Source organism: Dromiciops gliroides, chromosome 2 (assembly GCF_019393635.1).
Source record: "Dromiciops gliroides isolate mDroGli1 chromosome 2, mDroGli1.pri, whole genome shotgun sequence".
In the NCBI taxonomy this organism is placed as follows: Eukaryota; Metazoa; Chordata; class Mammalia; order Microbiotheria; family Microbiotheriidae; genus Dromiciops; species Dromiciops gliroides.
The window spans coordinates 535,405,960-535,459,344 of NC_057862.1; the positions used below are offsets into that span (position 1 = coordinate 535,405,960).

General features: G+C 36.9%; 2 protein-coding genes across 4 annotated transcripts; one reads left to right on the forward strand and one right to left on the reverse strand.

Moving 5' to 3' along the window:
- Nucleotides 1-407: 407 nt before the first annotated feature.
- Nucleotides 408-34,663, forward strand: POLB (DNA polymerase beta). Of its 3 annotated transcripts, XR_006354897.1 has the most exons (15): nucleotides 408-653; nucleotides 1,675-1,732; nucleotides 6,146-6,212; nucleotides 9,006-9,080; nucleotides 9,650-9,708; nucleotides 11,560-11,609; nucleotides 16,074-16,125; nucleotides 19,913-19,967; nucleotides 20,073-20,145; nucleotides 21,586-21,656; nucleotides 22,767-22,853; nucleotides 30,605-30,669; nucleotides 31,514-31,653; nucleotides 33,458-33,611; nucleotides 34,527-34,663. XR_006354897.1 is itself a non-coding variant. In XM_043986152.1 (14 exons), exons 1-14 carry the CDS (start codon nucleotides 593-595, stop codon nucleotides 33,550-33,552), a joined length of 1,008 nt encoding a protein of 335 aa, XP_043842087.1. In that variant the 5' UTR covers nucleotides 408-592; the 3' UTR covers nucleotides 33,553-34,231. The 3 variants fall into 3 exon arrangements, 2 of the variants coding, with proteins under 2 accessions (XP_043842087.1, XP_043842088.1); XM_043986152.1 differs by lacking the exon at nucleotides 34,527-34,663 and having other exon boundaries at nucleotides 33,458-34,231; XM_043986153.1 differs by lacking the exons at nucleotides 22,767-22,853; nucleotides 34,527-34,663 and having other exon boundaries at nucleotides 33,458-34,251.
- Nucleotides 34,664-34,736: 73 nt separating this feature from the next.
- DKK4 (dickkopf WNT signaling pathway inhibitor 4) lies at nucleotides 34,737-38,275 on the reverse strand. Its single transcript, XM_043986155.1, has 4 exons — nucleotides 38,132-38,275; nucleotides 37,199-37,352; nucleotides 36,234-36,383; nucleotides 34,737-34,987 (listed from the first exon to the last, which is right to left on the reverse strand). The coding sequence occupies exons 1-4, from the start codon at nucleotides 38,240-38,242 to the stop codon at nucleotides 34,737-34,739; spliced, it is 666 nt and encodes a 221-aa protein (XP_043842090.1). The 5' UTR covers nucleotides 38,243-38,275.
- Between the last annotated feature and the right edge of the window lie 15,110 nt (nucleotides 38,276-53,385).

Genomic DNA, 53,385 nt, shown 5'->3' on the forward strand with positions numbered 1-53,385 from the left:
ATCCACTGCGCCACCTAGCTGCCCCTCTAATGATTTTTAATTTTTAATCCAAGACTAAGGTTCCAAGGAACAACAGTGGAGGGAATTTATATGAATTGTGCGAAAAGGTGAAGGAGCCTGTGGGGTGGGACCTATTTTCGCCCCGCCCCCTTCCTCCGGGAAGGAATTCCAAGTCACCGAGAGCCCTCTCCTGGCTTCTCTCCGCTATTTTTTCTCCTCCTCCCATTCTAACCTCCTTAAACCTCCCCACACACAGGATCGCCTTAAGGACACTCACTGCGCAGGTGCAAACATCTCACGTTCCTCTCCCTCTTTAAAAAAAAAATATGGGTAGGGAGGAATGGCGACTCCTCCTGCAAAGAGGTTCACGTCTACGTGCTGACGTAGCTCCGGCGCAGGCGCTTTCTCCTCAGTCTGTCAGAGCGTCGGGTCGCCATTGTTACCGCTTCTGACTTGGGTACTTGGAGCTGATGCCCGGCTCCTTGCCCGGGGACAGCCCTACCTCACCCTTAGCGAGGTCTCCGCCACCCCTCCCGGCGTCCGTACACAGAAGTGGCGGAGGCCCCGAGCTCCGATTCCAGCCCGTTCCGCTATGAGCAAAAGGAAGGCGCCGCAGGAGACCCTCAACGCGGGGATCACCGACTTCCTGACGGGTCAGAGGACGCGGCGAGCGGTCCTGCCCCCCTTCCCCTCCCCAGGCACAACCTGCTCCCTCCTACCCGGAGAGGGGCCCTTGCAAGGGCCAAGCAGACCCTGATGGGCTTTCCCGAAAAGCGAATTGTTTTGTTATCGCCATTAACTTAATGATGTTAATTAATCTCGTTACGTTTGGGAGGAAGCTGGGCATCGAGGGAGGGGGCAGTGACCGAGAGCACTGGCGTGGGAGGAGGGGGTCACTCACGAGGAGGACTGAGCAAGGTGCTGGGCAGCCTGCCCCTACCTGAGCCCCGGTTTCCTCGTCTGTCAAACAGGAAGGATGATCCTGGAGCTGCTGACCTCAGCAGGGTTGCTGTGAAGAAAGTGCCTTGTTGACTTATAAAGTGTTATTAGAAACTCAGAAGACCTGAGTTCAAGCCCTCCTATGTGACCCATGGACGGGTCGTTTGAAGAACAGCAATAATAATAGTTAGCAATTATATGGCTCTTTAAGATTCGCAAAGTGCATTACAAATATCTAATTTTATCCTCGCAGCAACCTTGGGAAGTAGGAGCTCTTTATTATCCCTATTTTAAAGATTGGGAAACCAAAGTAGAGGTTTAGTGACCTAACTAGATCAGAGGTTGGAATTGAACTCAAATAATCCTGACTCCAGGTCTAGCACTCTTACTCGCTGTATTATATAGCTGCTTACCTTACTAAGCCTCAACCTCCTTCACATGTATAATATGGGATGATACTTGTTTACCTCGATGTGGTGTGATAAATGCTTTGCAAATATAAAAGCACTATAGAAATGTTATTATTATTTGCTGTTCAAAGGTGACTTGACTGATGCCCTCCTACCCAGGCCATCTGCTTGGCCTGGTTCTGTCCTGCCACAAAAAGCTTTGGATATGAGTCCATAGGTACAGTACAGGTATTTTTGCTCAATCTCAATGCAGGAAGCCCAGTTGCCGAAAGAGATGCCTATTAGGCATTCTATTTCACCATACACTTCTTTGTTGCTTTTCCAGAACTTGCAAACTACGAGAAGAATGTGAACCGAGCAATCCACAAGTACAATGCTTACAGGTAGGATGGCACTGTGGTTTCTGGTCACACATGGTCTCACAAAATGCACAGAAACAATTTTGTCATGTAAATTAGTATCAATTTAAGTGAGCCAAGTTGAATATTATTGGATTGTCTTCAAGGAAGCTGAGTCTGTTGTGGTCAGATTATTCCTGGTCGACTGTTCCTGAATAAAACTTGGCCAGAGCCTTTTAGGATTAGCTATCAGTGCGTTTTTTAGTCCATAATTCAATGTAGGAAATGTGATATTGGGTAGGAAAGATGCATGTAGAGATGAAGACAAGATCAAAAGCTCCTAGTTCTAAAATTCTTTTATTCCACTTCTTTGAGTCTTTGTAATTTTCACTGACTTGTCCAGAGATATAGCAGCTGAGAGAAACTCACTTTTATGCGAATATGACTAATCATGTCAGAGATGATGGCACTCTGTCAGACTCATTCCCCATTACTAATGGAGTATTTTACAAGTGCTTACTAAGTTGAATGCCTGTGTGCCCAACACAGTTGTAGTCAGCCAGTTCTAACATGATATAATGATACTAAAGGATACAACAAAGGGCCTAGAAGCTGACATAAGACTGTTTTCAGATAATGTGGGAAATTCAGAACTATGTAAGAATCACTTAAACTTTTCAAGAATTACTCCTAGAGCTTCCTGTTATTCAGTTGTTTCGTTTCTGTGCTACAATTTGTGACCCCATTTGGGATTTTCTTGGCAAAGATACTAGAGTGGTTTGCTACTTCTTTCTCCAGCTCATTTTATAGGTGAGGAAACTGAGGGAGACAGGATTAAGTGACTTGTCCAGGGTCACACAGCTAGTGTCAGGAAGATGAGTCTTCTGACTCTGTGGGCCCAGCATTCTCCACTGCACCACCCAGCTGCCTGGCTTATTTATGTCTTAATTATACATCTAAGGACTTGATTGGGTTTTTTGTTCCTTCATTCTCAAAGAGGACCACGACATAGGGGTAATGTCATGACTTGTAGTGAATTGGATTTAAGTGAGGGAGTGCTGTGCAAGGTCACCAACCTTACTCTGTCCTTCAGAGCCATCTGAGTCCATTGGCAAGTTATGTATACCAAGAGGACTGGAGATGACCCCAGATGTTTACAGCAATTGGGTTAAGTGACTTGCCCAGGGTTACACAGCTAGTAAGTGTCTGAGGTGAGATTTGAACTCAGGTCCTCCCAACTTCAGGGCCAGTGCTCTATCCTCTGCACCATCCAGCTGCCCAACATCTAAGGGCAGTGTTGATATACTACAGCCTCTGCCGCTAAAATCACGTATGCAGCCAAAACTTTTCATTAGCAATACAGAATGAAAAAATATCACTGAATTTTCACACATAGCAGAACATTATCAGTGATGTCCTGTTAGAGAAATTAAAGTACAATCAAGAAGTCTAAGGGGGTTTTGTATGGCAGAATAACAGTAAGGCTCTGTTAAAAGCACTGAGTCTTACGGTTGACAGTGCATATAGTTTTTGAGCAATTTTGTCATCACTTAAAATTCAGAGTTACTACTATTAAATGACAAGATTACATTACCAGCAGTGAAATTTTAGAGTGTGTCTAGTCTGCTACCCAATGTGTTCACTGAACTGGATGAGTATAGAATAGTTCTCAAATTTTGGAGTATAAGGACCCCTTTTTCTTGTCAAATTCAGAGGACTCTCTTCATGGTAGTAGTTGTACTACTGGTATATCCATGGATCGAGAAAATACAAAATGACAAAATGCTGCTATAAATTCAGTAATACTTTAAAATGATTTTGCATTTTATTAGTCACAATAATGTCTAAATATATTTGAAAATTTGAAATCTCTACTTTTAAGACTTATTAATTATTCAGTCTGCAGAAGATATATTTGCTTATTTATGGTGTCTTGAACTCCTTGCAAAAATTCCAAAACCCTCCAGTGTCCATGACCTATACATATTAGGAACCACAACTATATGGCTGAAATTGTCTGACCAGCTAGCTGAGAATGGTTTTTACATTTTAAAATACAATAAAACTTTATTTTAAAATGTAAAAACCATTCTTAGCTTGGGCCCCCATAGTTTGCTGACCCAAGTACATAATGTGGGGGGCAGCAAAGAACCACAAGCGACTACTTTGAGATGAACTAAAATGAGGCAAATAAGTAAGCCGAAGTGAAGAAATAGTATAAAAGTATTTTGAAGTGTAAGTTCAAAATAAATGGTAAATAGTTGTTAAACTATTGAGGAAGCCATAGTTGATAGATTATCTTGTAATGGAGTAGTCAAAATGTGGGAGAGAAATTTCATTTGAAAAGATAGACCTGTAAATAAAGTCCTATAGATTGGCTATTTCACAAACAATTTGTTAAATATACATTAAGTATTTATAATATGCATTGTACCATGCTAAGACTTAGGAGAGAGAAAAAAGATATATGTGGTCTTTTTCCTGGCCCTTGAGAGCTTAGCGTTTAGTTAGGATAGGAATTCATGTACAATGATAAATATAAAATGATCTTGATATAGTGGATCTTCGATCTCATTGATGTATAGATACTTCCATAAGCAGTGCAGATCGCAATATTTATGCAGATTGAAAGTATCTTGTGCATGTTCTGCAAATCTTCCACAGAGGGATCACCTAATGTGCTTTCTTTAGATCCCTTGACATTGTGTAGGTTCCATTGGAGACCATAGATATTTTACACCTACCTCCAACATGGACCTCCCTTATAGACTATGGGAAGTTAAAATATTGTAAGAGTACATGAGAAACTACTTTCATCTTAGGAGGTTAGGGAATTAGGGAAGGCTTCTTGAAGCAGGTAACATTTCATCTGGTTCTAGAAAGATGAGTAGGTTATCACCAAAAGGGAGTGGCCAGGGGTAGTGAACAATGCATACAAAGACTCCAGGGTAGGAAAACCTGGGTGTTTTGGTTTTGGAGGGTTTTTTAGATGATAGTGAATTTGGCTGGAATATTCCATCTGTAATGAGGAAGGGTGTGAGGTAAGGCTGAAATAGTAGGTTGGTGCCGGATAGTTGAGGGCTTGGAATACTAGGCTAAGTATTTAATATGAATAGGACCATTGATTTAATACTGAGAGGCATCATAGAGCAAATCTCATAAAACCCAACAGTGGAAAGTCATTCAAAGGTTTTGAGCAGTGACGTAATATGATCTGATCTGTGCATTAGGAAGATTACAGCTGTATATAGGATTGGAAGGGGGAAGAGAGACTAGTGGGGTAACCAAGTGTTGCATTAGCCTAGACAAAAATATGGTAAGGACCTGAACAAAGTTGGTGGCTATAAGAATGAGAAAGATGGAAAAGACATCATGTGAAGTTCATACCTTCCTCAGCCTGAGGAAAAGAAACTGCTGCTGAAAAAACCACTTGAAAGAATCCACGTGCCCCAAAGGTGAGGAATGGTTAAACAAATTTGGGTCTGTGAATGTAATAGGATATTATTGTACTATAAGAAATGACAAGGAATTAATGGATAGAGAGCTGGTCTTAGAGGTAAGAGAACCTGGGGTCAGAAGTACTGCCTCTGGCATATACTCTGCGACCATGCAAGTCATTTAACCTCCCAATGAGCAGACAGTTCACTAAGCTAGTTTCCAAACAGGTGCTGAGATGGAGGGAGTTTCCTTATAGGAGTTCCCTATACCAATGAAATTATAGGTCCAGACCAAAAAACAAAAATGGAAATGACAAATATAAAGAAATAAAGGGACAACTTATTTGAAGTAATATAAAATGGAAAAAATTAAATCAGAGTAATATCTAGATTGTCTACAATTAGGTTAAAAAAAGAGAAAATAAAACTATACATAGAGTTTAAAAGTCAATAGAAAATAGACCACACTTTTTGGTACTCTTTAAAATTAATATGTAGTTTTTAAAAATTGTAAATGGTGTTTTTATTTTTTGGTGAATGTTTTCATTAATGGTAACTAAACTTAGAATACATTTTTAAAAAACACTGCTTGTGTTATGTTAATCTTTTTTTTTTTTAAGTGAGGCAATTGGGGTTAAGTGACTTGCCCAGGGTCACACAGCTAGTAAGTGTTAAGTGTCTGAGGCCAGATTTGAACTCAGGTACTCCTGACTCCAGGGCCGGTGCTCTATCCACTGCGCCACCTAGCTGCCCCTATGTTAATCTTTATAACCAAATTCATAGAGTAAGGCTTATAGCAGTGTCATCTCCAAATATGAAGGTGCACATGGTACTTACACAGATAGACATAGCAGTGGAGGTTCAGTAAATGGGTTGGTGCATTACATCTGAGAGTCGTAAAAGTTCAAGAAAGAAATGATGTTATTTGGGTAGAAATTGGGGTGTGGATGTTATCTTAGGTCCCTAATAGAAAATCTTGAAATTTGACTTTGTGTTTGTGTTTTTTGTTTTTTTTTTAAAGAAAAGCAGCCTCTGTGATAGCCAAGTACCCAAGCAAAATAAAGAGTGGAGCAGAAGCAAAGAAACTGGTAAGACTTATAACCAATTAAAATAAAGAAGCATCCTGATTCACATCATATCCAGGTCTTAAAGATTAATTTTAAAAGTCTTTTTCTTTTTAAACTAAAAATGCTAAAATGCTTTCCAAAAATCTCCTATGGAATAGATAAGTAGTATAGTACAGGGGTCAGCAACCCAGCAGGCACCTGTTTTTGTATGGCCAAAGAGTTAAGAATGGTTTTAACATTTTTTAAAACAGTAATTTTTTTTTTATTGTAAAAAACATTCTTAGCTCCCGGATCATATAAATAGTGGCCCTCTAGCATAGTGCATAGAATACTGGGCATCAAGTAAAAAAGACTGTTTCAAATCCTACTTCTGACATTTACCAGCTATGCCACCATGAGAAAAGGAACTTAAGTTCCTGAGTCTTTGTTCATGTTACTAAAATGAAAATAATAATACTTGTAGTGCCTATGATACATAGTTGTTGTGAGGCTCAAAGGAGATAATTTAATGTAAAGCATTTTGCAAACCTTAAAGTGCTATGTAAATGTCAGCTAAACTTATCACTACTGTTTGCACTACCTTCACATACCTGTTGATCCACAGTTTAAACATCCAATCTCAACTACAAACCAGTTTCCCTTTCGTTATTGTTTTGAGAGTCTGTGAGCAGTTTACTGTTATATAAGTGTATTGAGAGCACTCACATGTTTAGAAAACTTTATATTTTTTTTAAAGCATGACTGATTTTCATTCATAGCTCCTAATGTTAGAATGGAAAACATTTTGCCTTTGAACATTGCTCTATTTATTTAATTGATGTTTTATTCATGCTTCTTTTATATCATTCACTTCCCAGTGACCCCCTCCCAGCATAGGATACTTCATCCTCACAAAGTAGAATTAAGCAAAGCAAATCACTTTATTCTCTCCTTAGTGAAGATTTTAAACTTCTAAGTATAAAAATGGGTTGTCCCCAATATCCTTTTCCCTAGTCAGAATAAGCAGCATGGCACAGTAGGAAGGGTTACAGATTTTGGTGTCAGAAGACCTCAGAAACCTGGCTCTTACACTTATTACCTTGAACAAGTCACTTAACCACTGGAGGTCTCAGTTTCTTCATCAGTAATGAGGGTTTTCAACTAGGTAGCCTCTGAGGTCCTTTCCAGCTCTAATTCAATAATCATTTTAGTACATTGGCATGCCTAACAAAGTATGCCTCATTTTACACATGTAGTCCATCATTGTCAAGAAGAGGGAAGTATGTTTTACCATCTAATCCTCTGATGTCAAAGAATTCTGATGGCCTTCAATGTATTATTTCACTCTATATCAGTTTATACAAATCTTCCTAGTTCCTCTGAATTCCTCACATCATTTTGCAAAACACACTGTTATTACATTTAATTTTTATAACACTTTTGTTTCTAGTAATTTGATACTCCATCAATACTGTGTTCATGGAACTTTTCTCTGTCTTTGACCTCCTTGTGGTTTAATTCCCATAGTGGTTTCACTGGGTCAGAGGAGTATATATGGTTTAGTTCTGTTAAGGGCTAAAATTCTAGCTAAACTGTCTGAAATATCTAATGAGTGGTCGCCAATAAATTATAAGCTTTAGCAAGAGTTAGATTTTTAAGCATTTATTAAGGAGAATAAGAATTTGGTAAAGAGAGAGAAAGGCCTACATTCATCTATCTATTAAAGGGAGAGTGCATTTCTAGCTCCCTTCTCTACCAGCATCCCCAGGAAAGAGAGTGAGAGTGAGCGCCAGTCTCTTCCTTCCTCCTCCCATAGCCCGTGTCACTTCCTGACGCCAAAGAAAAGACTCCTGGTCTTGCCCTCAAAGACCTTCGCTTCATAGGCGGAACTCTTCTACAGTAAGTCTCCAGCAGGTGGCGTCATTCCAATCGTTACAGTTCCAAATTGTTTTCCATAATGGTGGACCAATTCACATCGCCAGCAGTGCATTGGTGTGCTTTTTTTCTTAAAGCCCCTTCAGTATTCATCATTTTCATCTTTGTTACCTTTGCCAATGTAATAGCTGAGGGACAAAATCTCAGAATCTAGAAAGTTTGCTTTCCTCTTGCTCTTAGAGATTTGGGATGTTTTTTTGTGTTGACACTTGTCATTTCTTTCGAAAATTGACTATTCATGTCCTTCTTCCACTTGTCATCTGTGGAATGGCTGATGTCAAACATGAGATGAGTATATTTTTAGTTTTAAGAGGGGAAGGAATCTGTACCCTGCTACAGAAAGTCAGAGGCCTTGAACTTTTCCCTAATACCTTTTTACTTTCAGCCTTTATTTATTTATTTTTTAATAGGAACTTGGACTTACCTACAATGAGCTTGAGAAATTGATTTAATATTTAATTCAAGAGGGGCAGCTAGGTGGCGCAGTGGATAAAGCACTGGCCCTGGATTCAGGAGGACCTGAGTTCAAATCCAGCCTCAGACACTTGACACCTTCTTAGCTGTGTGACCCTGGGCAAGTTATTTAACCCTTATTCCTCCCCCCTCACCCCCCAAAAAATTTAGTTCAAGAGGGTGATTTACTTCATTTTCACAGTTATGTGTTTTGATGCATATTTAGATATTCTAACCCTTGGAGGAGATGTTTTTAATCGGGGTAGAGTTATACCTATCCCTTATTTCAAGACTTTCCAGGTGGCGGCTTATTTTTTTGCTTTTTATTTTTACTTTTAATTAATGTAATAGACTCCAAAGGTTTCATTTTTTATTTATATGTGCACTGCTTAGCATGTAGTAAGTGCTTGATAAATGCTTGTTAATTAATCTTTATTTCGAATTTAGGATGGAGTAGGAGCAAAAATTGCTGAGAAGATTGATGAGTTTTTAACTACTGGAAAATTACGTAAACTGGAAAAGGTAAATCCTCATTTTTTTTTTTTGCTTACTTTATTATACTTTTTTTTACACTTTTATGATGTATTCAGAATTAGTAATGTCTCATAAAATATTAATAAGATTACTAAAGGAAAGAGATATTACTGATAATGGAATCCATTAAGAATGTTATACTTTAAAAAATGTTTATGATTCTAATAAAACATTAATTTTTTACTCACCATTTTAAGAGATGGCTTCAGCTGCTATGAACAAATGGGTTCCATATTCTCATTGCTATTCCAGAGGAGAGAATATAAGAACTAGCTAAGTGAAGAACTGTATTTATCTCAAATAGCTTTGCAACTTTATTTTATCCTTACAATAATCAGTAGCTTTGTCTCTTCTGATTCTTTATGTATAGAGTGGGATAAATTGGAGATGGGAAATCTTCAGGAGTTCCCTGTTGCTCATTATACTTTCTACAGTTCTGAAAATATCACCTGAAATGACCATGCATATCTGTTGACTGAATGATGACTTAATTGAAATCATATTAGTTATAAAGGCAATGTAGATTCACATGTGCCTTTGTTTTTCTTTTTTTGAAGATTAGGCAGGATGATACAAGTTCATCCATCAATTTCCTGACACGAGTTAGTGGTATTGGGTAAGAAATACATTTAAAATTATACTATGATAGTTTGTTTTGCTTAGTATATGTAACTTTACAGAGTCTTTTAATTTTGTATCGAAGTAGGCCTTTTTGGCACTGAGCAAAGTAAAATGTAGCAATGAAATATTAATGTAGCAATGAAATATTAATATAGGAATGCCCTTTTTATCTTTACAGAATGAAATATTCTTTGAGATTTCAAAAGACAAAACTTAACTAATAGACATCTTACTAAAATATGTGCTCACCAGTCTTCACTAGTGTACACTTGCTGTACATAAACTGAGTATATTAACCTTGTCTTGATGATGACATTGTGCTTAGAGCTACATCATGTTCTAGAAAGTGGCACTGTAGGAGATTGGAAAAAACACTGGATGGAAGAATTATGAGGCCTGGGTTCAAACCCAGCTTTGCTTTTTACTAGTTGTGTGACCTTGGGAAAGTCACTTAATTTCTCTGATCCTCAATTTCCTCATATTTTAAATGAGTTTATAATGAACAGAACTGGATGGCTTCTACATTCCCTTCCAGTTCTAAATCTAGGATTTTATGACCATCTACATCAAGGGGTCTTAATTTGGAGTCTGTGAACTTGGTTTTTTTGTTTTGTTTTGGGATTTTTCTGGTGTTTTGATAACTGTTTTCAGTATCATTGGTTCCCTTTGTTTTATCATTTATCATATGTTTTCCCATTTTCTTTTATGCATTTAAAATTTTTTTTCTGAGAAGAGGTCTGTAGGCTTCACTAGATTGCCAAAGGAGTCCATGATGAAAAAAAAAGTTAAAACTTAGCTAGTTCAATCCTGTCAATTTATAGATGAGGGGAAAAAAATCATAAAGATACAGCACATGGTTACATAATTAGTGAACTGGAATTAGAATCTATTTTAGTGCTTTTTGTAATTACCATTGCCTTGCCATTGTGAATTTGAGTTATTGTAGAATATAGTGATGGCGCCCTTAAGGACTATTAAAGTGTAAAATGCTGTCTTTCTCCTCAGTAAATGACCCCAGATTATTATACATTTATAATTCTTGTGTCTACTTTATTATTTCCCATTATTCCTCTTTACTCACTCTCTATTCCAACCAAACTGGACTACTAGCTATTCCCTCAATTCAGAATTCCATCTTCTGGCTTTATTCACACCAATATTCCATATACCTGAAATATACTCCCTTTTTATTTGTGCCTTTCAGAGTACTTATCTTCCGTCAAAGCTTCACGTGGGTGGCACTCCTGTTAAGCCTTCCCTGATCCTCTTCCAACCCCCTGACATTTAGTGAGCTCTCCTTCCCCAAATTTCTCTCTAGAATTTCCTTGCCCCTTCTCTCCTTACTTTGTATTATATTTACCTGCATAGATATTGTATCCCCCCCCCCAGGGATGAGCTCCATAAGGGCAGGGACTGTTTCATTTTCATATCCCCAATTCCTGGTAGTATGCCCTGCACATAGAAGATGCTTAATGCATACTTGTTGAATTGAACTGAATTTCTTACTCTTGCTATCAGCTGTCACTTCTTTAGATGAGCTGTTTATGCTCTCTTGTTCTGATACAGGATAGGGGCCTGCTGGCACCTCCATAATTATCCTTTGGAGTAAGGAGCATAGACTTTGTGAAAACTGGTCCAACATACACCTTTTTCAATTTCAGGTTCATGACTGTGTTAAATATGATCAAAGTTAGTAGAGTAAATGATAAATTATTGTAGTAACACTCTTTAGCTTAAATATCAACTCTTAGGTTGTTTGTGAGGACACATAGCCATATCGCATCCTATTTTAAGGTAATAAAGTTTTCGCTTTTCATATGTAGTTGATGGTTTCCTTTCTTCACAGTCCATCTGCTGCAAGGAAACTTGTAGATGAAGGAATTAAAACATTGGATGGTAAGCGTAAACTTTTAGTCATCATTTGTAAGCTAAAGTTTTAAAAATTATTTTTATTTCATTAAATATTTCCCAATTACATGTAAGAAAATTGTAACAATCTTTTAAAAAATTTTGGGTTCCAGATATTCTCCCTCCCTTTCCCTCTCTCTTCCTTGAGAATACAAACATTTTGATAACAGTTATGTATGTGAAGTCATGTAAACCATATTTTCACATTAGCCATGTTGCAAAAGAAAAAACAAAATAAAACAAAGTAAAGTTAGAAAAATATGCTTTAGTCTGCATTCGGAGTTCATAAGTTCTCTCTGGAAGTAGATAGCTTTTTTTGTCATGGGTCCTCTGGAATTGCCCTGGATCATTGTCTTGATCAGAGCAATAAGCTAAATTTAGTCTTAGGAAAGGCCATTGGTATTCCATGGAACCTGAAAAAATTATCACTTGTATGCACAGATGATAGACTATAGCTATAGCTCTACCAAGACCTAAGGTGTAGTATTCATACGTACTTAGATATATGTAAGCTTATAACTCACAGGAAAGAAACTAATTTGGCAGTAAAACTTACTAGCCATTATAGTTCTATTCATATATTTCCTAAGTTTAAGACTGGAAAAAAATTGCTTCTTTTTCCTTTAATAAAGAAAATGGGAAATTTTATAGTATTTTTTTATTAGTTTTTAAGGCTCTAAGTTGCCCTTTTTCTTTGTATAATATTTTCAGGATTACTAGGCCTTTGCAAGTTATTATAGAGTTAAGATTTGTATGTGGAGGGCAACTAGGTGGCACAGTGGATAAAGCACTGGCCTTGGATTCAGGAGGACCTGAGTTCAAATCCAGTCCCGGACACTTGACACTAGCTGTGTGACCCTGGGCAAGTCACTTAACCCTCGTTGCCCTGCCAAAAAAAAAAAAAAGATTTGTATGTGGAAAAAGGTTCTATTAAAGGTATAGTTATGGTGAACTTGCTGTTTCTTTAGGAGCAATGCCAGGTTTGTTTATAGCAGAAGAATTAATTTAGAAACCAGACCCTAAATCAAGTAATTTGTAAAGTTTTTTTTTTTAACATCTCATGTAGAAACCCAACAAATGCATCTATTCATACTTTTCAAGGGTATGATTTGCCTTGGACAAGGATGCACAATTATATTCTAGAACACCTTTCAATTCACTGATCTGGAATGTAACAACTGTTTATGTCCATGTTTTCATTTTTAACTATTCAAATACTGATTGAGTGCCCACTAGGGGATATAAAAAAGAAAATAGATGTAATTGGAAAAAAAGAAGATATTTGCCAAAAAAGAAAAGGAAATAATAGGAGACATTAAAAAAATAAAATAGGTATGAAAATTTATCAAAGCCCTAAAAAGTATCGTACTGAAGAAGAAAGATTAAAACACGTGAAAGATTTAGAAAACAATATTATAGTTAATAGCTAAACTATATAGAACTGATTATAGAAATTCAGTGCTATAAACACTTAGAAGAGGAGAGCAAAGCTTTTCGGCTAGTTTTCCAGGAAAAGGGATAAGTCTTTTTTTTTTTTTTTTTTTTTGGGATAAGTCTTTTTTAAAAAAATAATAAAATTTAGATATATAGAAGTGTAGAGAGGGTGTTTTAATATGGGAACAGCACGAACAAAGGTATGAAGGTAAGACTACAGTTTGTATTGGGGAATTTTATGAATTAAGATTAGAAAGGGTAAGGCCAGATTACTGAGAACTCTGAATACTAGCTTTGGATTTGATGATTTAGAAACCATTATACGTTTTAGAGAGGCAGCTAGATAACTCAGTGGATAGAATGCTGGGCCTGCAGTTAGCAGGACCTGAGTTCAAACCTGGCCTCAGACACTACCTCTATGACCCTAGGCAAATCACTTGACCTCTGTTTGCCTTGGAGGCAGCTAGGCATTTCAGTGGATAGAGTGCTAGAGTCAAGAAGAGCTGTGTGACCCTGGGCGAGTCACTTAACCTCTATTTGTCTTAATACAATAGAGAAGTTTCCTTCTCCAGCAAAACCACTCCAGTATCTTTGTCAAGAAAATCCCCAAGAAAATTGGGGACATGACTGAACAACATAGATTCTAGAGCAGTAAAGTAGCATGATGAAAGTGGTATTTTAGGAATATTAATCTGACCAGAGATACAATTGGTGTTTTGGAGAGGGAAAAGACAAGACAGAGAACTATACTTAAGGTTATCATAATCTAGAGGAAAATGAGAGAAACTTGGGCAAGGGAGATAGTAGTGGTAATGGATCCCCAGTTAATAAATAGTCAAAGAATATGAACAGGCAGTTTTCAAGAGAAGAAATGAAAGCTATCTGTAGCCAAAAGAGTAATTAGAAATGCAGAGTAAAGCAAGTCCAGAGATTCTACCTCACCTTAATTAGATTGGCAAAGCTGACCATAACCAACCACAAATGTAGTGGACTCATAAGGAAGTATGCTACCCACTTTCTTATAAAAAGGTAAAGGATTCAATATGCAAAATAACAGACATTGTTAGACATAGTCAATGTGGGAATTTATTTTGTTCTTTTTATATTATAAGAATTTGGTATTTCTTTTTCTTTTTGTTGAGGGAGAAAATAAATGTTGTGAAGTTTAAGGAAGAACTGATGGGAATAGGAGAGGAAAAACTATTCCAAGAGGCATTTTAATGAAAGCAATGACATGATTTAGTGAAAGATTGAATGTAGTTGGCCAAGGAAAGAAAGAGTCAAAGTTGGCACCAAGGCATTTGGCTTGAGTGAATAGAAGAATGTATAACTCATGGACAGAAATAAGAAAGTTGAAAAGGGGAATAGTTTTGAAAGAGAAAGGTAACAAACTTTGTATGAAACCTCTTAAATGAGGTGCCTGAGGATATCCAAGTAGAGATGACCATTATGGTCATTTAAAAATACTAGATTTCATGTACAGATGAGGTCAGGATGGGAAATGTAATTTTGGGAATCGCCAACATACAGGTGAAATTAGTACAGTTTAGTAGAAAGAATAACTGGACTTTGACTCAGAAGACCTAGGGATTCATTCTGTTACTTGTGGCTATAAGAAAATCACTTAACTTTTTAAGTCTCTATTTCCTCATCTGTAAAATGAGAATACTATCACTTGTCCTTTCTGAAGAAAGTGATTCGTAAACTTCAAAGGGTTACATAGTTGTGTACTGTGGTGATAGGTAAAGTCAGAATGAATGAACTCCCTGAAGAAGGGAACATAAAGAAAAGAGCAGAGAACCTTGAAAGAAACCTGCAGTTAGATGTTTTCATAAGGATCCAGAAAAGGAAAAAGAAAGCAGGTCAGAGGGGGGAGAGGAAGAGGCAATAATGTAAGGTAAAGTTGGAGGAGATTTTGGAAAGAAATGTGGTCAACATTGCCAAATTCCTGAGAAGGTGAGAATAAGAAACAGTGGGGAAGAAGGTTTTGCTTTAGCCAGATTGATTCTTCAGAGAGTAGTTTTACTAGAGTGGTAAGGAAACAGGGTTGGAGGTGTAGATAATTAAGAAGTAAATGGGTATAAACCATCTATTTATGGAGTTTCACAGTGAGGGAAGGAGAGAGATTGCAACATGTAAGACTCAAGCAAGGTTTATTTTTTTCTTTTCCTTTTTTTTTTTTAAAGATGGGGAACTCTGAGCATGTTTGAAGCCAGGAGGCAATAAGCCAGTGTAGAAGGGTGGATTTTCCAAGTAAAACTGCAGTGGCTGTTCCTTTTCTTCATACCTTCCACTACTTTTGAAAATCCTGAAATCCTTTTTGAGTTATTATTGTCATTCATTGCTGCATATAGTCATTATTTTGTAGTTTTTGTGCATACAGAAGTTTCTTTTACCATAGTACCTATGAAGACTCACCTATATGATGTGATTACCTTGAATCTGTGATTGTTAGTTATATTGATTTGCTTTAGGTGATCTGAAGGTGCTTAATTTTCTCCGTTATATTGTTCTTTGCATCCTTTTATCCTTCAGATTAAGGGTTTACCAAGTAGCTTTTGGATCATATTAATATTGCTACATCGTTATTCAGATTTAATTCAGAGCCAGTGGTACCAAATTAAGGAATGTTATATTGAACCTGTATCTGTTCTGTCAAGATATATAATTGACCATTCAGGATGTTTATACCAGGAGATAAGTAATTTCCAGTATAGGTTCCATGTAATGCTGTTCTGTATTCTACCCTGAAGAATTAGCCTAACACTTTGCTAATTTTATGACATTGTTACAAAGCTTGAATGTAGTTAATTCAAATCAATCATAAGAGTAGCAGCTTGAAGTAGTATGGTTTTGAAATGTCTGACTCTTAATCCCATCAAAGTATTTAATTTTTTTAAAGCTTTTGAAAGATAATTTCAATGAACTAATATTTTGGTTGTTCTTATTTAAAATGGAGTAATTTCTTCCAAAGTATTAAATTTTACTTCTTAAAATTTTTTCCTATTTCCTACATAGATCTTAGGAAAAATGAAAACAAATTGAACCATCATCAGCGAATTGGACTGAGGTAAGACATCATCTTTTTTGACACTTGAAATTTGAAGGCTAATTTCAAAGTTGCTCTTTGTGATTTCAGTAAAATCTCTTCAGAGTTAGTAGAACTTAACAATTTTTCATTGCAGAAATGCCCAGTATTGTTACTATGTCCTGTTGGATACAATCCAGTATTTTCACAGATTTAGCTACGTATACAAACGGATTCAAACATATACTTATACACTTCAAAAGACTCATATTTAAACCAGTATAAGTATTCCTTCTACCCACACAAATTATAACCTTTTCATACCTTTTGGTGATGAATCTCCCTGAATTTAGACTGGTCCTAGAGTGACAGTCTCTTGCCACATTGACGCTTGAAGCCTTTCCAGCTCTATAGTTATCTGCCAAAGCTTACAATCCATTTGTGTAACCTTCAGGAACCCACAGTCACTTCCATGCCTTGTTGATTCATTAGAGAAAGACTTTATTAGGATATATATAATGTATATATACATATGTGCATGCATGTATACATATACAGATATACATACATATTCTCTCAAATAAATATTCTTCACTAGAATCTTTCTCTGATATCTTATCATGGCATTGATATTACCTTGGTTCTCAACTGCTGTTCTTTGATAGGTGCTACCAAACTGAAAAGACATTTACTTTTGGTCTCAGTGATTATAAGTTTGTTATCCAAGAACCAGCCTGGGTTTAGAGAGGTTTATCATTAACCTGACTGCATAATGATGAATTATTCAGGGATATTAATTCTGGATAAAAACATCTACAAAAATGTGGAGGGGCTGCAGTCTAGATCAGTGGAGTACCCACCCCCACAGACAAATAACAAATCTTTTTTTTTTAAGTGATAAACATTTTTATTAATAGTTTTGGGTTCCAATTTTTATCCCTCATTCTCTCCCTTTTCCTCCCTTGAGGCGGTAAGCAATCAGATATAGGTTATACATGTACACTTACATAAAATATTACCATATTAATCATTTTGTATAAGAAAACTTGAATGAAAGAAAGTAAAAGATAGCATGCTTCAGTCTATGTTCCATCAATATCAGTTCCTTCTTTGGTGGTGGATAGTATGTTTCATCAGTAGTCTTTTTGGGGTTGTCTTGGATCATTGTATTGTTGAGAATAGTTAAGTCTTCCACAGTTCTTCATCAAACAATATTGCTGTCTTTATACACAACGTTCTCTTGGTTCTGCTTCACTATACATCAGTTCATACAAGTCTTTTTAGGCCTTTCTGAAATCATCCAGCTCGTCATTTCTTATAGCACAATAATCCATCACCATCATATACCTCCGTTTGTTTAGCCATTCCCCAATTGATGAGCATTCCTTTGATTTCCAATTCTTAGCCAACACAAAAAGAGCTGCTATAAATATTTTTGTACAAATAGGTCTTTTTCTCTTTTGGGGAATCAAATAACAAACCTTAAAAAGTATTATGTTATGTGTTGTAGTGTGGTATTTATGTATATATACACACATACTGGTTGGGTGACAGGGCATGAAGATGAAAAGTTTTATAGCAATATGGGAAGGAAATAAGTTCTAGTTACTCAATTAGTTAAGTGTGTTAAAAAATTATAGCTCACATTTATACAGGTTTTCACACTACATAGAAGACTTTCCTTAAAGCAGTCTTTAAGAGGTGCATAATGCAAGTCTTATCATCTCTAGAGGCTTTGAGAGGTTAAAAGCCTTTCAGTGCTCTTTCCATTATTGTCTTGGAAAGTTACTAATAATTTTTTCTCTCCTAAGTCCAATAACCTTGTCTCAGTCCTTATTCTCCTTGGTCTTTCTTCATCTTTTGAAATTTGACCACCCTAGTCTCTTAGACATTTGTTCCTCAATTGGCTCTTTTTACACAGTTTTTTACTTTTCTTCCTAACCAATAATCAGTTACCAAGACCTTCTGGGTTTGTCTCTGCAATATCTGTTGTATTTGTCTCGTAGACATCACTTACACAGCCACTACCCTGCTTCAGGATGCCAGCACCTCTCATCTGAACTGTTTTGATAGCCTTTTCATTGAATTCTGCTTCCAGGATCCCTTTGTTCTAGTCTGATCTCTGCACATTTGCCAAAATAATTTTCCTAAGGCATAGTTCTCTAGAGTAAATTACAAACTCCCTAGCCTGACTGTAAGACCATCCTACACCTTTCCAGACTAATTCCATATTACTCTCCTTCACATACTCTGTATTCCACTCAAATCTGACTACAAGCTGTTTGTACCATATACATGACATTCCTGTCTCTTGTCTCCATGCATTTACTCAAGCAGTCTCCTCATTCCCACAATATAATCATCAGCTCTGCTTCTGAATCCATATTTTCCCTTTAATTTTTGTCTCAGTTGTTCCCTCCACGAAGGCATCCCTGCTCTCAGTGTCTGTGTTCTGCTTCTCCTTAGTATTTTAACGTACTTGTGTTTATATAGATCTCCTAACTCTTCAGTAAAATGTAACTACTATGAGGGCAGAGATTGTTTTATTTTTGCTTTTGTATTTCCAGTGCCTTGCATAGGGCCAGCATTTAATAAGTGTTTTGTGATTTGAAATAAATTTCTACTATATCACATTGTAGGTGAAACAGACTAATGTAGTGGAAGGGGAACTGGTTTTTTGTTTTTTGGGGGTTTTTTGTGAGGTAGTTGGGGTTAAGTGACTTGCCCAGGGTCACACAGCTAGTAATTATTAAGTGTCTGAGGCTGGATTTGAACTCAGGTCCTCCTGAATCCAGGGCCGGTGCTCTATCCACTGTGCCACTGCTGCCCCAGGAACTGGTTTTTGAGAACTGTATTTGAGTCTGTGCTCCCTGACACTCAGTATTTATGTGATCAAGTCATTTCACCTATCTGAAGCTTAGTTTCTTCATCTGTAAAATGGGGAAAGTAATTTTTATACTACCTACTTTATAAGATCGTTGTAAAGAAAGCAAAAAGTTAAATAACTGCATAAATATTAACTTATCATCAGCATTAGTTACTTTTTAAAATTCTATATGCTTTTAGAAAGGCTTAATTTTAGGTTTATACTCTTTATAAAAAGTGGGAACTGTTTTTAGAAAGTGATAACAGCTTTCCCAAATTATCCATTTATGGGATAAGAATACTTCATATTGTAGAGTAATCTTTCTAACCATAAAATACTTACTTTTAGAATATTCTATCATTTCTATATCTAAATAGATCTATGATTTTGATAGATGTCCTTCTAACTAAACCTAACCTTTCCTAGATTTTCTTCTGGGAAGAGACCAATGTTGTTAGGTCATTACTTTCCAAGCTTTTATCCAATCAATCTGAAATATTCTAAAGAACCTTTTTGTCCTAAGGAAAGATATTAATTAATTGGTGTATTTGTGAAGCCAGTTGACATAACAAACTTGTAGATACAGGGGAAAATGTATGTAGATTCAGGAAAATAAAAGCTGTAACTGTGGATTACCAGCAGAGAGCAACTTAATTTGTAAACAAACTCACTGACATGAATTCATTCTTTTTTTCATTCTTAGAAAGTGAGTCAAAACATATTTACTTATCACTAAGTGTAGGTAAACTTTTCTGAATTGTTATAGCACTTAAGGTTTTGGCTCCATCTTTAGGCATCGAAGGTAAGAAACAAGTTGCTATTACTTAGCTAGTTAATAATGAAGCTTAATTTTTATGCAAGATTTGGTTTCTGAAAAGTTTAATGGAAGGCCAGTTACTTTCAGTGTTTAATTTTAAGGACAATTGAAACTCATTGTTTTTAATTTTTTTGTTGTCGTTGTAGATATTTTGAAGACTTTGAGAAGAGAATTCCCAGGGAAGAGATGTTACAAATGCAAGTAAGAAATTCCTTTTGGTGTATTCTGGTGGTGTGATTGAAAAGTGACTAAAGTAAAACAGCATTTTTAGAATTTTGATTTGCCTTTTTTCCCCCTCTTCCTTAGGATATTGTATTGAATGAAATTAAGAAAGTTGATCCAAAATACATTGCTACAGTCTGTGGAAGTTTCCGCCGAGGTGAGTGATTCCCAGTACTATCATATAATGATAATTGAATTTCCCTTGTCAGGGCTAAGATTGTAAATCCCAAAAAAGTAATTAAAACCCAGTTTTATTGGCTTGAAGAAATGTGTGGTTGTTTCTGGTTGATTAGAATCAAGGAATAGTTAACTTGTTGTTGTTATAGTATGATACTGTAATAGCTTTCATAAAATCTGTGAAAATAATCTTAGAAAACTGACCTAACCATATTCAGCCACTTTTACCTAAGAAGTAGAAGTTAGGTAATCAGAAGAGTTATTAGCAATTGCAATGAGAATCTGGTATAAGAGAAACCAGAAAGAGTAATACCATGGCTTCCTTTTCTTAGAGTTAAACTTAGAAGCAACAATTGAGAGAAGGGGCTAGAAATACTAAAATTAGAGAGAAGAAATCATCTCCATTCTTCCCATGGTACACAACTTGGGGGGTAGGGGGAATTGGGTGAATACACCTACTTACTATTTCCAGTTAGGCACTCACCCTGGACATATGGTCAGGTGCCCATTAGTCAGGAAAGAATTCTGTCTTCTTTTTCTTTTTCCCTGGAGTTGTGGACTTTAAAATAAAATACTATAGCAAGCCATTGACCAGAATCCTCAGTGGTTTTAAATTTGGTGGGCATGAAGGCAATTTGGTGTTTTTAGGAAAAGGATCAAGTGCTTAGAAAACAAACTGATAGGAAGAAATTATTGTAAAAAGCAATATCTAGGACGTGTCCTAGAATCAGTACATATTCAATGTAATCTCTTCCTTGTTTACAGTACTGGACAAAGATCATTCATTGATGTTTAGGATGAAGATCCTCAGTCACCAAAAAAGCTTATGTTCACAGTGCTCTACTTACCAGGACAGGAAAGTGTACCCATATATTTATGAAAATTTTCCAACCATAAGGTTTGAACAAAGGTTTTTGGTTAACATTAATTTATCCAAAATACATGAATGTTTCGGTCAATTAAGATTTTATATTTTGGGGGGCAGCTAAGTGGCTCAGTGGATAAAGCACTGGCCTTGGATTCAGGAGGACCTGAGTTCAAATCCAGCCTCAGACACTTGACACTAGCTGTGTGACCTTGGGCAAGTCACAACCCTCATTGCCCCACAAAAATGAAAAAAAAAAAAGATTTTATATTTTGAAGCTTAAATGATAGATGCATTTTATAATACATTGAAATAACGTTTGTATAAAACTAGTACTAGTTACTGTTTTTATCCCAGATTCTGCTGACAGCATCAGTATTTACCTGAATAGTTAAGACAGTTAAAATCTTTTAAATTGCTCCAAATATGAAGAACAGTGAAATGGAAAGCTAAGCAAAAAAATAGGATCTTCCTATGTCATCAGCTAGGCTCCATGTATACCTTATTCCATAACTTTGCATTAAGAATTTGCTTTATTGGTATTTATATTCACAGGTGCAGAGTCAAGTGGAGATATGGATATTCTCCTCACCCATCCTAGCTTCACTTCTGAGTCAGCTAAACAGGTATATAAATCCATCAAGTTTAGTTAGTCATAACAGTGCTTATGCTTGTTTTTGTTTGTTTGCGTTTGAGTAGTTAGAGTTAGTCTTATTCATGACAAGATGCTCATTTGGGAAAAGTTTTTTGTGCTGAGTTCTATGACAAGGAAGACAGGTTAAGGAAATTAAATATAATATCTTATCCCCCAACAAGCTATGAAAAGGACAATTGAACTTTGAGAGGAGTAAGTTTTGGTTAAAAAAAAAGTATTTCTATGACTGATTTCCTATATCAGCACTCAGTGCTGAATATTATAGTTAGTTTTTCAAAAAAGGAGGATTTTTCATTTAAAACAAAGTGGATGGGGACAGCTAGGTGGCGCAGTGGATAAAGCACCGGCCCTGGATTCAGGAGGACCTGAGTTCAAATCTGGCCTCAGACACTTGACACTTACTAGCTGTGTGACCCTGGGCAAGTCACTTAACCCCCATTGCCCTGCGAAAAACAAAAACAAATAAAACAAAGTGGATGTTAATGAAAATGCAGGTGACAGAACCCTGGGGAAGGGTATAACTGACACACTGGAATTATAGGATCCATGATGATCTTGACAGCCTGGAACATTGGTCTAAATTGAAGGGATTTATGTAAAGTTTTATTTTGAATTCAGTAAATCAACTTCACAAGATAAGGAAGACCTGGTTAGACAGCAATTTAAAAAAAGATCTGGGTGTTTTAGTGGATTCTAGTATTGAGATCCCTTCCAACTCTGAATTACGTGATTCTATGAAAAATGCCATTAACTTCCACAAGAAATTCAAATATATTAAATTCGTTTTGGGAAATGTGCACTTTAAACATCACCTAGTTTATTATGATTTATTCAAATAGAAATATTATTGAATTATATATATTTCCTGGTTTGATTTTTTTAATGAGCATCTGTCTTTTCTAGAAATATATACTTCATTTATTCATATCAGTTTTTGCTGGAGAAAAAGGTATTTAATGAAGAAAATAAGAATGCCAGATGTTCTTTTGTAGATCCTCAGAAAGATGATTTTTAATCCCTCTTCATTAACTTGTAACCTTTTCTTTTCCTTCTGTTTATTTCACTCATTTTGATCCTATAGCCCAAGCTGTTGCATCAAGTTGTAGAACAACTACAGAAAGTACACTTCATCACAGATACTCTGTCAAAGGGGGACACAAAGTTTATGGTGAGGTTTTGGTGGTTTTTTTTGAGTAACAGATTTTTTCAAAGCCTTGGAGACTTCTCAGTAACTTTCCCAATAACCAGCCTGATTGGTTGCAATCCTGTTGTTTCTGAAGTCTATTATTAAAGAAAACAAAATTGGTGCTTATAGTTCATTATAGATAAATTTATTTAGAAATGTGTTTGAAATGTCCCACTTATGATCGATCTTTACTGTTAAAATGGATAATCAAGGGGGAGTAGCTAGGTGGCTCAATGGATAGAGTCAGAATGGAGTCAGAAAGACGATTATCTTCATCAGTTCAAATCCAGCCTCAGACACTCATGAGCTGTGTGACCCTGGGCAAGTCATTTAACTCTGTTTGCCACAGTTTCCTCATATGTAAAATGAGCTGGAGGAGATGGCAAACCACTCCAGTGTCCTTGAAAAGAAAACCCCAAATGGAGTCACAAAGAGCTAGACGTGACTGAAATGACTGAACAACAACCAAATAATCAGGGCAACTCTGCAGTGCTTCTTTTTTTTTTTTTTTTTTTTTTTTTGGTGAGGCAATTGGGGTTAAGTGACTTGCCCAGGGTCACACAGCTAGTAAGTGTCAAGTGTCTAAGGTCAGATTTTAACTCAGGTCCTCCTGAATCCAGGGCTGGTGCTCTATACACTGTGCCACCTAGCTGCCCCTCTGCAGTGCTTCTTAATGCAACTGCTGTTTTTAAAATTACTAAGATGACTTAGCTATAGAATTTTTACCATTAAAGTAAATTCATTACTTTCTACTAAAGTCTTATTCTCATGCTTCATCATAATGTGGAGATGACCCTAAGTTATTGACAGCTACATTAGCAGATGCATAGGCTCTGGCAGGTTCTATGAAGCTGGAAAAGCTTTCAGTGTGCACCTAATAATAGACTGCATGTCTTGTGTCCAAGAACAAATCTAGCCAAGTTCACAAAGGTTCATCTAGAGTTGACTACAAGTTGATTAAATTTTTTAGCTACAACAGCTTTCAACATCCATCTACTGAGTTACAGTTGGTTAAACTTCTGTGTCATCAGAAATACCTACTCTAGTGAAATTGTAGCATTCCTAAAATTCATCTTTAATTTGAAATTTCTGGCAGACCTCTTCCATCATCAAGATTAATCTGAAAAATATTAGTTTATTAGAGCAACATGAGGAAAAAAGGAGTAGGAAGCATACAGGAAGATGTGTGAGGGAAGAGTCAGGGAATACATACAAAGCATGAAATGGAAGAACATTGTTATGGGAGTCTTTTACAATGAAACCAAGTCTAATCAATCTTCATAATCCTTCAGTCTTCCTAGAGGCTTAGGGGATAAAGATGCAAGAAGAAAAAACTGCATATGGATTAAAGATAGATTATCAAATGATACTTCATAAATACCAACGGAAAGGCTTCTTCATAAATCTAGAAAATCCTTTTCCTTTTTGACTTGTTAATGTTTGTAATCATATCCTTCTAGCCTCTATTTGGAAGTGTAAAGCTTCTGGTCTAAATTCCATCTGTTTCTTAAATTAATTTGCCCAGTAACAAATAGAGCAAGAACTTTATCATCTTGGGGTGAAATCACACACATACAACCATCCCTCCCTTTGTAAAAACCCTTCAAGGAATAATGAGTTAGCTGTGCTATACAATTAAACTTTCATAGACTTTACTCTGAATGGCATAACGACAGCCCAGCAGCACAGAAAATGTATTTAGGGTTGTAGCAGTTGACTGAATAATATAATAATAATAATGGTTGTTGTTTATATAGTACCTTATTTTAAAGGTGCTTTAATATATTTTATCCCATTTGATCATACAAAATTGTTTTCCAGAAGGAAACAGTTTAAAAAAGGAGAAAGTGGCTACTTTTTTTTTAAATTTTTTTTTTTTTACGGGGCAATGGGGGTTAAGTGACTTGCCCAGGATCACACAGCTAGTACGTGTCAGGTGTCTGAGGCCGGCTTTGAACTCAGGTCCTCCTGAATCCAGGGCCGGTGCTTTATCCACTGCGCCACCTAGCCGCCCCGAAAGTGGCTACTTTTAAATAGAGTAATTCCGACCAGGTATAATGTGAGGAAATTGTAAGGCTTTGTATGATACACAAGATAGGAAGCACTTGGGGTTCTTTTTTTTTTTTTTGGTGAGGCAATTGGGGTTAAGTGACTTGCCCAGGGTCACACAGCTAGTAAGTGTTAAGTGTCTGAGGCCGGATTTGAACTCAGGTACTCCTGAATCCAGGGCCAGTGCTTTATCCACTGCACCATCTAGCTGCCCCAGCACTTGGGTTTTGTAGATAGTTATTAACTCTCATTCCTGGAACCCATAGGAACCCTAGTTTGTTACTGTTGTTTAGAGGACCAAAGCCAGTGTTTATTTGTAAAGATGAGGAAGGCTTAACTTCATGTTTGAAGAGGGAAAGTAGCTGTATGTTTCAGGATAGAGGAAAAAGCAATAGAGTAGGAAAGGAGAAGTAGACTGTAATTCTAACTATGTATGTATGCATGTATGTGTCTGTCTATCTTCCCCTTTCTAGGCATTAGTTTTCTCATCTGTAAAATTAGGGTCATATCTGTTCTGCTTACTGCAGATAAAGTTGTCATAAGATTCAAATGAGTTGATGATACCTATGAAACCACTAAAAAAAGTACAAAGTACACATACATATTTTATGTATTATTTTCATTATACTATGCCAGTAATCTCTTATTTGCCAAATCTGTTGTCGTTTTCTTAGTTTTCCTCCTCCTTGATCTTTCTGCAGTACTTAACACTATTGCTCATCTCCTCCTCCTCCTGCATACTTTCTCTCCAGATTTTTGTGAGTGTCTTTTTTGATTCTCCTATCTGTCTGATTTCTCTTCTCTCTCCTTTGCTGACTCTTCATCCATGTCATACCTACTAACTGGGTGTTCCTCAAATCTTTTTCCTAGACCTTCTCTCTTCCCTCCACAGTATCTGAGTTGGTGTTTTCATCAATTCCCATGGGCTCAATTATCTCTATACATATGATTCCCATATCTAGATCTCTTTCCTGAACTCCATTCCTACATCATCAACTGCCTTTTGAACATCTCAATCTGGATATTACATAGACAGAGTTCATGATCTTTTCTCCCAGGCAATCTGCTCTTCCCAAGTACTGTTGAGGGCACTACCATCTCCCAATAACCCATGCTTCTACCCTCAACTCTTCATTCTCACTCACCCCATATCCAATCCTCTTGCCAAATATTACTGTGTCTATCTATATAACATCTATATATGTCCCCTTTTTACTGCTCACTCAGCCACTTTAAAAAAAAAACACACGGGGCAGCTAGGTGGCGCAGTGGATAGAGCACCGGCCCTGGAGTCAGGAGTACCTGAGTTCAAATCCGGCCTCAGACACTTAACACTTACTAGCTGTGTGACCCTGGGCAAGTCACTTAACCCCAATTGCCTCACTATAAAAAAAATTAAAAAAACCAAAAAAACCCACACACATTTATTTATTCATTTATTTTTATAATAAACATTTTTATTTAAAGTTGAGTTCCAGATTCTGTCCTGCCTTCCCTTCCTCTACCTCCATGAGGTGGTAAATAATCAGATGTCTGTCATACATGTACAATTATGTAAACATTACTATTTTAATCATTTTGCACTACCTTAGTTCATGCCCTCATCACCTCAATATGGACTGTTGCAGTTGATTTCTAATTGTTCTCCCAACCTTAAGTCTCTCCCCATTCTAATCCTTCCAGCTAATGTGGTTTTCCTAATGTGTAGGTCTGCCCATGTGTCTCCCTATTACTTCCAGGGTCAAATATAAAGGCCTCTATTGGGCATTTTTAAAGCTCTTAGCAACCTGACTCCTGGAGAGAATGACTACCAAGGAGAACAGGTGGTAAAACAATAGAAGACATGTCCTAGGGTCCCTAGACGACCTGACTTTTAAGTAAATTCAAATTTAATAGGTAGAATTAAACTATCAAAGTTTACAAAGACCTATTCCCTGACCTCTTGATGATATAACCTGTAGGCTAGCTGTCATCAATATTTTCTGACCAACTACAAAGAAGTAAGTTGACATTGTTCCTAAATGTTAGAATTATCCTCAGGATGTGATGTAGTATTTTTTTTAATTCCTGCAAGCATCAGTAATCCAGTCTTCAAAACCAGGGGCTATTCCAAATCTTTTTTTATTTGTTTGTTTAATCACAATGTAGATAAATGTGCTGCTTATTCTATGGCTATATCATTTAGAAGGAAAAAATGAGCTTTTCTCCTTTTAGATGCCTATTACTGACTATAACAGGAATCAGTTAAAGTATAGTATTGAGTTTGAGCTTGGCCTCAAATAATTTCTATAGAATAGGGTGGTAAGAATTTCAAGGATAATAGAAGGTACCTAGAATCCCCTGAGGAAATGAAAGAGGTTTTATTTCAAATACTCAACATGTATCCATTCAGTTGAAATGCCAAACAGCTAATCCATTCAATCCAGCCAGGAATTTACAATAACACACAGAAATTCTTTAACACTAGCTCTCTAGCAAAAGTGCAGGAAATCAAATTCGCCTTGAGGAAAGAACAAAACCATTAGATAAAATCCTTTTACTAACTTGACAAACTGCAAAATCATTGCCTCAAGAACAAAAACAACCGTATCCATGAGGTATTACTATATGGTAATTCCAGATGGAAATAATTTCTTATCCAGTTGAGTTGAAACTTGTTAATGCCTCAGGAAGATGAGCTTTGTGTGTTGAAGCTAACCTAAAGTTTTATTAATCTTCTAGCCACTAGCCCCTTTCTGTATGGGAAAGCCTTCCAAATGAAGAAAATCTAATCTTTGGAGATTCATTAAATCACAGCAGTTTAGATTGCATTCTATCCCTGATTTTAGTTGTTTTTTAAAATTTATTTTTATTTTCTCTTTTATTATAAAGACTGGATGAATGAAAGGAAAAGTATTTATTAATTTATTATTATGTAGAAAGCACTGTGCTATAAGTGCTTGGGATATAAACAGAAAGGGGCTCACATACTAATGCAGGGAGACAACACATATAGCACTTTTCAGCATTAAAGTAAAATGGAAAGATCCCATGGTGCATAGGGTACAACAGCAAAACAGATGATAATGCATTGATTGTCTTTAATGTCAGTTCCAGCAATAAAATCCCATCAGTTAAATCATTTGACAGTGCCCAAGGACTTTGGTGGCAAGAACTTTCTTTTGAAGATCTTTAATAGTTGTGGCTGAAATTCCTGAAGAAGTAGTTACCAGGCCACATTTTCATGGGGATTGCTACCCAGTGGGCTATGGTAAAAGGAATGCCCCTGCCATTCCCAGGGTTCTTGGATTTACCTCTCAGTTAGTAGTTGGTCATCTGTTGGTATTGTTGGCAAGGAAGGTGGATCCCTTCTCTACAGAAGTTTGTCCTCTCAGTGATGGCTGTGGAGCATAAGCTGGAAATAGGACTAGTGGTCTGGAGGGCACTGCTATTTCCAGGACTTTGGGGTTCAGGGCCCTGGGCTATATCTATCTAGGTCTCAGGAAGTGGTGATGATGATTTGACTCTTGTCATAAACTGTCCCTAGTCTCTCCCCTAGGCTGCCTTGGTGCTTCAGCTAGGCTGCCTTGCATTCAGTTTGGTGGCAATAGCTAGTCCCTTCTTTATAGGATTTGCCCCCTCAGAGATTGTGCTAGAAGCAGGACTGGGTGTCTGGGGGGCACTGTCCCAAAGCTCTTGTGGTCTGGGTCCTAGGCTATCTCCAACCAAGTCTCACTAGAAGTAATAGTTGATTTGATATTTATGGTGGATTGACTTACCTGGTACAAGCTATCTCCTGTCTCTCCCATAGGGTACCTTGATCTTTCATATAAGTGATAAATGAAGGAATCTGATGTATGTATTGATGTATGCTAAGTGCTTTTTAGATGCCTATTAATATCTCTGTGAAGCTCTGTAAGGAAACATTGTTTTGAGACCCCCTGCTTTGTAGTTTGGCGAAGCTTTGCCTTTTTTAAACATTAATATGAAACTGTTAGGAAGTATAGATCAGGGGCAGCTAGGTGGCGCATTGGATAGAGCACTGGCCCTGGACTCAGGAGGACCTGAGTTCAAATCCAGCCTCTTACACTTGACACTTACTAGCTGTGTGACCCTGGGCAAGTCACTTAACCCCAATTGCCTCACCAAAAAACAAAACAAAAACAAAAATAGAAAGTATAGATCAATGCCTTTAAAGGCCTTTCTACTCAGATTTCTGGAAATGACAAAGAATGCATCGTATTGAATAAATTTGTTTGGTGACTAGAAACACATTGTGAGCACATACCTATAAAGTAATAAGATATAGTAGTGTCACCTGAAAAGCCCTCTGTAGAATTAGAATTGAAATTAGTACTACCCTCAGCATTAATCTATATGTACACATTCATATTGTTTCAGCATGTTGAAAGTCTACTTATTATACTTTCTACTTCAAAGAAACTAATTTTTCACTGTCTATATGACACTGATGTCATTTTCCCCATGTTTTCTTTGGGGTAGAATGGATTTTTTAAATTTGTGGCATAGAGTTCTGGATTCTTTCCAGGATAAGGAATGTAGTAGTCCCACTGTTCTCTGCCCTGGTCAGACATTGTCTGGAGTATTGTGCTCAGTTCTGGATGACATGTTTTAGGGTGGAATTTGATAAATTGGAGAGTGGCCAGAAGAGGATAACCAGGAAAATAAAGGCCATATGAGCATTAATTTAAGAAATTAGGAATATTTAGCCTGGATGAGAGAATATTTAAGGTCACATGATAGCTGTCTTTAATTTCATGAAGGACAGTCACATGAAAGGGTGCTCCAGAGCACCAGTGGGGTTGAAATCACAGGGAGACAGAGTGCTAGGCTTGGAGTCAGGAAGTCTTGGGCTCGAATCCTCTATCTGAAATTGAATAGTTGTGTAAATAGGGGATACTCTTTGAGCCTCAACTTCCTCATCTGTAAAATGGAGATAATAATACCTGTAGCTCCTAAGTCTAGGGGTTGTGAGGTTCAAATGAGATAATGTGTGTAAAGAAAGCACTTTACACAATTTAAAGTGTTATATAAAAAACCATGGAAAAAGCCAGAATGAGATCTGGGCCCAAGGAATGTTAATAGCAATAGCAGTATTTATATAGTGCCTACCATGCCAGGCACTGTGTTGATAAGGACTTTACAAATATTATCTAATTGAAAGAGGTAGGTAGTACTGTTACCCCCATTTAACAGCTGAGGTAACTGAAGCAGACTTGTGACTTGCCCAAAGTCGAACAGCCAGTTTGAATCCAGTCAGGGCGCTTCCTGACTCCAGGCCCAGGCGTCTATCCATTGAGCCACCCAGCTACCTGTTCCATCTTAGCTGGAATAGAGAATATGTAAAGAGGAACAATATGGAATAAGATTGAAAAGGAAGGTTGAAGCCACATTATGGGAAGTCAAATACAAACTTAAGGGAGTTATATTTTATTAATGAAGTAATTGCAAGCCACTGAAGATTTTTCAGTGGTTAGTGACCTTGGCCTATATATTAAGGAACTCATTCAGAAGGTAGTAATATAAAAACAGAAAAGCTGATAAGATAAATGGTTCTGATTTAAAATTTGAGCTTTCAAAAGTGTAAATTTAAACATCTGCATTTTAAAAAATAAATGATTAAAATTAAACATCAAATTATAAAAATTATCTTTTTTTGTTCATTAACATTTGTTTGCTTTTAGGGTGTGTGTCAGCTATCAAGTGAAGTTGACGATGTTGCATATCCATATAGAAGAATTGATATCAGGTACTGTTCACAATCTGTCTCAAACCTACTTGAGCAATTTTTCCTCTTTGTTTCTCCTCTATTTCTCTTCCATTAAATAGGCAAACCCTGGGCTTTATTTCCATGTTTATAGTGTGCTAATTTTTAATAAAATAACAATTTTCAAAAGACTATATATTCCTTCTGCAGATGTTGTTCAGTTTGAAGTATGTAAAGAAGTCTGATTCTAAACTCTGACTTTGGCCATGAAACAAATATTTATTCTGTTCTTTGCAGAGAAGCTATATATCATGATGGGCTATATCTTACCTCTTTTCTTAGTACCTAAAAGATTCACTTCTGAAGGTCAGAGACTGCTGGGGTGAAACATTCAAGGATGTTGCCATTTCACTCTTCGTTTCCTCTCAACAGAACATTGCCTCCTGGCATCCTTCATTGACTCCACTTGCCCCATTGTGGGTATATTTAAAGTTCAGATCCACAGAAGCTTTTTTTTTTTTTTTGCCAATTTCAATTTCATGGCACTGTTTTCTTCAGTTTGTCTGGCCACCTGATCAAAGGAGAACATTTTGTGGCCTTGGCGTTAGGAGATTGAGGCAGAGCCTGTGCCACTGTGGGCATGTTATTTTACCTCAGGAAACCTCCATTTCCTCCCCTCTAACATGGGCATAATAGGAATGCCAATTCTACCTACTTAGGTCCCTCAGAGGGCTACTGAGGAACACTGTCAAAAGCACTACATAATTTGATATTTTGATTATTAGCAGCTTTTTAAAGGTGTTTTTCCCCTCAATGGTACTTTTTAAATCCTCATATATACCACATTAGATAAGAAAAAATTTATCCATTTTTTCCCATATTTTAGGTTGATTCCCAAGGACCAGTATTACTGTGGTGTTCTTTACTTTACTGGCAGTGATATTTTCAATAAGAATATGAGGGCCCATGCCCTAGAAAAGGGTTTCACAATCAATGAGTATACAATCCGGCCCTTGGGAGTCACTGGTGAGTATTGTTCTTTTATTGGAAATGATGAATGGGCATTTTGAGCAAAGAAAATCATTTACAGAAAAATTTTGTTCTTAGCAAGTTTGATCTGTTAGCCTTACAATGAATGGTGTGGCTAATTATAAAGATTATCGGTGTCTTTATACACACACACACACACGCATGCATATGTATGTGTACATACATATTTTTTTCACAATTACATATAAAGAATTTTTCACATTTTAAAAATTTTGAGTTCCATATTCTCTCTCATCCCTTCCCTGAGACAAGTGAGCAGTTTGATATAGCTTTTACATGTGTAATTATGTAAAATATTTCCTTATTAGTTATATTGCAAAAGAAGACACAAATCCTTCCTCACCCAACTCCTTCACCCCCAAAAAACATGAAAAAAAATAAAGTGAAAAATAGCATGCTTTGATCTGCATTCAGACTCTTTGGTTGTGGGTAGCATTTGTCATCATCCAAATCCCTTGCAGTTGTCTTGGATCATTATATTGCTGAGAATAGCTATCACAATTGACAATCATACGGTATTGCTATTGCTTTGTACACATTCTGCTCACTTCACTTTGCATCAGTTTATGTCTCTCCAGGTTTTTCTAAAATCATTCTGCTCATCTTTTCTTATAGCACAATAGTATTCCATCACAACAATATACCACAACTTATTCAGCCATTCCTCAGTTGATGGGCATCCTTTCAGTCTCCAATTCTTTGCCATCACAAAAAGAGCTTGTACAAATAGGGCCTTTCCCTCTTTTTTTTTTTTTTTTTGGTGAGGCAATTGGGATTAAGTGACTTGCCCAGGGTCACCCACAGCTAGTAATTGTTAAGTGTCTGAGGCCCGATTTGAACTCAGGTCCTCCTGAATCCAGGACTGGTGCTCTATCTACTGCGTTACCTAGCTGCCCCCAGCAGATTAGATTCTTAATAAATGCTTATTAAACTGATAGGGAAAAAAGTGCCCCCCCCCAAAAAAAAACCCTAATCCGCAAGGCACTATGGATATAGAGTTACAAACACAAAAATGAAAATAGTCCAGTTTTTCAGGAGTCTTCCAAGAGCCTGTATTCTATTAGGGTATGTGACTAGACACAGATAAGTAAATACAAGAAAATCTGAAGAAAGAAAAAACACTTAGAACCAGGAAATCAGAAAATGTTTACTGTAGGAAGCTACACCTAGCTGAATCTTAAAAGAAACTCAAAATTTTCTGAGGGGTTGTAAGGAGAGAATACATTCCAAGAAAGGGGGTCAACCTGTAAAAAGTCACAGAGGCAAGAGAGAAATGCTGAGTTTGGGGAACAGCAAGTAGGTCAGTTTAACTTAAATAGAGAATGTGTGAAAAGATATTCTGTGAAATAAGTCTGAAACTTTAGGCTAGAGCCATATTTTGAAGGTTTTTCAAGGCCTCAGTTTTTATTTTAGCCCCAAGGCAAACAGAAAGCCACTGAAGAATGAATAAGGGAGTGACAGTGTCAGACCTTTCTTAGGAATTTGGCAGCTATGTATGATGACCTAAGACAAGAAGCTATTACAGTTTCCCAGATTAGAGGTGATAAGGGAAGGACTCACCAAGGATAGTGGGGCATATGAGAGAAATCAGTCAAAAGGCATTTGTTTATTTGTGTCCAGCACTGGCATACAAATACAAAGAATGAAACAATTTCTACTCTCAAGGAACTTGCATTCTAATGTGTCATGAAGGTAGACTTAACAATACTTGGCAACTGATTAGATATGAAGGATGAATCTAAACTCTAGAAATCTTTTTTCCTTCTTTTCCATTTTACAGGAGTTGCTGGAGAACCCCTCCCAGTGGACAGTGAGAAAGACATCTTTGACTATATCCAGTGGAAATACCGAGAACCCAAGGACAGAAGCGAGTGATGCCTTTATTGATGCCAAGAATCACCACACAGCAGTCTTTATTTCTTGAACTTTACTGTGTAAGGGTCCTTACTGTTTATAAGTGATAACTTCCTTTTCACTTTTTAGCCTTGTAATCATTAAACTATCCAGCACAATCAAGTTGTATTATTCTTATTTTATTAGCAAATAGATCAGTTTAAATATACATATTTTATTCATGTTTATTCTTTTTGAAGGGTTTAAGATAAATACCATGAAGAGAGAGAAGGAAAACTGGTTGATCTCTGCTAGAGATTTTACTCTGTCACTTTGTGCCCTACTTAAGAAGGATTTCTCAGTGCTGTTTCCTAGGCCCTAACTGTACTTCAACCAGATACCTTATGCTTGGGCTTCAGGAAACAATGGCTTATTAGGGGTTTTTTAAGTCTATTTCATTCTTCTGTTGATCTCACAACTAATACTTGTAACCTAAACAGCTATAATGTCCCTTGAAAAGAAACTAGCACCAGCAAATTGGCTAAGTCAAACTAGTTCATCTTTCTGTGTTTACAAGAATTAAATTATGCCCTCTTCACTTTTTTTGGCATTATCATTCAAGTGTTATGAATAAAAATCACAAGTAGGAAGGCCAGGGTTTTTTTAAGTGAAATGTGTATTTTTCAGTTCTAGAATTCCTTGGGAGTTATAATTCCATAACACATAAAAATAAGTCATCTGCTTAGTAACACTTTTTCTAATACTGTATTTAATTTAAACTATCATATATTTTCACCCATGCATGATGATATAGCATTTGTGCCTTAGTGGATGAGAAATCGGTATCAAAACAGCAGGTGTTTGGTTTACCAACATTTGCAGGGATTTTCACTGTAAGTCTGAATTTACTTTTGCCTTCAGACCCCTTCACTTTTCTTCCATATCTGTCAAGAAACCACTTAATGGTTTGTTATTAATTGAGTCACTGGGTTAAAACTACATTTTTTTGTTTTCAGGGACCTCAGTTTTCATGCCCATTGAAGAACACAGACAAAGAACGAGCTCCTTTTCCACCATTGTTTACAGTAGTAATTCCAAAGTATCAATTAGTCTAGTTTTAACTTACTTCAAGTGTTGCATGATCCTAGAACAAGAAATGTCTATGTGAAAGGCTTTAAGAATCAGTTTGAGTTTTGTGTTCCCACGAAATTCCATAGTATTTGGGACTAGATTTTTTGACAGACTCTTAAACGTGAATGTTTTCGAGGCCCAGTATTTTGACTTCGGCAAAACAGTCCAGGACCACAGTCACAACGCTGGAAAATTTCTGGAGCTTGAGCACCATCCTTATGGCCACGCCTAGAACAAACTTGCCCCTCCAGGAGAACTGGCTTACAGATTTTTGTCCAAAAATGACGAGCACAGCAAAGTCCAGGATTGCAGTCAAAAGTTCGTAGACAACTTTCTCCTTCTTGCCCTGTAGGAAAATTAAGACAGGTTTTTAGTAACACTACACTTGTATCAATGGATGGTGGTTGTTGTTTAGTCTTTTTTTCAGTTGCATCCAACCCTTCATAACCCTATTTGGGGTTTTCTTGGCAAAGATACTGGAGTGCTTTGTCATTTCCTTCTCCAGCTCATTTGATAGATGTGGAAACTGAGGCAAACAGGGTTAAGTGACTTCCCCAAGGTCACACAGCTAAGTAAGTATTCTGAGGCTGGATTTTGAACTCAGGAAGATGTCTTCCTGACATCACACCTCTATCCACTGTGCCACCTGGCTGCCCTGAAATTAATATTTTCTGTTTTATTATATTTTTTTTTATTTTGTTAAACATTTCCCAGTTACATTTTAATCTGATTTCCCTTGCAAGTTTTGCAGGCAATAATTTTGACAATGCTGCTATAGAGAAGGGAGAGGGAGAGAGAGAGAGAGAGAGAGAGAGAGAGAGAGAGAGAGAGAGAGAGAGAGAGAGATTGATTGATTGATTGATTGATTGATTGATTGATTGATTGATTTTAGATAGCTGGTAAGGTCCCTTCCACCTCTCAAATTATATGATGCTTTAAGTTTCCATGGAATTGGGGGTTGACTTTATATAGAAATTAGAATTAAGATTTCATACCTAAAAATTGCCATAAAAGTAGCTGTAATAATGTGGTTTTACGTTTACTTTTTTAGAGGGGAAAACATTGCTGTCGGTTTTCTCACAAAGTCTGTATTCTGATCACAAGAGTTATCTCAGAATTCTGTGGGACAGTTTAGGAACTTCTATCCTAGTAATTTATATTGTAAATTAAAGCAGAATGAAACATCTAGAAAAATTTACTTCACTTGGTAAGGTTTCTTTTTCTACAAATAAAAAGAGTACAATTCTTTTAATAATGCAATCTAAGGATCAAAGGATGTAAACTGGTAGGTTCTCTCAATGAATAATTTGTGATTAGTATATTCATGTTGTAGTGCACTGATTTCTTATTTCATGTTCTTTATCCTTTTAGCCCAAACTTGTTCTTTAACTGCTCTCTCTCATAAAGTTGAGCCTGCTGCTTTTCAGCAGAACTAGATTAGAGACAAGGCAGAAAAAAAACGTTTCTAGTAGTACTGTATTGAAGAAGACGGGTGGGTTTGTTTTTTCTCCCCAACTAGTACCCTAATCCCAGAAGTCTAGAAGAAAAAAGCATCATTGTACTAGATACCGTGTTAGTAGTGTTGCCCTTACCTTTACTGCCTTGTGATTTGTTAGCGTCAGGCTTCTTTCTGAGTTTGCTTTCTTGAATTGGATGGCGAGTTGTCTCCTTAGAATCCAACCCTTCCTGGTCATCATTTCTCTCCAGGATTGGGGTTGTCTCTTCAATGAGTGTACAGACATCTGAAAGCAAGTCATTCAAGGCTAGGGTTATTACATTTTAGGGGCAGGCACACAAGCGCATCATCATAAAATACTTTTTGGCAACACCTGAGTTTTGTATTTCTGTTATTTTAAATACTTGTTGCATGGTTCAGTACTTTAAAAAACCACATGATTTCATCATTGTTAGTACTCCTTCTAGTGATGCAGAACATAACCCAGATAGTATTGAACTGCTTTGGCCAAACAATGGATTGCCTGGTGGTTTGTTACATATTTTGTATTCCCTAGGAGGTATGTAATGTCCTTGAGACCCAAGACCAATTTTTTTTTATCTTTGTTCCCCCAGTACATGGTAGGTGTTTTAATAAATGCCTATTGAATTCACTCACACCAGTCTATCTAGTCCATGCTTTTTAAGCCTTTCCAGTTTGGCATAAGCTGCAAGAACCCAGGTTCACTTCCATGCTATGGTAAAGTCTAGAGGTTGATTTTAGTGGAAGATTTTTTACATGTCCCAGAAAACTAAAGTCAGTCTTGTAATTAAGAGGGAAACATGAAGTATGTTTGATGGAGAAAAGCAATAATTATAAGATACAGTATTCAACTTTTGATTATTACTTTTAAATGACAAATTGTTGACAGATAGAACCAGGAAGAACTCAGTAAGAATGTTTAAATTAAGGAAGCATAAGTTAAAGTGAGAACTATAAGAAATCTAAAATTTTTAGAGGAGGGCTTGAAGTGTTCTAGTATATATAGCATAAATGTACAATGTCTTTTAAGGGCTATATACAATTTAATGCATGTCTCTGCATGGGTTCATGACAACTCACCATTGATACAGAAAGTCCCTGGGCAACACATGCCATTACGTTGGCATCGTCTCCGTAACCCCCGGCACATTGCACAGAATGGCTTTTCATCCCTGGATTTGAGGCAGAATTTTTTGGCACCACAATCCTTGTCATTCAAACACTGTGAAGAACCCTGTGGAGTAAAAATACTTCCATCTAATACAAAATATAGAGCAAGAAAACTCACCAGTATTTCAAATATCTTAAAGGACTTGGAGCAGAAGAGACCTTAGAGATTATCTAATCTAGCCCTCCTTACCTTGAGAAGTGAAGCCAGGATAAAAGTTAAAATGCCTACATTTAAAAATTCACTCTAACAAGCATTATTAAGTATGTATTTACTATATGCCAACTTCATTCCAAGAGTCCACCACTGGTTTCTTAAAGTCATCAAGCTTCATGCCATTATGATGTTTATCTTTACTGCAGCAACTTCTACCACTCATGGAATTGCCATTTGCCCTTTGTCAACCTTCCTGAAAATTTAATGCTTTGGTTTTATGGCAGTGCCTTCACATATGGTAAAGGATGCTAAGGAACAAATGAATTTGTTATGATCTTTATCCGTAAAATAGCATTATAGAGTACCCCATATTCAGTTTTCTTTCCAAGAGCTTTAATATACTTTAGGTTTATTATTGGAGTGAGTCTCAGCATCTCGTTCAGTGGCATAGATTATTAGCTTCACTTTATGTATGGAAAAACAGGTTGCACTGTGTATACATAACCAACAAATTGATGCTAGAGTGAAGGCAACATATTTTATTACTGTTTCTATTGCCTGTGCCAAAGCCCCCTCCCTTTCTGGTTAACTACAGATTTTAATGGTTTCATTAGAAAACCTGGAAATTTACCAATGAGACTGAAACAGCATATCCCATTATACACATTCACTCCCAGCACATATTTTACCTTCCGAGGGTCTTGTACTTCAGCAGAACTCTTGATGGTGTTAGAATCCAGAACCAAGGCTCCCAGGGGACAGCACAAATAGCTTAGTCCCAGCAAGAAAACTACCACCATTCTTCAGGTATCCAGATGCCAGTGTTTGCTATTCTTAACAGACTTGCCAGCAGATTTCTCTCTTATCTGACCCTCTGCACGTGTGCTCCTACAAACTAGTAATTTGTTTTGCCAAGACAAAAATATAAAGTCTTGCAAAGCTTCTGCAATAGAAGAGAATTTCAAGGCTAAGTAATGTGTGTAAAATGTGATGAATGAAACATGATCAGTAGGTTCCTTCCTGGAGTATTTATAGCCAGATGTGCCCATTTCTCTCATCCTCCCCCCCTCCCCAACATTTCCTTCCTCTTCAGCCCACACAGGCTTCAACAAATCCCTTCAAATCTGTTTGATCAATAGTTCAAAACAAGGACTCAGTAGAGTGAGAGAGGAGGCAGGGCTGCAGCAGCCTCTTCTCCTGGGGCTGAATCCCTCCTAATTATTGCATATCAAAGTGAGTTCAAAGGGCTTGGAGAGGAGCAGGATGTCTGTATCAAAGGCAAACTCTGATAATCACCTGCATTTCCTACCTTCAATAATCCTTTGCAAAAAAAAAAGAAGTCTAAGATCTGTTTTCACAGCTAATTGTGCTCAAAGAAAGAATGAATCATATTGGCCTGCATTTGAGAGAAGATGCCAAAAATTAACGAGTTACAAAATATACTGAGAACCTTTAAACTGTGCTTCAGATAGTGAAAAAGGCAGAGAAAACCATCTGATTAGCTCTAGCATCCAGATGTAAAAAATCCTACCAGCTTAAAAGCAGCTGCCAAAATAACACCTGTTCCAACTAAATATCAATTTGGAAAAAAGGTACAATGTTCCTTAAAATGAAAAAAAAAATGTTTGAAGTTAGGGTTAATTAAATCAGAAAATGATGAGATTCATAAATCTTTTTTTATGTTACAGCTGTTAGCAAAAAGTCCGTTTTTACTGAGTTACCACTTTTGAAAGAACTAGCAGAAAGCTATTGGTTCATTTTATACGTGATGCAATTTATATCACATTCTCTCAAATTGAATTAAATGGAAGACTCCTTATACTAGCTGATTTCTTAAGTATTATCTTGACCTTTTTCCAAACTTCCTAATTAGAAATTGCTTTTCTCAAGCTCCAACTCCTTCCTATCAGATTGTTTTTCAGTCAGCACAATTGAGAAGTCAGGTCATATGTCTTAAGTACTTTAAGGTTAGAGTCTGAAGAGATGTCAGAGTAACTTCTCTATTTTTCCTCTTCATTTTCCTTTTTTTTTTTTCCAGTTTAAATTCATTCCAGTATTTCAGATGTGAAGTGTTTCTAACTGAATTCAGCCTTTATCACATTTTCATTTATGGCTTATTATGATTTAAAGTATTTCCAGATTGTTTTCAGAATATAGCAATCCATTGGAATTTATCTATTCCTTTACAAATATGATGTCTCTCCATTTTGAAGTCCATTATGGATTACACAGGTTGCATATAAACCAGTTCTTAACTGTATGACTTTATTTCTTTCCTTTCGCAGCCTTACTAGATTATGTACTGCTTATACAGTATGATGGTAGTTATTTATTGTAGCTAACACCCTTCCCCCAATTGGAGAAAATGCACTTTGATGGGATAGTAAGGATGTGGCTGGAGTGTCCTTTATGGTTATTTTGATGCTAGCCAATCATTGCAGATAATAATGGGGAAGGTCACCAATGTCTCTCCTCTTCCATTCATTTATTTAACATTTACTAATTACCTACTATGTCTAAGTCCTTGTGTTAAGTGCTGAAATAACTTTAAAGATGACTTTCCCTCAAAAAGTTGATGCTAAAAGAGGAGATGAGGTGAGTGTAAAAAGTGCCCAAGAAAAGTATAAGTGCTCTCTGAATTCTGGTTAGGGAAAAAGGGAAGGCTTCATGGAAGCAAAGGCATTTGATGAATGGATTCTTTTTCTTTTTTTTCTTTTTTTTGCAGGGCAATGAGAGTTAAGTGACTTGCTCAGGGTCACACAGCTAGTAAGTGTCAAGTGTCTGAGTCCAGATTTGAACTCAGGTCCTCCTGAATCCAGGGCCGGTGCTTTAGCCACTGTGCCACCTAGCTGCCCCAAGCAGAGGCATTTGAGAAAAATCTTGAAGGATGAATATAAATTCAAGAGGCATAGTTGGGAAGAGATAATCAAAATATATAAAATATTGCTAAGGCAAGGAGGAAAGGAAGCACAGACTAGTAGAAAACAGTGAGTAGTCCAGATTAATCGGAGTGTAGAGGATATGAGTAGTAAGATAAGGTAGGTTAGACCCAGATTGTGAAGAGCCTTGAAAACCAAAATAAAGATTTTAAACAGAATCATAGATTTAGTGCTAGGAACAAAGGCCCAAAGATGTTTTTGATTTGCTTAAAATTGTATAGGTAGTAATTCACAGAGTTAGTATCTAGATTCAGTCATTATTAATAAGGGAGTCATTGAAGGTTTTTGAGCAGAAAAGTATGGTGATCACAGGCCATAGAGTAAAGGATGAATTGGTTGTGGGAGGGACTAGAAGTAGTGAAACTAATTAGGTTTATTGCAATAACCCACACCCAGAAGTAATGAGGGATTGGTCTAACATGGTAGCAATAATAATTGAAAGGAGGAAACAAGGAGACATCAAGGTCTATGGAGTCAGATGGGTTCTAGTCACATGTCTGTCACTAAGAAGCTATATATTAAAGAATCACACGGGGGCAGCTAGGTGGCGCAGTGGATAAAGCACTGGCCCTGGAGTCAGGAGGACCTGAGTTCAAATCTGGCCTCAGACACTTAACACTTACTAGCTGTGTGACCCTGGGCAAGTCACTTAACCCCAATTGCCTCACTAAAATAAAAAAAATTAAAAAAAAAAAAAGAATCACAGGTGGGATCAAAGGGACCTTAAAAATTATCTAATCCAATGTTCTCCTTTTTATGGATGAAGAAACTTCAGTCTAGAAGAGTTAAGTGGCTTGTTCAAAGTCACATCTGGTTAGTAGCAATGAATAGAAATAGAAGATTGCTCTCTAGGCTTCAATTTCCCAAGTAGAAAATCAGTTTGGACTACATAATCTCTAAAACCTGGGAAGACTTATATGGACTGATGCAAAGTAAAGCAAGCAGAACCAGAAGAACATTGTACACAATAACAGCAATATTGTAAGAATGATCAACTGTAGGGGCAGCTAGGTGGTACAGTGGATAGAGCACCGGCCCTGGAGTCAGGAGGACCTGAGTTCAAATGCGGCCTCAGACACTTGACACTACTGGCTGTGTGACCTTGGGCAAGTCACAACCCCAATTGCCTCACCAAAAAGAAAAAAAAAAGAATTGTAAAAGACAACTTCTCTGATAAAGACAATGATCCAAGCCAATTCCAAAAGATCCATGATGAAAAATACTATCCACATCCTGAAAGAGAACTGATGAACTCTTATTGCAGATTGAAGCATACTTTTAAAAACTATTTTTCTTGTTTTCTCTGTGCATTTTCTTTTGCAACACGGTTAATATGGAAATGTTTTGCATGACTGCATATGTATGTATAATTAATAGCATATTGCTTGCCTTCTTATGAAGGGAGGGAGAGAATTTAGAACTCAAAATTTTTAAATGAATCTTAAAATGTTTTTACATGTAATTGGAAAATAATGAAATAAAGTATATTTTAAATAATTAGACAGGTTGAGGATATGTGGTTAACAGTGGACTAGGGAGAAATTTTCTTAAAATGACATTTTTGAAACTTAGATGATTAGTAGTATGGTATCATTACCAGGGATGTGCTGGAGCCAGCTTAAACTTGCAGGAGCCAATTATTAAATTTTTAGTGTCAACATTTATACCTTAAATCAGGGTTTGATTTATTGTTTTGTTGATTGTGTAAAATAAAGTGATGGAGAAAATATTAATAATACAGATTAAACTTAAAAGTGTGTCATGGGTACTTTTTTAAAGCTGATTGTTAAACATTTACCAACACACCCCTGCATGTTACCATTGTATTAGAGTCTCCCTTCTGAGATGAAGAGCCTTGGTATGATTTAGAGATAGATCCTTTAGCTTATTGCCACCTAAGTAGAACATGAAAACTTTAGTATCAGTGTTCCTTTTACAAGTACTCAGGCTCACAAGGCCTCAAAATATAGGATGAATTTATTCATACAGTAAAGGACAAAAAAAGGACTTATATCTAAATTTTTTTAAAATCAAGAGATCGATCTGACCTTTTAAATATAAAATAGTACCACTGGGTGGGACCCCGAAATGGGGTGTTTGCTCTTCCATGTCAATTCTCTCTCTGTATTGCTCTTTCATTGACCATTTTCTGGTCACTGCCCCCTATAGTTCTTATATTTCTAGCAGCACCATGGATCCTCTTGCTGCTATCATTGTTCTCCCCTCCCAGTTGATGTGGGTCCTCTCGATGTCGTTGCTGTTCTTCAACTTCACTATCTCCCTCTGTTCAACCCTAACAGCTGGTACTCATAACTTCTCTGTTTAGTTTTTTAAAGCCCTTCACAACCTATCTGTCCAGTGTCATTGGATATTATTCCCAATTGCTTCTTCTGCAGTCCAGTCAAATTAGTCTTTTCTCTGATCCTCATACACAATATTCATCTTCTTATCTCCATGCCTTTGAATTTAATGTTCCTCATGCCCAGAATACATTCCTTTCCCACTTGTGCCTCAAAGAATCTCTTTTCCTTCAAAACTTAGTTCCTTTCAAAACTTTAGTTCCTTGCACATCCCACTCCATTTCCCTACTCTGCTTTTCATTGACTTTTCTCCATGTCTAGAATGTTCTCCCTCATGCTCAGCCTCCTGGCTTACTTCAAACCCCAGCTCAAATCCCACCTTCTTCAATAGGCCTTTTATGGTCCCATTCAATGTCACTGCCATTCTCCTGAGATCACCTCCAATTTACCTTGTATATGTCTTAGATGCACATAATTGTGTGTTGTCTCCCTCATTGGATGATAAGCTCTCAAGGATCTTATAGATTAGGGACTATTTTTTGCCCATGTTTTTACGTATTTATTGTTTAGTGCATGGAACATAATAAACATTTAATGTTTATTATGCAGCAGTCCATAAGTCTTCCATGCTTTTTTGTTCAATAACATTTGCTGTGTGAACCTGGGCAAGTCACTTTACCCTGTTTGCCTCAGTTTCTTCATCTGTAAAATGAAATGGGGAAGGAAATGGCAAACCACTCTAGTAACTTTGTTAAGAAAACCCCAAATGAGGCCACAAAGAGTCAGACATGACTGAAAAACGACTCAACAACAGTTATTGCATTAAAAGAAATACCTCTATCTCTTCTGTCTCCTAATAAAAAAAAAAAGCCCACTATTTTGAAAAGAACCCATTCCACAAAGTACTCCCTTGAAAACTTTTGGAATAAGGAGACTTCTAGAATGCTCTTTTGTGAACTCTGCCTAGTATGTCACCATTACTAACTAAAGACCCCCCAACCCCACCATGGGGGTTAATCGAGGATTTCAGTTACTAAAGAATTAAGGTGGTGGAGGGGGAAGAGGAAAGGACCAGGTTGGGGTGGGGATAGGGGAAATTCTGAAAGACTTTAAAACATTCATTTCTGCTTGGAAAGTATTTTCTTAGTTGATAGTTTCAGGCTACTAAAGTTCACGGCTCTTACTCCAACAGTAAAATACTGTAGAACATCCACAGACAACTCGACACTTCAGCAATACCTTAGAGACAATAGAGGACAACAAGGCTGCCCTTAGAATGTAGCTCCCATTCACAGAGACACCCAGAGCTGGTAGAACAAAGGCAGAAACCCAATACACACATCACCTTCCAGGGAGCTGGCATCTTTGCTGGCAAGGATTATAAAATCAAGTTAGTATTTCAAATATATCCCCTCAAATCTATTTAGGAAGGCCAAAGGAACACTGAAACGGAGCAATCTTGATCATCATTTAGAAGCAGTGATGAGTTCCTGGAAACAAAAGTTCTCTCCCAGCTCCCCTTTTCTAAAGGCTTAGGTTTCATTCCATTTCCTGGAGTCAGCCAGCCTGCCCACAGAGAATTCCAGACTCATTTTGATAGCTGTACACCTGTAGCCTGCAGAATTACAGCTGCTATCACTTAAGTCAAAAGCAAGATGTCAAGACAGGTGATTTATAGTTCACTTAGGAACAGAGATTTTAATTTTGTTAGAGCTCCTGTGCCGAAACCAGTTTATTTGCAATAAACTTTACTTTTCTCTAAAGAAAAAAAATCATCAAAGAAACTAGAAAAAGCCACTCCCTGGCAGAATCTCACAGGAATTAATGAGTTAAGGTAAAAAGATGAAATGGGACAGCATGTCATCTTATGGGAGTAGACAGAACATGGCTGCTTGGTTACCTGAGGTCAGGCGGTATTGACAATAGGATGGAAAGCTGGAAGATTCCAGACAGGGGGGTTGGGGCACCGTAAGCTTAAGGGAAGACAGTAGCAGAAAGAGACGGGTAAACATAAAAGAAAGGAGGTTTCAGACTGCTTAAGTAAGGTTTCAGATTTTTAGAGTAAATGGAGGAGTCCAGACCCAGGAAATCTCCCTTGTCTGATGAGGGTTTCTCAAATAGCCTTCAAGCTAAGTTGTACAGTAGATAGAACATTGAACTTAGAGTCAGAAAGACCCAAGTTCAAAAATCTGGCCTCAGAAATGTACTGTGACCCTGAGTCAGTCACTCAGTCTCTGACTCAGTTTTCTCATCTATAAAATGGGGATAATATTAACACCTGCGTCCCAGGCTTGTTAAGAGGTTTGTATGAGATAATGTTTGTAAAGCACTTTGCAAATCATAGGAATGCTGCTATTATTGTTGTCATCCCAGCATCAACACTAGTAGCTAGACCAGGAGCAACCACAGAAAACAAGCTGCCTTCTAGCTTACCCCTCTTGTGGACAAGAATTTCAGAATAAATCCCTACCTATGGGTCTAGCCTTATTTAATAATACTTGATATTTATATGGCACTTTAAATTTCTCTAAGCACTTTACAAACATTATCTCAACCCTGTGAAGTAATTGCTAAGGATACTATTATCCCCATTTTTATAGATAGGGAAACTGAGGCTCAGAGAGGCTAACTGACTTGCCAAAAACCAGGCAGCTATAAAGTATCAGAGGCAGGATTCAAATGCAGATCTCTTCTGATTTTAAGTCCAATATTTTTTTACAAGGTAACATGCTGCTTCTCTAATTATTTCATTGCCCTCTTCTTCACACACAACATTCTAGCCATACTGGACTTGCTATTATTAGTTCCTGCTCTGCAGTCTCTCACATCTCTGCAGAAAATGAATTTGCACATCAGTTGCTAGCATCTATCTATCTATATATCATTCAGCAGAACTCAGCTGGTATAGCCTAAGAAACCTAGGATCATCATGGCACCACAATGAGAAATAAGAGTAGGACTTCTGTGGCAGAAGACATAACCAACTATCCTTCAAAGTTGAATGTGGCAAATACACAAGAAGGGTTCCAAATGCTATATGGGGAGATGGAGCAAAAGATGATGAAGTAGCTGGAAGAAATAAACAAGCTCCACCCCACCAAAAAAACCAAATAATTCCTCTAAACAGATCTAGAAAACACACCAGACCAAATCCTTACTGGGAAACCCAAGTACTATGTGAATTCAGAGAGGGATGACAACACTTTCAACCAGGAGAATCAAAGAAAGCTTTATATAATTATATGTGGGGAATGGTATTTGAGCTGGGTTTTGAAAGTGGGTAGAAACAGGTAGAGATGAGGAAGAGAAAATACTTGGGAGTCTACCTGTGAAGACATACACACAACTATATGAACACAATTATAAAATGCTCTTCACACAAATAGAGACAGATCTAAATAATTGGAGAAATATTAATTGCTCATGGTTAGGCTAAGCCAATATAATAAAAACTATACTACAGTGCTATAACAATCAAACTATCTTTTTTTTAAATTTTAACCACAGTTTGGGGTTCTAATTTTTATCCCTCCTTCCCTCCTTCCTCTCCCCCCTCCCTGAGGTGATAAGCAATCAGATATAGGTTATACACGTATGATTATGTAAAACATTACCATATTAGTAATTCTGTATAAGAAAAGTTGAATAAAAAAAGAAAGAAAGAAAGTGAAAAATAACATGCTTCAGTCTGTGTTCCATCAATATCAGTTCTTTCTTTGGAGGTGGATAATATACTTCATCATTAGTCCTTTGGGATTGTCTTGGATCAACAATCAAACTATCAAAGAATGACTTTATAGTGTTAGAAAAAATAATAACAAAATTCACCTGGAGAAACTAAAGGTCAATAATATCAAAGGAATTTATGGGGGAAAATGTGAAAAAAGGGAGCCAACAATACCAGATCTAAAACTGTACTTCAAAGATGTGATCATCAAAACAATTGGTACAGAATAAGATATAGAGTGGTTCATCAATGGAACAGATTGGGGACAGAATATATAGAAGCAAATAAGCTCAATAATCTAGTTTTGATCAAACCAAAGATTCTACTTATTGCAGTAAGGACTTACTATTTGACAAAAAATGTGAAGGAAACTGGGAATTAGTTGGCAGAAATTGGGGCGAGACCAACATCTTACCCTGTATAACAAGATAAGCTCAAAATGGGTATATAATTTAGACATTAAGTGTAAAAGCCCAAGTAAATTAGTGGGTCATAGAAAAAATTACCTGTCAGATCTATTGCTAGGGGAAAGAGTTCATGACGAAACAAGAGATTAGAGAGGTTCACAAAAGATAAAACATATTTTTGATTACAAAAAAATTACAATGTTTTTGCACAAACAAAACAAATACAACTAATATTAAAATTAAAACTGGAAATGGGTAGAAATCTTGGCAGCCAGTTTCTCTTTTAAAGGATTCATTTCTCAAATATATAGGGAAGTGAACCAAATGTATAAGAATGGGACATTCCCCAATTGCTAAATGCTCAAGAGCTATGAATAGGCAGTTTTTAGAGGAAGAAATAAAAGCTAATAGTCAAATGGAAAAAATACTCTAAGTCACTAATAATTAGAGAGCTACAAATTAAATAAGTCTTAAGTACCACCTCATACCCACAAAATTAGCTAACAGGACCGAAAAGAAAAATGACAAATGCTAGAGGGGATGTGGGAAAAGAGGTATACTAATGTAATGTTAGTGGATCTGTGTACTAGTCCAACCATTCTGGAAAGCAATTAGGAATTAAATCCAAAGAGCTATATATAAAACTGTTCATACCTTTTGACCCAGAAATATTAGTACCAGGTCTATAACCCTACGACATCAAAGAAAGAGGAAAAGGACCCACATGTACAAAAGTATTTATAGTAGTTATTTTTGAGGTGGCAAAGAATTGGAAACTGAGAGGATGCCCATCATTTGATATATTTATCATAGCTAAACAAGCTATGATAGGTGGTACGGCAAATAGAACACCAGTTCTGGAATCAGGAAGATTCATTTTCTTGAGTTCAAACCGATCCTCAGACAATTACTAGCTGTGTGATGACCCTTGGCAAGTCACTTAAACTGTTTGCCTTAATCCACTGGAGAAGGAAATGGCAGAGGACTCCAATATCTTTGCCAAGAAAACCTCATGGAGTGTATGGTCCATGGGGTCATCAAGAGTTGGAAACAAATGAACAACAACAACAACAAGATTAAGGGAAAGGATGGGAGGACTCAAAAACAAATTCAGGGTTTTGAACCTCAAATGACTAAAAGAATGATATTGCCATTAACAGTGATAGGGTAGTCAGAAGAATAGCAGATCAGTTCAGCTTGGAACATGAGTTTGTAGTATAGTGAGCCACCCAGGTGGAAGAGTCCAAAAGGCAGTTGGAGATAAAGCTCTGGAGCCTGGGAGAGAAATCAAGGGCAGAAGTAAGATTTGAGAGTTATCTGCATAGAAATAATAACTGAAACCTTGGAAGAAGACAAGAAAGCTAAGAAAGAGAGAATACAGAGGAAAGTGGGCCTAGAAAAGAAGCTTAGAGAATCTTTGTTTCATGTATAAGAGGCACTGGCAAAGAAGGCAGAGAAAGTATCATCAGGAGAGCCAGGATAGAGTAATGTCAGATAAACCAAGGAAGCTGATTGAATCAAGAAGGGGCTAGTCAGCAAAGGCAGAAGCTATAGAGATCCGGGAGGATGAGTACTATGAAATGACTTGGGTTAAGTGGCTATCTTTTGGTAGAGCAACTTCAAATAGTGGTGGGAAATGAAGTCTGATTGAAAAGAGGTTGCAAGATTGGAAGGAGAGAGTGGGACATGATGAAATGAAGACAGCAAACACTACTCTTTCAAGAAGTTTGTCAGCAAAATGGAATAGAGACAAAATGCTAACCCTTGGGGTAGAAGGATAGAAAGCAGAGTTTTCTTGCATAGGGGATACCAGGCCATATTTGTAGTCTTAGCAGAAGACAGTTGTGGAGAGGGACAGCTGAATATATGAGAAATGAAGAGTGATTGTGAGAGAAAGGTCCTGGAAGAAGATACAAACAAGGATTACAGGAAGAGGAGAGTGTACTGAATTGTCTTTGAGAAATTGTGAAGCTTCCATAGTGACTCTAAACTTTTCCCAGAAACAAAGCTTTCTTGTCTCCTTCCAAGGTTTCAGTTATTATTTCTATACAGATAACTCACATTTTTAATACCAATATTCTACCAGTGTTGTATATCTGTATATCTCATAGGATACTGCAGTCTCTGAAGAATTAAAAATTAGTATACATAGGTCAATAGAGAAGTATGGTGGGTGTGGCCAAGTTGCAACATATAAGAGAGAAGAAATATTAAAGAGCTGAAGTAGAGGATGTCACCAAGGAAATTTATGACCAAAAAAGATGGGTTTCTCATATGAGAAGAGCTAGTGATAACCATTGGACAGCCTGTGTGTTCCACTGGCATTCTTGTGATGGAAAAAGGTGAGAAAGGTCTGTAGCACATTGGTTGGACCCTCTGTGGTGAATTTTTGGAAAGACATGGCTAAGAGTCACATAACATGGGCCGGCATGGATAGTTTTCAATCTGCATCATTGGAAGGAACATCCACATTGAGGAGAGCACAGATGTATTTGAACTTCTGAGTATTTGGAATTGTACAATTTCAGGTAGATAGAAAAACTTGGGAGGAACTCAGAAAGGAGAAATAGAGAAATAAAGGGTTGAGCAAAGGTGAAATGAATTAGGATTGTTTAGCTAAAGGAAAAACTGATAAACTTGCACATAACAATGGGATCCAAGTATTATCTATAAAAGCATTATTACAATTAAGTCTAAAGTCCGTATATCAGCCTCTCAGGTCCAAGTGGTTCCCTTTGCTGCTTTAAGGATTTCATATTAAATAAACAGGAGAACATTCACAATTGCTCTAAGCCTCCAGTTAGGAAAATTCCCAACATTTAGACAGAAGTTTGGCTGTCTGCTTTAATATACCTCTGCCTTTTTTGTGGTTTAAAGCAAAATTCAGGTTATTTGAGATTTTCAGGAAAAGAATCAGCCACGGATATTACAGTGTCTATTAATATGGCACTGGGAGGGAAAGTTAGGGCATTTTCTTGAAACTTCCTCCAGTCTTTGAGGGGACAGGTACAGCTGATGATAATAGCTTGAATATTCTGAGGTAAGATGGCTTTAGGACCAATGGCCCTTCTTGATCTGTCTTCTGCCACAGCTGAGTCTAACCTTTTTCTCCTTTTGCTAGTTTCCCCTGTGTTGTTAATTCTTTCTAGCTCAGCCCTTGATGTCCAGTTAATTCATTCAATAAATGTTCTTACCTTAAAGTTACTAAAAAGTAAAAGATTACTTTTAAGTGTTATTACTGTGTCTGATTCTTCATAACCCAATTTGGGGTTTTCTTGGCAAAGATACTGGAGTGGTTTGCCATTTCCTTTTTTTTTTTTTTTAAGTGAAGCAATTGGGGTTAAGTGACTTGCCCAGGGTCACACAGCTAGTAAGTGTTAAGTGTCTGAGGCTGGATTTGAACTCAGGTACTCCTGACTCCAGGTCCAGTGCTCTATCCAGTGTTCTATCCACTGCGCCACCTAGCTGCCCCCACCATTTCCTTTTTGACCTCATTTTACAGATGAGGAACTCAAACAGGGTTAAGTGACTTGCCTAGGGTCACACAGATAGTAAGTATCTGAGATTAAGACTCTGAATTCATGTTTCCTTGATTCAAAGTCCAACACTCTCTCTACTATGCCAGCTAGAATAACTGTAAAAATGACTAAGATAAAGAGAGCAGTGCTGATAAAAATGAATTAAATTTCTTTAGCTTGAAAGGAATATTGAAGAAGAATCTTTTACAATAAATATATTTTATACCATATATTTAGGAATATATACTTTTAAAAAATTTTAAATTATAAAAGTATTTTATTATTTTCCAATTACATGTAGAGATAGTTTTCAACATTTGTTTTTATAAGATTTCTAGTTTCACATTTTTTCCCCTCCCTCCCCCCTCCCCAAGACAGCAAGTAATCTGATATAGGTTATATATGTACAATAACATTAAACATATTTCTGCATTAGTCATGTTATAAAAGAAGAATCAGAGCAAAAAGGAAAAACCTCAAAAAAGAAAAACAGCACCCAAAACAAAAGAAATAGTATGGTTCAATCTGCATCTATATTCCACAGTTCTTTTTTTTCTGGATTTAGAGAGCCTTAGGAATATATACTTTTGTTGGTTTGTTTTGTTTTACCTTTGGTGAGGCAATTGGGGTTAAGTGACTTGCCCAGAGTCACGCAGCTATTAAGTGTTAAGTGTCTGAGGTCGGATTTGAGTTCAGGTCCTCCTGAATCCAGGGCTGGTGCTCTATCCACTGCGCCACCTAGCTTCCCCAGGAATATATACTTTTTAAAAGACATTTTATACCTTAATTTTTTCTACTTTTTTTCCCCAAGAGATTTCATTTTATGGGTATAGCCATACAATCAGATCACAAAGGAATTTTGAGGATGGGAATACCTTTTCCATAACTCTTAAATCATCCTAATAATTTACTTTGCTTCTGCACAAGCTTGGCCCTCTCTTAGGAGTTAGGAGAGGAAAGAAATATTTTGTAAGCTTCAGACCCCTCCCCTGTGGATGGGAAAGAGATCAGTGTTTTGCTTTCTTCCTCTCTAATTAGCACTCCCAGTTTTCTGTTTGAAGCCTGAGGCTCAAACTGACTTGGGTCTGAGCTTAATTTCTCAGTAAAGGCCTCTATGAGGAACTCCCATTGCAGGGATTGGTTACAGAGCTGGACAACTACAGAAATATCTTAGGATGTCTATGTGTTCTTCTCAGTTCTTCTTTATTGTTCTGTAATGGAGATTGGCCAATTATTTCTGCTTTTTGGGCTTTTGTTTTTGTCATACAATGTGTTAGTTATTTTCCCCAGCTTTGTGTCATCTAAAAATTTGATAACCTATGCTTTCCTCCAAGTCATAAAAAAAATGATGAGCAGAGAAAATTAAAATACCTCATAGGATTGTGAGGAAAACACTTTGATCTTAAAACACTATATAAATGTGATTTACTGTTATTAACAGGCCAAGGACAAAGCCCTGTAACATCCCCACTAGGGATTCCTCATAGCTGATAGTGATTTTTTTAATCACCATTTTTGAGCCCAGTCATCCAGTCAATTCTAAATCCACCTAATAGTGCTATCACCCAGCTCATATCCAGTTTTCAAGGGTATTATAAGAAACTTTGCTGGTCTCACTTATACTCAGGTATTTGACATCTATGGCCTTTCCCTGAACTATAATCAACCTAGTAAAGAATCTGTAAGGTTGATCTGGCATACCTTACTCTTTATGAATCTACAGCGACTCAAAGTGATCAAAAATGATAGCTTCCCTCTCTGAGTGTATACGAACTATACCTTTAATAATGCTTCCTAAAATTTTACCAGAAACCAAAGTTAATTTTGTTCTTCATTTATCTGACAATTCACCTTTTTTTTTTTTCCCATTTTGGGAACTGAAACATTTTACCTATCTCTAGTCCACAATTAAAAAAAAAAACACCTACATGTACTTAATAGAAAACATAAGCTTCTTAATTCAAATATCAAAGCATATCTCAACTTGGTAGGTAAGCCATTGGGCAACCAATTCAACCATTCAAACTTTTCTTAAGTATATTCTAAGATGTAAGTGATGAGGTAGTAAGAGAGGTATCATAGTATAGTGGACAGAGGATCAGTTCAAATACTGTCTCTAACATATTATTTGTATGTTGGTAAATAAGTTCCTTAAACTCTCAATGTCCCAGGAAACTCTCGCTATAAATTACAAGGGAATAAATGGCGGATCACATAGGTGGACAGAATTTCTATATCATGAATTCCCTAGACCACTGAAATTACAAGTCTGATCCCAACTCCTCTTATTTCCCCGCTTAACCCTTTCCCATTTCTGCCCTAGGGAAACCCCGCCCCACAAAAATCCACCAACCCTGTGCTTTGATAAAACAATGGCAGGGCATTGTCCTAGGTATGAGGTGGGAGTTGATGCTTTGCACCTACTATTTTCTTTTTCTTTTCTTATTTCCTTGCTCCACCTTGTGGCCTAAAATGGAACCAGGGCTCAACAGAGTTGGATTTTGTTGGGGCATTATTCCATTAATTTCTGATTGAGAACTTCTGTAATCACAGAACCTCTTCTGATAACTCTAAACACTTTTTCAACTTTACCAATGGGCACGACTTTCCATTTTTAAGCAAGTTTCCACTTCTACTATCAGAGTTTCTGCAATCATATGTTACTATCCTATTTCTTTTTTTTTTTTTTTTGTGGGGTATTGAGGGTAAAGTGACTTGCCCAGGGTCACACAGCTAGTAAGTGTCAAGTGTCTGAGGCCGGATTTGAACTCAGGTCCTCCTGAATCCAGGGCCACTGCTTTATCCTCTTCACCACCTAGCTGCCTGTTACTATCCTATTTTTACAATGCAGTGAAATGAGTTTGGAGATATTTGCAAATTCTAATTCATTCATACTATCATTCAACACTTATTGAGTGCAAGGACTATGTGCAAACCCTTGCTAAGTGCTATGGGGGAATATGAAGATGTGTAAAGGGATCATGCCTTTCTGTAGCTAATAAGGATTTCACATCTACAGGATACCTCCTTTAAATCCACATTATAGCTATGT

Excerpts from the sequence above, each read along its gene's own strand:
- POLB (XM_043986152.1), top strand. The coding sequence starts at position 593 with ATGAGCAAAAGGAAGGCGCCGCAGGAGACCCTCAACGCGGGGATCACC. Across the intron at positions 20,146-21,585 it reads CTGTGGAAGTTTCCGCCGAG|GTGCAGAGTCAAGTGGAGAT; the intron begins GTGAGTGATTCC and ends TTATATTCACAG. Across the intron at positions 31,654-33,457 it reads CCGGCCCTTGGGAGTCACTG|GAGTTGCTGGAGAACCCCTC; the intron begins GTGAGTATTGTT and ends TCCATTTTACAG.
- DKK4 (XM_043986155.1), bottom strand. The coding sequence starts at position 38,242 with ATGGTGGTAGTTTTCTTGCTGGGACTAAGCTATTTGTGCTGTCCCCTG. Across the intron at positions 37,353-38,131 it reads AAGTACAAGACCCTCGGAAG|GGTTCTTCACAGTGTTTGAA; the intron begins GTAAAATATGTG and ends TTTACTCCACAG. Across the intron at positions 36,384-37,198 it reads AGGGACTTTCTGTATCAATG|ATGTCTGTACACTCATTGAA; the intron begins GTGAGTTGTCAT and ends ACTTGCTTTCAG.